Consider the following 72089-nt stretch of genomic DNA (forward strand, 5'->3'; position numbering starts at 1 on the left):
ATGGATCAAAAGAGTTGCCTCCTTTGTGGATGGGGTGATGTGAAATTGTTTCCATATGGTAGGTACTTCTGATTCAGATAAAAACCTATATATATATATATATATATATATATATATAAATTCTTTGTCCAGTCTCTTCCACCCTTGGTGGACATTCAGGGTTAAGATCACAAGATGGATTCACATATTGTGAAGACTGTAAGGTAAGTTGCATCAAATTTCCAGGCAAATGGGTATCCCCACAAACTGGACTTCTCTGTCCCAAAATCATAGGGCTGTTGTTAGTAATGCCAGTGTCTTCCTTATTGTGAAAACAGTTATTATACCTACCAAGGCACATAAATGCCATACCTCATGATAACAGGCTCAGAATATGATAACACCAATAAAACTCCAATAACCGAGGCACGAAGCACTACTGGTATAAACACCACCAAAAACCAAAATGAAAACACAACCACAATGCCAAGTACTGGCACAAGTTTAATTAATGTGTCTATAAAACAAAGACTTCAGCAGAAAAAAAATACAACAATGATTTAAGTACCCACCTGTGATAATCATGCCTCTCTTTTAATATAGAGGAAATATAAATTATTTAATTTAATCCTAGTAATTTATTGGCATTCAAATTTATTTGTCATATAATTCTTGCTATCTCCGCTTTAACTAAATTATTTTCTCCAAAAAAAAAAAAAATTGCTAAAATTAGGACATGTTATACTGTTGTTTGCCAGTGCATTACTCCTATTATGTATGGCATAAAGATGCTAATAAATTCTACATTGTAATGCATTTTCAATTTTCCCAAAATAAATGTGGGGCAGGAAGTACAAGTGACCACTTATAGCACTCTCGTAGTGCTACAATTAAATTTGCCCTTAAAATATACACACATACACAAGTGCACACACACACACACACACACACACACACACACACACACACACACACACACATGCATCCACACTCACTCAGAATATTAGATCAGTGTTCCATCATGCTGCATGTGTACAACTGCTGCTGCTGCTGCTAAAGCACAGCAGCACCATAACTACTTCTTCACTTTTGTGAGCTAAAGTTGCATAGTATGAAACCAACACTACATGCAAATTAATGGTGGTACACATGAATGGATAATAAGCAGTGTGTAATTCAGTAATTGTTATACTGCATTGTCCATTCCTTTATAGTACAAGTAGTAGCAACAGCAATCATCAAATTCTATTAAATTGAATGAAAATTCATCAAGATGCAACTAATCAACCTTCCATTGTTTTTTTTTTTTGTTCCCTCTTTTGTTGCATTCTTTGCACTGCTCTTGTCTGTCAACAGGTATGCCAATCTCTCCTACTGCCCCTGGAGTATCTCCTTTCTAGGGCTGATACAGATAAAAAACCCACAGGCATCCTTGAAGTTGTGTCATTGACCGCTTCCGTTGGAGAATTTTTTTTCCTTTATGTCCTCTACCTAGTCATTCTCCATCCCCTGCATTCACCTGTTATATGCAAGGGCTTGCTTCACACTGTGAATCATGTCTCCCCACAGGGAATGCCAAGAATGAATATTCTTCTCCCAGAATGGTCATACCCATCTCTACTTGACATGTCCTGTGACACCCCAGCCACTAATAGAATCCAGTCCACCTGGGGTGCAGTTACAGCTTTATCCCCCTATGTCACAGCAATCATATTAACCTTCTATTGCTGAGTACCCCACTTATTAAGTCTAACAAGTGAAATAAAATCTGAAGAGTGTTATCATGGATTGAAGAGAACTGCCCTGTATGCAGTCAGGAATGTTCCCTTTCTCATGTGATAGTGCAGTCTTTGAGTTGGTATATATAAATAGCAGGGGTGTGTAGGGTGCCGGACCTACACTGAAGGTGATCTGAAAAAGTAGTGAATACCTATGATTTGCTGACTATTAGTCTATAGGTTCTGCAGTTGTAATGGTAGCTACTCAACAAGATGGTTTTCAACAAGTTTGGCAAATGTTAGATGTTTCAACAGCTGGGAAATTTTTTATTTATTTTATTTTATTTTATTTTACATTTGTTGACCGGGCTAGTCTAGCTGGAGATATTTCCATTTTCAGTAGAGGCCCGGGGAGAAAAGCTCCACAGTAAGTACAATAAAGGAAAACATACTTGTGTTTTAAAGAAAGTTTGAAGAGACAAAAACTAACAACTCTACAGTTACTTATTATTACTAAGTGAGTTAATTACTGACTCACACAGTCCATAAAGTAAAACAAAAAAATACCTATACAAACATAAAATACTAAGTATGATAAAGATATTAAATGAAATAATTACTACCACACACAGTTAAAGTCCAAAGACATTGTATAAAGTTAAAAATGCTTTGTAAGATATTGATACAGGTAGGAAGTAAGAGAAAAGAGGGCTAAGAATAAGGGAAATTAGAAGTGATTAGCTATAGAAAGGAGAGCAAGTAAGTAGGTAAGAAGTAGGAGATAATTTTGAAGTAGAGTATAGGTAGTGGAAAGTTAATCAGGTTTACTACAGGTGCACAGCCAGTGATTTTGGAAGTGCAGTTTAATGTTTTGTTTGAAAAGAGGTAATGATGTAATCTTTGTTATGTTGCTAGGAAGTAAATTCCATTTTGTACCTACTGAATTGGTAAAAAGTGAGTCACCAGCAGTGTTATTTGATTTTATAGAACTAGCCAATAGTTTACTGGAGGAGCGAAGAGTGTTAAGATTATTATAGGGGATTATGAGTTGAGAGAGTATAGGGGTGTTCGTAGGTTGGTACAGAATTTTATGGGCAATAGTGAGTTGTTGGATTGCAAGATAGTTTTGAAATTCTGGCCAGCCTAGTGGTTTCAGGTTGAGACAGTGATGTGTTCTGTAGGGGTTCCCTGTAGCGAAGCGAGCAATGCTATTATAGCAGGTAGCCAATTTAGAAAGGTTGTTTTTCTTAAGGTTGGTGAAAATGGGAGAAGCATAGAGAAGAGTGGAAAGCAGATGGGAGTGAGCAATCCTAGTTCTAGAGGAAGGTGTTAGAAATGGTCTAATACGATATAAGGATCCTATTTTCCTATTGACAAGTTTTATGGAGTTGTTAATGTGTTGGTTGAAAGAGAGATTATTATCAATTGTAATACCTAACAGTTTAGTGGTAGAGTCAGGAGAGATGATAGTGGCAGTGTTAGAGGAGATGGTGAAGTTTAAAGGGGGGGTCCTGGATGTGGGGGTGAAGAGGAGGAGTTTAGTTTTTTTAGCATTTAGTAAGAGGAATCGACTAGAGAACCATGTTTCGACGGTATTAAAGACTTTTGAGTATGAGATCTAAGTTCTGAGGTGGATGATGCAGAGCAGATGAGTGTAGAATCATCAGCATATTGAATGCAAGTAGCTTGAGGGATTATATTTTGGAGATCATTAATGAAGAGGGAAAAGAGAAGTGGGCCGAGAATAGAGCCTTGAGGAACTCCGATAGAAACAGGCAAAAGAGAAGAGATGTGGTTATTCCAGAGAACAGCTTGTTTTCTGTTAGTGAGATAAGAAGTAAACCATCTAATGGCAGGGATATCAAAAGATAGGGATTCAAGAGTATTGATTAATAAAGAGTGATTAACCATATCGAATGCTTTGGAGAGGTCAATGAAGATGGCAGAAGAGAGTAGGTTGTTGTTACGGTTCCGGTTAATAGTGTCTATGAAGGAAAGGAGGGCAGTAGTAGTACTATGATATGGTCTGAAGCCATGTTGACAGTTGGCTATGATGTTGTGGAGAGAGAGAGGTGTTGTACAAGCTGATGGTGTATACATTTCTCCATTATTTTGGCCAATGGAGAAAGGAGAGCAATAGGTCTATAGTTAGAGTAGTCAATGGAGTTACCCCCTTTATGGAGTGGGATGATGTGAGAGACCTTCCATAAATCAGGGATGATACCTTCTTTGATTGTCCTATTTATGAGAATAGAAATAGGATATGCGATAGCCTTGGCAGCTTTTTGTAGAAAGAGTGAAGGTAACTTGTCAGCAGAGGGGGTACAAGGTTTTAGTTTGAGAAGGAGTCTGTGTATGTAAGATGTAGCGATAGGATGTAGAGAGAATTTAAAGGCAGAGTTTATAAAGTTACAAGTTGGGTGTGAGTTATTAGCGTTCAATTGATTAGCAAGAGCTTGTATAGTTTCAGTGAAAAAAGAGTTAAAAGCATCTGCAGTTTGTTGAGGGGTATCAGGATCAGCATTAAGTGGGGAAGGTGTTTTAGAACTGCCTGGGGAGAGGAGTCTATTGACTGAAGACCAGAAAAGTTTTGAATTGTTATGGTGAGTTTGTTGTAGATTGAAGTAGAATTTCTTTTTATCAGCTATTATTGCCTTTTTGGTTAGATTTCTAAGCTGGCGGAAGTGTAGAAGATCAGGGTTATTTCTGTGTGATCTCCATGCGGCCCAGACTTTATTTCTAGTGAGAATAAGTTTTTTGGTATCATGGGAGAGCCAGGGGGCAGCATTAGATTTAATTCTAATGCTACATTCAGGAGCATGTAAGTCAAGAATGGATAAAAAAGTAGAGTTAAAGTATATTACTGCATTTTCAAGAGGGAGTGTTTTTAAGGGGTTCCAATTACATGCAGTAAGTTCAGACTGAAACAGTTCTGGATTGAAGTGTTTGACGGTGCGTATGTTTCTTGTAATGCAGGGGTTTACACAATCAGCCTTTTCCCTTGTTATGAATGTTAAGGAGTGATCGCTAACATCATCTGGCAAAGTTCCTACTTTGTAACTATCTTTGACTTTATTTATAAGAATCCAGTCTAAAATGCTTTCTCTATTACTATGTTTGTTGAGCCTAGTAGTTGAAGTAATGGTTTGGATAAAACCATGGAGGTTGATATGAGAAGAAGGATTATCAGCAGTAATGCTATTCCAGTCTATGTTCAGGTCACCTAGGATGATAGTTTCTTGGGGATATGTGGCAGATATCCAGCTAAGGTAATTTTCGAGGATTGGTATGTTATTACCAGGTGGTAGGTATATACATATAATATAAAGGGATTTTTTGGAATTTAATTGGAGTTTAGAAATGATTGCTTCTACCTTGCTATCTTGAGTTGGAGAGGCAGGAAGGGTAGTAATATTTAGATGATTTTTATAAAGAATTGCAACTCCACCACCTTTATGGTTGGGACGGTCAAGTCTTACCATATTGTAGCCTTGGGGAGTAATCTCAGTGTCTTTAGTGGAGGGCTTTAGCCAGGTCTCAGAGATGCAGAGAATGTCAAATGAGTGTAAATGAAGGAGGGAATGCATGTAGGGTATTTTGTTGTTTATGCTTTGGGTATTAAGATGTCCTATTAGGAAGGTGTTATTGAGTTTGGGTATGGACATTAGGGGAGAGGAGAAAGTTGGACCAGGGTTAGGGTGGATATCTCCAGCTTGAAGGTTAAGAATGATAGGTTTCATAGTGAGGTTCCATTTTAGAAAGGTTAGAAATTTAGTTTTGTTATCAGAAGGCAAGACATATTTGAGATGTGACAGTCGGTGGAATCTAGGTAGTTGATAGTTAGGGGTAGAAGAGGTATATGGATATGAATTTAGAGGATTGAGCAATGTTGTAGTGTGTTTATGTGGATTGAAAGGTTGGACATACAATGGTTTCTCATAGAGGATAGGAGGTAAATTGAGCATAGGGTGGAAACTAGTAGGGTAGAGAGTACAATCTGGGTTGGCAGGTAAGGAGCCATAGAGGAAGTAGAAGTGTTTGTGAAAGGTAAGAGAAGTATGAGAGGATAAAGTAAAAAGGTGTATTTTATTGTAGAGTAGAAGTATAGAACAATGTAGGAAAGAAAAGAGATAGGTGTAAAACAGAGATAGAAGTACAATACAAGAGGTAAGTCTTAGTGTAAAAGGAGTATAATAAGGAGGTGTAAGTGGAAGAAATAAAGGGTAGAAATAGATAGAATAAGTGTGAGTATATGGCTGAGAAAGGGAAAGGGTGGGTGTGGTAGGAAGTTAGAGTGGGAAGGAGGAGGATTGGATGATTAGAGTAGGGGGTGTGTCCAGGGAGCTTTAAGTTTAGGACCCCTGGGGGTGGGTGGGAATTGGGGGTAGGGAGGGGAGCGGAGTGAGCCCGCAGGGCGAACGGAGCGGGTAGAAACAGGTAGTCAGATGGTTAGACAAGAAACAATCAGCAGAGCTAGATACTGAGGATAAGATTGGAAGTGAGGAGTAGGTAAGAGCAGAGATAAGCACGGAGTCTGAGATGGAGAAGGCTACAGACAGTAGTAATACGGGTAAGGAGAGAGTATAAGGTAAGGTCTGGGAGGTCCAAAAGTTAGTTAAGGAAAACAAGAGAGCAGAAGGTAAAACAAGAGGTGAAAGCTGGTAAAGGGTGCCACCTAGTGGCTGGGTCCACTATTGCAGGTGAGATAGAGGGGGAGTAAGCTAGTAATAGAACTGGGAGGGGTGACTGCAAGAAATAGGAGATGTAGTGAAGGTAAGGAGGCAGGTGATAGTAGTGCAAGAGGGGGGTAGAGACTGCTGGCTGTCCTGGCCTAATGCCTAAGTTATAACCCTTAAAGGGTTTGGTACAAAGGTATACAATAGTTCACAATGTTCTTAGCACGTTATGGAGACCAGTGACATACTTTCTTATTTTTCTTGAAACAGGATGCAGGGAAATTAAGCTGTTAGATGCCACTGAAGTGATTCTGATAGGATTCTTTCCACAGGCAAGTTGGTTTCAAGAGACTAGTGCAGGTAATAGCACAGGAGGAATATGGAACTGAGAGGAGGGAGAAAGAGACAAAGTGGTGTAGGGGAGGGAAAAAAAAAAAGAGTTAGCAATTATAAAGGTAGGACTGGTACTACTTCACAGTAGAAAACAAACACAGACATAGATTGCAAGCAAATACTTATTCCCTTAGGAGTAGCAGCAATAGATGTAACATTTAAACCAACATTTCAGCAAATCAATGTTGTAGCATGTCACAGCAGATAGCATAGACACTAAACATATAAAGCAAGCATGTAAATATTCCCTTAGAAATAGTAGCAGTAAATATTACATTTAAACCAGCCATACAGCACATTAATACTAAAACAGGACACTGTTTCCAGGCTCAGAAGGACTACCATCTACATGTAGGATCTCAGCTATAAAGCATACCCTATTTATTAATAGCAATCTTAAAATCAGCAGTTAAAAACAAGCAATAATATAGCTAAGCTTTGTTGATAGGTTCAGCAAATCATTTATCATATTTGATATGTAATCTATAATAAGAAGGTTACTACAGAAAAATACAATACAGTAGATAAAGTCCGGTATAGGACAGTGCCAGACTATAGAGGTATAGGATGCAGCAATAAAGTAAGCACAACACCATGAGGAGTCTCTGCTAGGTTGCCTGGTCCCTTAAAAGCTAAAAGAAGCATTAAAGTTATAATGCGAGTATGCCAGCAGTAGCGGTTCAGCTCTAGGAACCAATCCAACTATTCAGAGCAATTATGAGACCAGCTGTATGTAAAAATAAGAAAAGTTAACTTCAAACTGTTTTATTTGGAGAGAGCAGGGCAAACGACACGTTCAGAGTGTCTCGGCTTAGCTAGCGCAATTATCAAAAGCCGTTTGCTGGTTTAGCACAGGCAGTTTAATGTAAGCGTGCTCAGAACGGCTCCACATGGAAGGCGCCTCTCCAAACACCTTCCATGGGCTAAAAACAGTCAACGTGACCACCACTAGCAGTTTTCACATTCACTGCGAGCAGTTATCGTCAGATATGCTCGGAAGGGCTTCCTGTGAGTGGCGTTGGACCCAATAACCTTAAACTGGCTTAAATAGTGAAAAAAGCCGTTAATACGGCTAAACCAAGCATTCAACTATAGGCGAAGTCAAATATGGCTCCACGCAGGATGCGTTGTATTGAAAAGCCTTTTCACGTGTACAGTAAGGAGTTACGTTCAGGCATCAACTAAGAGCTCTGAGAGATTAGCGTACTACTAAAAGCCTTGAAATGGCTTAGATCAAATAATTAAATAAAAACAAAGCCGTTTACATGGCTAAAACATACATTTAACTGTGGGCATAAGCAATAGTAGCTCCTTGAGATAGGCAAAAAGCCTTTAAGAGGCATAGATCAAGTAACTAAATACAAACAAAGTCTAAAAACATACATTTAACTGTGGGCATATGTAATAGTGGCTCCTTGAGATTAGCGTTGTTCAGAAGCCTTTAACAGGCGTAGTTCAGATAACAGATTACAAGAAAGCCGTTTACACGGTTTAAACCAAATGCCTAGCTTTGGGCATACGCGATAGTGGCTCCACGTGGGAGGCATACAGCTAAAAGCCGATTATGGAGCAGAAAGCAGGTCACTGAGTACAGGACGCTCAGAAATGCTTCCGCAAGGGTTACAGACTACAGATATGCAGCAACAGAATTAAAAAACAATTTCCAAAGAGTATAACAACTAAAGGCACACAGTTACTAAATGCAATCTTTTGGGAAGAGGTAACAACATTCAACAGCTAACATATAAGAAGTATAATAACTATAAGGGTACATATGTAGACAATTCCACTTAGCAGGACAAAAATAGCATCAGGTAGCTACTACATACCAAGGCAGAAGACGCTGGGACAGGAGCAGACAGCAGTCAGGGCTTTACCAAGATATTAAAGATGGCGCCACACTAGACCAAGGGTATTTATGGGATACAAGGGATAAAAAAGATGGAAGTGGGAGGAGATAAAGGTGAGGGACAGGTACAGCTGGGAGGGGCAAGAGAAGATTCACAGCAGACTAATAGACATACGACAGTAAAGAGCAGAAAAGTAGAGGTTTAATGTATGAGGGACATGGGTTAGGAAATAAAAGACGAAGCATACAAGGAAAGTGGGTATAATGGAAAGAGGGTAGAAACAGGTAGTCAGATGGTTAGACAAGAAACAATCAGCAGAGCTAGATACTGAGGATAAGATTGGAAGTGAGGAGTAGGTAAGAGCAGAGATAAGCACGGAGTCTGAGATGGAGAAGGCTACAGACAGTAGTAATAAGGGTAAGGAGAGAGTATAAGGTAAGGTCTGGGAGGTCCAAAAGTTAGTTAAGGAAAACAAGAGAGCAGAAGGTAAAACAAGAGGTGAAAGCTGGTAAAGGGTGCCACCTAGTGGCTGGGTCCACTATTGCAGGTGAGATAGAGGAGGAGTAAGCTAGTTATAGAACTGGGAGGGGTGACTGCAAGAAATAGGAGATGTAGTGAAGGTAAGGAGGCAGGTGATAGTAGTGCAAGAGGGGGGTAGAGACTGCTGGCTGTCCTGGCCTAATGCCTAAGTTATAACCCTTAAAGGGTTTGGTACAAAGGTATACAATAGTTCACAATGTTCTTAGCAGGTTATGGAGACCAGTGACATACTTTCTTATTTTTCTTGAAACAGGATGCAGGGAAATTAAGCTGTTAGATGCCACTGAAGTGATTCTGATAGGATTCTTTCCACAGGCAAGTTGGTTTCAAGAGACTAGTGCAGGTAATAGCACAGGAGGAATATGGAACTGAGAGGAGGGAGAAAGAGACAAAGTGGTGTAGGGGAGGGAAAAAAAAAGAGTTAGCAATTATAAAGGTAGGACTGGTACTACTTCACAGTAGAAAACAAACACAGACATAGATAGCAAGCAAATACTTATTCCCTTAGGAGTAGCAGCAATAGATGTAACATTTAAACCAACATTTCAGCAAATCAATGTTGTAGCATGTCACAGCAGATAGCATAGACACTAAACATATAAAGCAAGCATGTAAATATTCCCTTAGAAATAGTAGCAGTAAATATTACATTTAAACCAGCCATACAGCACATTAATACTAAAACAGGACACTGTTTCCAGGCTCAGAAGGACTACCATCTACATGTAGGATATCAGCTATAAAGCATACCCTATTTATTAATAGCAATCTTAAAATCAGCAGTTAAAAACAAGCAATAATATAGCTAAGCTTTGTTGATAGGTTCAGCAAATCATTTATCATATTTGATATGTAATCTATAATAAGAAGGTTACTACAGAAAAATACAATACAGTAGATAAAGTCCGGTATAGGACAGTGCCAGACTATAGAGGTATAGGATGCAGCAATAAAGTAAGCACAACACCATGAGGAGTCTCTGCTAGGTTGCCTGGTCCCTTAAAAGCTAAAAGAAGCATTAAAGTTATAATGCGAGTATGCCAGCAGTAGCGGTTCAGCTCTAGGAACCAATCCAACTATTCAGAGCAATTATGAGACCAGCTGTATGTAAAAATAAGAAAAGTTAACTTCAAACTGTTTTATTTGGAGAGAGCAGGGCAAACGACACGTTCAGAGTGTCTCGGCTTAGCTAGCGCATTATCAAAAGCCGTTTGCTGGTTTAGCACAGGCAGTTTAGTGTAAGCGTACTCAGAACGGCTCCACATGGAAGGCGCCTCCAAAACCTTCCATGGGCTAAAAACAGTCAACGTAACCACCACTAGCAGTTTTCACATTCACTGCGAGCAGTTATCGTCAGATATGCTCGGAAGGGCTTCCTGTGAGTGGCGTTGGACCCAATAACCTTAAACTGGCTTAAATAGTGCAAAAAGCCATTAATACGGCTAAACCAAGCATTCAACTATAGGCGAAGTCAAATATGGCTCCACGCAGGATGCGTTGTATTGAAAAAAGCCTTTTTCACGTGTACAGTAAGGAGTTACGTTCAGGCATCAACTAAGAGCTCTGAGAGATTAGCGTACTACTAAAAGCCTTTAAATGGCTTAGATCAAATAATTAAATAAAAACAAAGCCGTTTACACGGCTAAAACATACATTTAACTGTGGGCATAAGCAATAGTAGCTCCTTGAGATAGGCAAAAAGCCTTTAAGAGGCGTAGATCAAGTAACTAAATACAAACAAAGTCGTTACTAAAATATACATTTAACTGTGGGCATATGTAATAGTGGCACCTTGAGATTAGCGTTGTTCAGAAGCCTTTAACAGGCGTAGTTCAGATAACAGATTACAAGAAAGCCGTTTACACGGTTTAAACCAAATGCCTAGCTTTGGGCATACGCGATAGTGGCTCCACGTGGGAGGCATACAGCTAAAAGCCGATTATGGAGCAGAAAGCAGGTCACTGAGTACAGGACGCTCAGAAATGCTTCCGCAAGGGTTACAGACTACAGATATGCAGCAACAGAATTAAAAAACAATTTCCAAAGAGTATAACAACTAAAGGCACACAGTTACTAAATGCAATCTTTTGGGAAGAGGTAACAACATTCAACAGCTAACATATAAGAAGTATAATAACTATAAGGGTACATATGTAGACAATTCCACTTAGCAGGACAAAAATAGCATCAGGTAGCTACTACATACCAAGGCAGAAGACGCTGGGACAGGAGCAGACAGCAGTCAGGGCTTTACCAAGATATTAAAGATGGCGCCACACTAGACCAAGGGTATTTATGGGATACAAGGGATAAAAAAGATGGAAGTGGGAGGAGATAAAGGTGAGGGACAGGTACAGCTGGGAGGGGCAAGAGAAGATTCACAGCAGACTAATAGACATACGACAGTAAAGAGCAGAAAAGTAGAGGTTTAATGTATGAGGGACATGGGTTAGGAAATAAAAGACGAAGCATACAAGGAAAGTGGGTATAATGGAAAGAGGGTAGAAACAGGTAGTCAGATGGTTAGACAAGAAACAATCAGCAGAGCTAGATACTGAGGATAAGATTGGAAGTGAGGAGTAGGTAAGAGCAGAGATAAGCACGGAGTCTGAGATGGAGAAGGCTACAGACAGTAGTAATAAGGGTAAGGAGAGAGTATAAGGTAAGGTCTGGGAGGTCCAAAAGTTAGTTAAGGAAATCAAGAGAGCAGAAGGTAAAACAAGAGGTGAAAGCTGGTAAAGGGTGCCACCTAGTGGCTGGGTCCACTATTGCAGGTGAGATAGAGGGGGAGTAAGCTAGTTATAGAACTGGGAGGGGGTGACTGCAAGAAATAGGAGATGTAGTGAAGGTAAGGAGGCAGGTGATAGTAGTGCAAGAGGGGGGTAGAGACTGCTGGCTGTCCTGGCCTAATGCCTAAGTTATAACCCTTAAAGGGTTTGGTACAAAGGTATACAATAGTTCACAATGTTCTTAGCAGGTTATGGAGACCAGTGACATACTTTCTTATTTTTCTTGAAACAGGATGCAGGGAAATTAAGCTGTTAGATGCCACTGAAGTGATTCTGATAGGATTCTTTCCACAGGCAAGTTGGTTTCAAGAGACTAGTGCAGGTAATAGCACAGGAGGAATATGGAACTGAGAGGAGGGAGAAAGAGACAAAGTGGTGTAGGGGAGGGAAAAAAAAAAAGAGTTAGCAATTATAAAGGTAGGACTGGTACTACTTCACAGTAGAAAACAAACACAGACATAGATTGCAAGCAAATACTTATTCCCTTAGGAGTAGCAGCAATAGATGTAACATTTAAACCAACATTTCAGCAAATCAATGTTGTAGCATGTCACAGCAGATAGCATAGACACTAAACATATAAAGCAAGCATGTAAATATTCCCTTAGAAATAGTAGCAGTAAATATTACATTTAAACCAGCCATACAGCACATTAATACTAAAACAGGACACTGTTTCCAGGCTCAGAAGGACTACCATCTACATGTAGGATATCAGCTATAAAGCATACCCTATTTATTAATAGCAATCTTAAAATCAGCAGTTATAAAACAAGCAATAATATAGCTAAGCTTTGTTGATAGGTTCAGCAAATCATTTATCATATTTGATATGTAATCTATAATAAGAAGGTTACTACAGAAAAATACAATACAGTAGATAAAGTCCGGTATAGGACAGTGCCAGACTATAGAGGTATAGGATGCAGCAATAAAGTAAGCACAACACCATGAGGAGTCTCTGCTAGGTTGCCTGGTCCCTTAAAAGCTAAAAGAAGCATTAAAGTTATAATGCGAGTATGCCAGCAGTAGCGGTTCAGCTCTAGGAACCAATCCAACTATTCAGAGCAATTATGAGACCAGCTGTATGTAAAAATAAGAAAAGTTAACTTCAAACTGTTTTATTTGGAGAGAGCAGGGCAAACGACACGTTCAGAGTGTCTCGGCTTAGCTAGCGCAATTATCAAAAGCCGTTTGCTGGTTTAGCACAGGCAGTTTAATGTAAGCGTGCTCAGAACGGCTCCACATGGAAGGCGCCTCTCCAAAAACCTTCCATGGGCTAAAAACAGTCAACGTAACCACCACTAGCAGTTTTCACATTCACTGCGAGCAGTTATCGTCAGATATGCTCGGAAGGGCTTCCTGTGAGTGGCGTTGGACCCAATAACCTTAAACTGGCTTAAATAGTGAAAAAAGCCGTTAATACGGCTAAACCAAGCATTCAACTATAGGCGAAGTCAAATATGGCTCCACGCAGGATGCGTTGTATTGAAAAAAGCCTTTTTCACGTGTACAGTAAGGAGTTACGTTCAGGCATCAACTAAGAGCTCTGAGAGATTAGCGTACTACTAAAAGCCTTGAAATGGCTTAGATCAAATAATTAAATAAAAACAAAGCCGTTTACACGGCTAAAACATACATTTAACTGTGGGCATAAGCAATAGTAGCTCCTTGAGATAGGCAAAAAGCCTTTAAGAGGCATAGATCAAGTAACTAAATACAAACAAAGTCTAAAAATATACATTTAACTGTGGGCGTGTGTAATAGTGGCTCCTTGAGATTAGCGTTGTTCAGAAGCCTTTAACAGGCGTAGTTCAGATAACAGATTACAAGAAAGCCGTTTACACGGTTTAAACCAAATGCCTAGCTTTGGGCATACGCGATAGTGGCTCCACGTGGGAGGCATACAGCTAAAAGCCGATTATGGAGCAGAAAGCAGGTCACTGAGTACAGGACGCTCAGAAATGCTTCCGCAAGGGTTACAGACTACAGATATGCAGCAACAGAATTAAAAAACAATTTCCAAAGAGTATAACAACTAAAGGCACACAGTTACTAAATGCAATCTTTTGGGAAGAGGTAACAACATTCAACAGCTAACATATAAGAAGTATAATAACTATAAGGGTACATATGTAGACAATTCCACTTAGCAGGACAAAAAATAGCATCAGGTAGCTACTACATACCAAGGCAGAAGACGCTGGGACAGGAGCAGACAGCAGTCAGGGCTTTACCAAGATATTAAAGATGGCGCCACACTAGACCAAGGGTATTTATGGGATACAAGGGATAAAAAAGATGGAAGTGGGAGGAGATAAAGGTGAGGGACAGGTACAGCTGGGAGGGGCAAGAGAAGATTCACAGCAGACTAATAGACATACGACAGTAAAGAGCAGAAAAGTAGAGGTTTAATGTATGAGGGACATGGGTTAGGAAATAAAAGACGAAGCATACAAGGAAAGTGGGTATAATGGAAAGAGGGTAGAAACAGGTAGTCAGATGGTTAGACAAGAAACAATCAGCAGAGCTAGATACTGAGGATAAGATTGGAAGTGAGGAGTAGGTAAGAGCAGAGATAAGGAGGGAGTCTGAGATGGAGAAGGCTACAGACAGTAGTAATAAGGGTAAGGAGAGAGTATAAGGTAAGGTCTGGGAGGTCCAAAAGTTAGTTAAGGAAAACAAGAGAGCAGAAGGTAAAACAAGAGGTGAAAGCTGGTAAAGGGTGCCACCTAGTGGCTGGGTCCACTATTGCAGGTGAGATAGAGGGGGAGTAAGCTAGTTATAGAACTGGGAGGGTGACTGCAAGAAATAGGAGATGTAGTGAAGGTAAGGAGGCAGGTGATAGTAGTGCAAGAGGGGGGGTAGAGACTGCTGGCTGTCCTGGCCTAATGCCTAAGTTATAACCCTTAAAGGGTTTGGTACAAAGGTATACAATAGTTCACAATGTTCTTAGCAGGTTATGGAGACCAGTGACATACTTTCTTATTTTTCTTGAAACAGGATGCAGGGAAATTAAGCTGTTAGATGCCACTGAAGTGATTCTGATAGGATTCTTTCCACAGGCAAGTTGGTTTCAAGAGACTAGTGCAGGTAATAGCACAGGAGGAATATGGAACTGAGAGGAGGGAGAAAGAGACAAAGTGGTGTAGGGGAGGGAAAAAAAAAAAGAGTTAGCAATTATAAAGGTAGGACTGGTACTACTTCACAGTAGAAAACAAACACAGACATAGATAGCAAGCAAATACTTATTCCCTTAGGAGTAGCAGCAATAGATGTAACATTTAAACCAACATTTCAGCAAATCAATGTTGTAGCATGTCACAGCAGATAGCATAGACACTAAACATATAAAGCAAGCATGTAAATATTCCCTTAGAAATAGTAGCAGTAAATATTACATTTAAACCAGCCATACAGCACATTAATACTAAAACAGGACACTGTTTCCAGGCTCAGAAGGACTACCATCTACATGTAGGATATCAGCTATAAAGCATACCCTATTTATTAATAGCAATCTTAAAATCAGCAGTTAAAAACAAGCAATAATATAGCTAAGCTTTGTTGATAGGTTCAGCAAATCATTTATCATATTTGATATGTAATCTATAATAAGAAGGTTACTACAGAAAAATACAATACAGTAGATAAAGTCCGGTATAGGACAGTGCCAGACTATAGAGGTATAGGATGCAGCAATAAAGTAAGCACAACACCATGAGGAGTCTCTGCTAGGTTGCCTGGTCCCTTAAAAGCTAAAAGAAGCATTAAAGTTATAATGCGAGTATGCCAGCAGTAGCGGTTCAGCTCTAGGAACCAATCCAACTATTCAGAGCAATTATGAGACCAGCTGTATGTAAAAATAAGAAAAGTTAACTTCAAACTGTTTTATTTGGAGAGAGCAGGGCAAACGACACGTTCAGAGTGTCTCGGCTTAGCTAGCGCAATTATCAAAAGCCGTTTGCTGGTTTAGCACAGGCAGTTTAATGTAAGCGTGCTCAGAACGGCTCCACATGGAAGGCGCCTCTCCAAAAACCTTCCATGGGCTAAAAACAGTCAACGTAACCACCACTAGCAGTTTTCACATTCACTGCGAGCAGTTATCGTCAGATATGCTCGGAAGGGCTTCCTGTGAGTGGCGTTGGACCCAATAACCTTAAACTGGCTTAAATAGTGCAAAAAGCCATTAATACGGCTAAACCAAGCATTCAACTATAGGCGAAGTCAAATATGGCTCCACGCAGGATGCGTTGTATTGAAAAAGCTTTTTCACGTGTACAGTAAGGAGTTACGTTCAGGCATCAACTAAGAGCTCTGAGAGATTAGCGTACTACTAAAAGCCTTGAAATGGCTTAGATCAAATAATTAAATAAAAACAAAGCCGTTTACACGGCTAAAACATATATTTAACTGTGGGCATAAGCAATAGTAGCTCCTTGAGATAGGCAAAAGCCTTTAAGAGGCGTAGATCAAGTAACTAAATACAAACAAAGTCTAAAAACATACATTTAACTGTGGGCATATGTAATAGTGGCTCCTTGAGATTAGCGTTGTTCAGAAGCCTTTAACAGGCGTAGTTCAGATAACAGATTACAAGAAAGCCGTTTACACGGTTTAAACCAAATGCCTAGCTTTGGGCATACGCGATAGTGGCTCCACGTGGGAGGCATACAGCTAAAAGCCGATTATGGAGCAGAAAGCAGGTCACTGAGTACAGGACGCTCAGAAATGCTTCCGCAAGGGTTACAGACTACAGATATGCAGCAACAGAATTAAAAAACAATTTCCAAAGAGTATAACAACTAAAGGCACACAGTTACTAAATGCAATCTTTTGGGAAGAGGTAACAACATTCAACAGCTAACATATAAGAAGTATAATAACTATAAGGGTACATATGTAGACAATTCCACTTAGCAGGACAAAAATAGCATCAGGTAGCTACTACATACCAAGGCAGAAGACGCTGGGACAGGAGCAGACAGCAGTCAGGGCTTTACCAAGATATTAAAGATGGCGCCACACTAGACCAAGGGTATTTATGGGATACAAGGGATAAAAAAGATGGAAGTGGGAGGAGATAAAGGTGAGGGACAGGTACAGCTGGGAGGGGCAAGAGAAGATTCACAGCAGACTAATAGACATACGACAGTAAAGAGCAGAAAAGTAGAGGTTTAATGTATGAGGGACATGGGTTAGGAAATAAAAGACGAAGCATACAAGGAAAGTGGGTATAATGGAAAGAGGGTAGAAACAGGTAGTCAGATGGTTAGACAAGAAACAATCAGCAGAGCTAGATACGGAGGATAAGATTGGAAGTGAGGAGTAGGTAAGAGCAGAGATAAGCACGGAGTCTGAGATGGAGAAGGCTACAGACAGTAGTAATAAGGGTAAGGAGAGAGTATAAGGTAAGGTCTGGGAGGTCCAAAAGTTAGTTAAGGAAATCAAGAGAGCAGAAGGTAAAACAAGAGGTGAAAGCTGGTAAAGGGTGCCACCTAGTGGCTGGGTCCACTATTGCAGGTGAGATAGAGGGGAGTAAGCTAGTTATAGAACTGGGAGGGGTTGACTGCAAGAAATAGGAGATGTAGTGAAGGTAAGGAGGCAGGTGATAGTAGTGCAAGAGGGGGGTAGAGACTGCTGGCTGTCCTGGCCTAATGCCTAAGTTATAACCCTTAAAGGGTTTGGTACAAAGGTATACAATAGTTCACAATGTTCTTAGCAGGTTATGGAGACCAGTGACATACTTTCTTATTTTTCTTGAAACAGGATGCAGGGAAATTAAGCTGTTAGATGCCACTGAAGTGATTCTGATAGGATTCTTTCCACAGGCAAGTTGGTTTCAAGAGACTAGTGCAGGTAATAGCACAGGAGGAATATGGAACTGAGAGGAGGGAGAAAGAGACAAAGTGGTGTAGGGGAGGGAAAAAAAAAAAAGAGTTAGCAATTATAAAGGTAGGACTGGTACTACTTCACAGTAGAAAACAAACACAGACATAGATAGCAAGCAAATACTTATTCCCTTAGGAGTAGCAGCAATAGATGTAACATTTAAACCAACATTTCAGCAAATCAATGTTGTAGCATGTCACAGCAGATAGCATAGACACTAAACATATAAAGCAAGCATGTAAATATTCCCTTAGAAATAGTAGCAGTAAATATTACATTTAAACCAGCCATACAGCACATTAATACTAAAACAGGACACTGTTTCCAGGCTCAGAAGGACTACCATCTACATGTAGGATATCAGCTATAAAGCATACCCTATTTATTAATAGCAATCTTAAAATCAGCAGTAAAAACAAGCAATAATATAGCTAAGCTTTGTTGATAGGTTCAGCAAATCATTTATCATATTTGATATGTAATCTATAATAAGAAGGTTACTTCAGAAAAATACAATACAGTAGATAAAGTCCGGTATAGGACAGTGCCAGACTATAGAGGTATAGGATGCAGCAATAAAGTAAGCACAACACCATGAGGAGTCTCTGCTAGGTTGCCTGGTCCCTTAAAAGCTAAAAGAAGCATTAAAGTTATAATGCGAGTATGCCAGCAGTAGCGGTTCAGCTCTAGGAACCAATCCAACTATTCAGAGCAATTATGAGACCAGCTGTATGTAAAAATAAGAAAAGTTAACTTCAAACTGTTTTATTTGGAGAGAGCAGGGCAAACGACACGTTCAGAGTGTCTCGGCTTAGCTAGCGCAATTATCAAAAGCTGTTTGCTGGTTTAGCACAGGCAGTTTAATGTAAGCGTGCTCAGAACGGCTCCACATGGAAGGCGCCTCTCCAAAAACCTTCCATGGGCTAAAAACAGTCAACGTAACCACCACTAGCAGTTTTCACATTCACTGCGAGCAGTTATCGTCAGATATGCTCGGAAGGGCTTCCTGTGAGTGGCGTTGGACCCAATAACCTTAAACTGGCTTAAATAGTGCAAAAAGCCGTTAATACGGCTAAACCAAGCATTCAACTATAGGCGAAGTCAAATATGGCTCCACGCAGGATGCGTTGTATTGAAAAAAGCCTTTTTCACGTGTACAGTAAGGAGTTACGTTCAGGCATCAACTAAGAGCTCTGAGAGATTAGCGTACTACTAAAAGCCTTGAAATGGCTTAGATCAAATAATTAAATAAAAACAAAGCCGTTTACATGGCTAAAACATACATTTAACTGTGGGCATAAGCAATAGTAGCTCCTTGAGATAGGCAAAAAGCCTTTAAGAGGTGTAGATCAAGTAACTAAATACAAACAAAGTCTAAAAATATACATTTAACTGTGGGCGTGTGTAATAGTGGCTCCTTGAGATTAGCGTTGTTCAGAAGCCTTTAACAGGCGTAGTTCAGATAACAGATTACAAGAAAGCCGTTTACACGGTTTAAACCAAATGCCTAGCTTTGGGCATACGCGATAGTGGCTCCACGTGGGAGGCATACAGCTAAAAGCCGATTATGGAGCAGAAAGCAGGTCACTGAGTACAGGACGCTCAGAAATGCTTCCGCAAGGGTTACAGACTACAGATATGCAGCAACAGAATTAAAAAACAATTTCCAAAGAGTATAACAACTAAAGGCACACAGTTACTAAATGCAATCTTTTGGGAAGAGGTAACAACATTCAACAGCTAACATATAAGAAGTATAATAACTATAAGGGTACATACGTAGACAATTCCACTTAGCAGGACAAAAAATAGCATCAGGTAGCTACTACATACCAAGGCAGAAGACGCTGGGACAGGAGCAGACAGCAGTCAGGGCTTTACCAAGATATTAAAGATGGCGCCACACTAGACCAAGGGTATTTATGGGATACAAGGGATAAAAAAGATGGAAGTGGGAGGAGATAAAGGTGAGGGACAGGTACAGCTGGGAGGGGCAAGAGAAGATTCACAGCAGACTAATAGACATACGACAGTAAAGAGCAGAAAAGTAGAGGTTTAATGTATGAGGGACATGGGTTAGGAAATAAAAGGCAAGCATACAAGGAAAGTGGGTATAATGGAAAGAGGGTAGAAACAGGTAGTCAGATGGTTAGACAAGAAACAATCAGCAGAGCTAGATACTGAGGATAAGATTGGAAGTGAGGAGTAGGTAAGAGCAGAGATAAGCACGGAGTCTGAGATGGAGAAGGCTACAGACAGTAGTAATAAGGGTAAGGAGAGAGTATAAGGTAAGGTCTGGGAGGTCCAAAAGTTAGTTAAGGAAAACAAGAGAGCAGAAGGTAAAACAAGAGGTGAAAGCTGGTAAAGGGTGCCACCTAGTGGCTGGGTCCACTATTGCAGGTGAGATAGAGGGGAAGTAAGCTAGTTATAGAACTGGGAGGGTGACAGCAAGAACTAGGAGATGTAGTGAAGGTAAGGAGGCAGGTGATAGTAGTGCAAGAGGGCGGTAGAGACTGCTGGCTGTCCTGGCCTAATGCCTAAGTTATAACCCTTAAAGGGTTTGGTACAAAGGTATACAATAGTTCACAATGTTCTTTGCAGGTTATGGAGACCAGTGACATACTTTCTTATTTTTCTTGAAACAGGATGCAGGGAAATTAAGCTGTTAGATGCCACTGAAGTGATTCTGATAGGATTCTTTCCACAGGCAAGTTGGTTTCAAGAGACTAGTGCAGGTAATAGCACAGGAGGAATATGGAACTGAGAGGAGGGAGAAAGAGACAAAGTGGTGTAGGGGAGGGAAAAAAAAAGAGTTAGCAATTATAAAGGTAGGACTGGTACTACTTCACAGTAGAAAACAAACACAGACATAGATAGCAAGCAAATACTTATTCCCTTAGGAGTAGCAGCAATAGATGTAACATTTAAACCAACATTTCAGCAAATCAATGTTGTAGCATGTCACAGCAGATAGCATAGACACTAAACATATAAAGCAAGCATGTAAATATTCCCTTAGAAATAGTAGCAGTAAATATTACATTTAAACCAGCCATACAGCACATTAATACTAAAACAGGACACTGTTTCCAGGCTCAGAAGGACTACCATCTACATGTAGGATATCAGCTATAAAGCATACCCTATTTATTAATAGCAATCTTAAAATCAGCAGTTAAAACAAGCAATAATATAGCTAAGCTTTGTTGATAGGTTCAGCAAATCATTTATCATATTTGATATGTAATCTATAATAAGAAGGTTACTACAGAAAAATACAATACAGTAGATAAAGTCCGGTATAGGACAGTGCCAGACTATAGAGGTATAGGATGCAGCAATAAAGTAAGCACAACACCATGAGGAGTCTCTGCTAGGTTGCCTGGTCCCTTAAAAGCTAAAAGAAGCATTAAAGTTATAATGCGAGTATGCCAGCAGTAGCGGTTCAGCTCTAGGAACCAATCCAACTATTCAGAGCAATTATGAGACCAGCTGTATGTAAAAATAAGAAAAGTTAACTTCAAACTGTTTTATTTGGAGAGAGCAGGGCAAACGACACGTTCAGAGTGTCTCGGCTTAGCTAGCGCAATTATCAAAAGCCGTTTGCTGGTTTAGCACAGGCAGTTTAATGTAAGCATGCTCAGAACGGCTCCACATGGAAGGCGCCTCTCCAAAAACCTTCCATGGGCTAAAAACAGTCAACGTAACCACCACTAGCAGTTTTCACATTCACTGCGAGCAGTTATCGTCAGATATGCTCGGAAGGGCTTCCTGTGAGTGGCGTTGGACCCAATAACCTTAAACTGGCTTAAATAGTGCAAAAAGACGTTAATACGGCTAAACCAAGCATTCAACTATAGGCGAAGTCAAATATGGCTCCACGCAGGATGTGTTGTATTGAAAAAAGCCTTTTTCACGTGTACAGTAAGGAGTTACGTTCAGGCATCAACTAAGAGCTCTGAGAGATTAGCGTACTACTAAAAGCCTTGAAATGGCTTAGATCAAATAATTAAATAAAAACAAAGCCGTTTACACGGCTAAAACATACATTTAACTGTGGGCATAAGCAATAGTAGCTCCTTGAGATAGGCAAAAAGCCTTTAAGAGGCGTAGATCAAGTAACTAAATACAAACAAAGTCTAAAAATATACATTTAACTGTGGGCGTGTGTAATAGTGGCTCCTTGAGATTAGCGTTGTTCAGAAGCCTTTAACAGGCGTAGTTCAGATAACAGATTACAAGAAAGCCGTTTACGGTTTAAACCAAATGCCTAGCTTTGGGCATACGCGATAGTGGCTCCACGTGGGAGGCATACAGCTAAAAGCCGATTATGGAGCAGAAAGCAGGTCACTGAGTACAGGACGCTCAGAAATGCTTCCGCAAGGGTTACAGACTACAGATATGCAGCAACAGAATTAAAAAACAATTTCCAAAGAGTATAACAACTAAAGGCACACAGTTACTAAATGCAATCTTTTGGGAAGAGGTAACAACATTCAACAGCTAACATATAAGAAGTATAATAACTATAAGGGTACATACGTAGACAATTCCACTTAGCAGGACAAAAATAGCATCAGGTAGCTACTACATACCAAGGCAGAAGACGCTGGGACAGGAGCAGACAGCAGTCAGGGCTTTACCAAGATATTAAAGATGGCGCCACACTAGACCAAGGGTATTTATGGGATACAAGGGATAAAAAAGATGGAAGTGGGAGGAGATAAAGGTGAGGGACAGGTACAGCTGGGAGGGGCAAGAGAAGATTCACAGCAGACTAATAGACATACGACAGTAAAGAGCAGAAAAGTAGAGGTTTAATGTATGAGGGACATGGGTTAGGAAATAAAAGACGAAGCATACAAGGAAAGTGGGTATAATGGAAAGAGGGTAGAAACAGGTAGTCAGATGGTTAGACAAGAAACAATCAGCAGAGCTAGATACTGGGATAAGATTGGAAGTGAGGAGTAGGTAAGAGCAGAGATAAGCACGGAGTCTGAGATGGAGAAGGCTACAGACAGTAGTAATAAGGGTAAGGAGAGAGTATAAGGTAAGGTCTGGGAGGTCCAAAAGTTAGTTAAGGAAAACAAGAGAGCAGAAGGTAAAACAAGAGGTGAAAGCTGGTAAAGGGTGCCACCTAGTGGCTGGGTCCACTATTGCAGGTGAGATAGAGGGGGAGTAAGCTAGTTATAGAACTGGGAGGGGGTGACTGCAAGAAATAGGAGATGTAGTGAAGGTAAGGAGGCAGGTGATAGTAGTGCAAGAGGGGGGTAGAGACTGCTGGCTGTCCTGGCCTAATGCCTAAGTTATAACCCTTAAAGGGTTTGGTACAAAGGTATACAATAGTTCACAATGTTCTTAGCAGGTTATGGAGACCAGTGACATACTTTCTTATTTTTCTTGAAACAGGATGCAGGGAAATTAAGCTGTTAGATACCACTGAAGTGATTCTGATAGGATTCTTTCCACAGGCAAGTTGGTTTCAAGAGACTAGTGCAGGTAATAGCACAGGAGGAATATGGAACTGAGAGGAGGGAGAAAGAGACAAAGTGGTGTAGGGGAGGGAAAAAAAAAGAGTTAGCAATTATAAAGGTAGGACTGGTACTACTTCACAGTAGAAAACAAACACAGACATAGATAGCAAGCAAATACTTATTCCCTTAGGAGTAGCAGCAATAGATGTAACATTTAAACCAACATTTCAGCAAATTAATATTGTAGCATGTCACAGCAGATAGCATAGACACTAAACATATAAAGCAAGCATGTAAATATTCCCTTAGAAATAGTAGCAGTAAATATTACATTTAAACCAGCCATACAGCACATTAATACTAAAACAGGACACTGTTTCCAGGCTCAGAAGGACTACCATCTACATGTAGGATATCAGCTATAAAGCATACCCTATTTATTAATAGCAATCTTAAAATCAGCAGTTAAAAACAAGCAATAATATAGCTAAGCTTTGTTGATAGGTTCAGCAAATCATTTATCATATTTGATATGTAATCTATAATAAGAAGGTTACTACAGAAAAATACAATACAGTAGATAAAGTCCGGTATAGGACAGTGCCAGACTATAGAGGTATAGGATGCAGCAATAAAGTAAGCACAACACCATGAGGAGTCTCTGCTAGGTTGCCTGGTCCCTTAAAAGCTAAAAGAAGCATTAAAGTTATAATGCGAGTATGCCAGCAGTAGCTGTTCAGCTCTAGGAACCAATCCAAATATTCAGAGCAATTATGAGACCAGCTGTATGTAAAAATAAGAAAAGTTAACTTCAAACTGTTTTATTTGGAGAGAGCAGGGCAAACGACACGTTCAGAGTGTCTCGGCTTAGCTAGCACAATTATCAAAAGCCGTTTGCTGGTTTAGCACAGGCAGTTTAATGTAAGCGTGCTCAGAACGGCTCCACATGGAAGGCGCCTCTCCAAAAACCTTCCATGGGCTAAAAACAGTCAACGTAACCACCACTAGCAGTTTTCACATTCACTGCGAGCAGTTATCGTCAGATATGCTCGGAAGGGCTTCCTGTGAGTGGCGTTGGACCCAATAACCTTAAACTGGCTTAAATAGTGCAAAAAGCCGTTAATACGGCTAAACCAAGCATTCAACTATAGGCGAAGTCAAATATGGCTCCACGCAGGATGCGTTGTATTGAAAAAAGCCTTTTTCACGTGTACAGTAAGGAGTTACGTTCAGGCATCAACTAAGAGCTCTGAGAGATTAGCGTACTACTAAAAGCCTTGAAATGGCTTAGATCAAATAATTAAATAAAAACAAAGCCGTTTACACGGCTAAAACATACATTTAACTGTGGGCATAAGCAATAGTAGCTCCTTGAGATAGGCAAAAAGCCTTTAAGAGGCGTAGATCAAGTAACTAAATACAAACAAAGTCTAAAAATATACATTTAACTGTGGGCATGTGTAATAGTGGCTCCTTGAGATTAGCGTTGTTCAGAAGCCTTTAACAGGCGTAGTTCAGATAACAGATTACAAGAAAGCCGTTTACACGGTTTAAACCAAATGCCTAGCTTTGGGCATACGCGATAGTGGCTCCACGTGGGAGGCATACAGCTAAAAGCCGATTATGGAGCAGAAAGCAGGTCACTGAGTACAGGACGCTCAGAAATGCTTCCGCAAGGGTTACAGACTACAGATATGCAGCAACAGAATTAAAAAACAATTTCCAAAGAGTATAACAACTAAAGGCACACAGTTACTAAATGCAATCTTTTGGGAAGAGGTAACAACATTCAACAGCTAACATATAAGAAGTATAATAACTATAAGGGTACATACGTAGACAATTCCACTTAGCAGGACAAAAAATAGCATCAGGTAGCTACTACATACCAAGGCAGAAGACGCTGGGACAGGAGCAGACAGCAGTCAGGGCTTTACCAAGATATTAAAGATGGCGCCACACTAGACCAAGGGTATTTATGGGATACAAGGGATAAAAAAGATGGAAGTGGGAGGAGATAAAGGTGAGGGACAGGTACAGCTGGGAGGGGCAAGAGAAGATTCACAGCAGACTAATAGACATACGACAGTAAAGAGCAGAAAAGTAGAGGTTTAATGTATGAGGGACATGGGTTAGGAAATAAAAGACGAAGCATACAAGGAAAGTGGGTATAATGGAAAGAGGGTAGAAACAGGTAGTCAGATGGTTAGACAAGAAACAATCAGCAGAGCTAGATACTGAGGATAAGATTGGAAGTGAGGAGTAGGTAAGAGCAGAGATAAGCACGGAGTCTGAGATGGAGAAGGCTACAGACAGTAGTAATAAGGGTAAGGAGAGAGTATAAGGTAAGGTCTGGGAGGTCCAAAAGTTAGTTAAGGAAAACAAGAGAGCAGAAGGTAAAACAAGAGGTGAAAGCTGGTAAAGGGTGCCACCTAGTGGCTGGGTCCACTATTGCAGGTGAGATAGAGGGGAGTAAGCTAGTTATAGAACTGGGAGGGTGACTGCAAGAAATAGGAGATGTAGTGAAGGTAAGGAGGCAGGTGATAGTAGTGCAAGAGGGGGGTAGAGACTGCTGGCTGTCCTGGCCTAATGCCTAAGTTATAACCCTTAAAGGGTTTGGTACAAAGGTATACAATAGTTCACAATGTTCTTAGCAGGTTATGGAGACCAGTGACATACTTTCTTATTTTTCTTGAAACAGGATGCAGGGAAATTAAGCTGTTAGATGCCACTGAAGTGATTCTGATAGGATTCTTTCCACAGGCAAGTTGGTTTCAAGAGACTAGTGCAGGTAATAGCACAGGAGGAATATGGAACTGAGAGGAGGGAGAAAGAGACAAAGTGGTGTAGGGAGGGAAAAAAAAGAGTTAGCAATTATAAAGGTAGGACTGGTACTACTTCACAGTAGAAAACAAACACAGACATAGATAGCAAGCAAATACTTATTCCCTTAGGAGTAGCAGCAATAGATGTAACATTTAAACCAACATTTCAGCAAATCAATGTTGTAGCATGTCACAGCAGATAGCATAGACACTAAACATATAAAGCAAGCATGTAAATATTCCCTTAGAAATAGTAGCAGTAAATATTACATTTAAACCAGCCATACAGCACATTAATACTAAAACAGGACACTGTTTCCAGGCTCAGAAGGACTACCATCTACATGTAGGATATCAGCTATAAAGCATACCCTATTTATTAATAGCAATCTTAAAATCAGCAGTTAAAAACAAGCAATAATATAGCTAAGCTTTGTTGATAGGTTCAGCAAATCATTTATCATATTTGATATGTAATCTATAATAAGAAGGTTACTACAGAAAAATACAATACAGTAGATAAAGTCCGGTATAGGACAGTGCCAGACTATAGAGGTATAGGATGCAGCAATAAAGTAAGCACAACACCATGAGGAGTCTCTGCTAGGTTGCCTGGTCCCTTAAAAGCTAAAAGAAGCATTAAAGTTATAATGCGAGTATGCCAGCAGTAGCGGTTCAGCTCTAGGAACCAATCCAACTATTCAGAGCAATTATGAGACCAGCTGTATGTAAAAATAAGAAAAGTTAACTTCAAACTGTTTTATTTGGAGAGAGCAGGGCAATCGACACGTTCAGAGTGTCTCGGCTTAGCTAGCGCAATTATCAAAAGCCGTTTGCTGGTTTAGCACAGGCAGTTTAATGTAAGCGTGCTCAGAACGGCTCCACATGGAAGGCGCCTCTCCAAAAACCTTCCATGGGCTAAAAACAGTCAACGTAACCACCACTAGCAGTTTTCACATTCACTGCGAGCAGTTATCGTCAGATATGCTCGGAAGGGCTTCCTGTGAGTGGCGTTGGACCCAATAACCTTAAACTGGCTTAAATAGTGCAAAAAGCCGTTAATACGGCTAAACCAAGCATTCAACTATAGGCGAAGTCAAATATGGCTCCACGCAGGATGCGTTGTATTGAAAAAAGCCTTTTTCACGTGTACAGTAAGGAGTTACGTTCAGGCATCAACTAAGAGCTCTGAGAGATTAGCGTACTACTAAAAGCCTTGAAATGGCTTAGATCAAATAATTAAATAAAAACAAAGCCGTTTACACGGCTAAAACATACATTTAACTGTGGGCATAAGCAATAGTAGCTCCTTGAGATAGGCAAAAAGCCTTTAAGAGGCGTAGATCAAGTAACTAAATACAAACAAAGTCTAAAAATATACATTTAACTGTGGGCGTGTGTAATAGTGGCTCCTTGAGATTAGCGTTGTTCAGAAGCCTTTAACAGGCGTAGTTCAGATAACAGATTACAAGAAAGCCGTTTACACGGTTTAAACCAAATGCCTAGCTTTGGGCATACGCGATAGTGGCTCCACGTGGGAGGCATACAGCTAAAAGCCGATTATGGAGCAGAAAGCAGGTCACTGAGTACAGGACGCTCAGAAATGCTTCGCAAGGGTTACAGACTACAGATATGCAGCAACAGAATTAAAAAACAATTTCCAAAGAGTATAACAACTAAAGGCACACAGTTACTAAATGCAATCTTTTGGGAAGAGGTAACAACATTCAACAGCTAACATATAAGAAGTATAATAACTATAAGGGTACATACGTAGACAATTCCACTTAGCAGGACAAAAAATAGCATCAGGTAGCTACTACATACCAAGGCAGAAGACGCTGGGACAGGAGCAGACAGCAGTCAGGGCTTTACCAAGATATTAAAGATGGCGCCACACTAGACCAAGGGTATTTATGGGATACAAGGGATAAAAAAGATGGAAGTGGGAGGAGATAAAGGTGAGGGACAGGTACAGCTGGGAGGGGCAAGAGAAGATTCACAGCAGACTAATAGACATACGACAGTAAAGAGCAGAAAAGTAGAGGTTTAATGTATGAGGGACATGGGTTAGGAAATAAAAGACGAAGCATACAAGGAAAGTGGGTATAATGGAAAGAGGGTAGAAACAGGTAGTCAGATGGTTAGACAAGAAACAATCAGCAGAGCTAGATACGGAGGATAAGATTGGAAGTGAGGAGTAGGTAAGAGCAGAGATAAGCACGGAGTCTGAGATGGAGAAGGCTACAGACAGTAGTAATAAGGGTAAGGAGAGAGTATAAGGTAAGGTCTGGGAGGTCCAAAAGTTAGTTAAGGAAAACAAGAGAGCAGAAGGTAAAACAAGAGGTGAAAGCTGGTAAAGGGTGCCACCTAGTGGCTGGGTCCACTATTGCAGGTGAGATAGAGGGGGAGTAAGCTAGTTATAGAACTGGGAGGGGGTGACTGCAAGAAATAGGAGATGTAGTGAAGGTAAGGAGGCAGGTGATAGTAGTGCAAGAGGGGGGGTAGAGACTGCTGGCTGTCCTGGCCTAATGCCTAAGTTATAACCCTTAAAGGGTTTGGTACAAAGGTATACAATAGTTCACAATGTTCTTAGCAGGTTATGGAGACCAGTGACATACTTTCTTATTTTTCTTGAAACAGGATGCAGGGAAATGAAGCTGTTAGATGCCACTGAAGTGATTCTGATAGGATTCTTTCCACAGGCAAGTTGGTTTCAAGAGACTAGTGCAGGTAATAGCACAGGAGGAATATGGAATTTCTTATTTTTCTTGAAACAGGATGCAGGGAAATGAAGCTGTTAGATGCCACTGAAGTGATTCTGATAGGATTCTTTCCACAGGCAAGTTGGTTTCAAGAGACTAGTGCAGGTAATAGCACAGGAGGAATATGGAATTTCTTATTTTTCTTGAAACAGGATGCAGGGAAATTAAGCTGTTAGATGCCACTGAAGTGATTCTGATAGGATTCTTTCCACAGGCAAGTTGGTTTCAAGAGACTAGTGCAGGTAATAGCACAGGAGGAATATGGAATTTCTTATTTTTCTTGAAACAGGATGCAGGGAAATTAAGCTGTTAGATGCCACTGAAGTGATTCTGATAGGATTCTTTCCACAGGCAAGTTGGTTTCAAGAGACTAGTGCAGGTAATAGCACAGGAGGAATATGGAATTTCTTATTTTTCTTGAAACAGGATGCAGGGAAATTAAGCTGTTAGATGCCACTGAAGTGATTCTGATAGGATTCTTTCCACAGGCAAGTTGGTTTCAAGAGACTAGTGCAGGTAATAGCACAGGAGGAATATGGAATTTCTTATTTTTCTTGAAACAGGATGCAGGAAATTAAGCTGTTAGATGCCACTGAAGTGATTCTGATAGGATTCTTTCCACAGGCAAGTTGGTTTCAAGAGACTAGTGCAGGTAATAGCACAGGAGGAATATGGAATTTCTTATTTTTCTTGAAACAGGATGCAGGGAAATTAAGCTGTTAGATGCCACTGAAGTGATTCTGATAGGATTCATTCCACAGGCAAGTTGGTTTCAAGAGACTAGTGCAGGTAATAGCACAGGAGGAATATGGAATTTCTTATTTTTCTTGAAACAGGATGCAGGGAAATTAAGCTGTTAGATGCCACTGAAGTGATTCTGATAGGATTCTTTCCACAGGCAAGTTGGTTTCAAGAGACTAGTGCAGGTAATAGCACAGGAGGAATATGGAATTTCTTATTTTTCTTGAAACAGGATGCAGGGAAATTAAGCTGTTAGATGCCACTGAAGTGATTCTGATAGGATTCTTTCCACAGGCAAGTTGGTTTCAAGAGACTAGTGCAGGTAATAGCACAGGAGGAATATGGAATTTCTTATTTTTCTTGAAACAGGATGCAGGGAAATTAAGCTGTTAGATGCCACTGAAGTGATTCTGATAGGATTCTTTCCACAGGCAAGTTGGTTTCAAGAGACTAGTGCAGGTAATAGCACAGGAGGAGTATGGAATTTCTTGAAACAGGATGCAGGGAAATTAAGCTGTTAGATGCCACTGAAGTGATTCTGATAGGATTCTTTCCACAGGCAAGTTGGTTTCAAGAGACTAGTGCAGGTAATAGCACAGGAGGAATATGGAATTTCTTATTTTTCTTGAAACGGGATGCAGGGAAATTAAGCTGTTAGATGCCACTGAAGTGATTCTGATAGGATTCTTTCCACAGGCAAGTTGGTTTCAAGAGACTAGTGCAGGTAATAGCACAGGAGGAATATGGAATTTCTTATTTTTCTTGAAACAGGATGCAGGGAAATTAAGCTGTTAGATGCCACTGAAGTGATTCTGATAGGATTCTTTCCACAGGCAAGTTGGTTTCAAGAGACTAGTGCAGGTAATAGCACAGGAGGAATAGCACAGGAGGAATATGGAACAAGGCAGAAGACGCTGGGACAGGAGCAGACAGCAGTCAGGGAAATGATAACTAGATGGGGACAAGATGGCTGTCACAATTATGGGACAGATGACAATGGCACAAATGGGTACAAGTAGCCATTTAAACAGCACAGCACAGTGAAGTCTGCCTCCAAATACCTCAGTAAGCCTTCAGCCTCTATAGCATTGCATGGGTCACAGTACTCGCCACACTTCTGTCCTGCTAAGTATCATCACTTATCCCAGAGTCACTTCTTGCTATTGCTGCATACAGTGCATGTTACTTTTCAGCTGTCATATAACACTATGTATGTATCCCTAACCTTGACTTCCTTTCTGTTTTAATTATATAATATGGGTGCAGAGCATGCAATGCCTGTGCACCCACTAAATACATTTTAGAGATGTACAGACACCAAGGCTGTATTGTACTATTGTATTTAGATCTCTTATGTCCTTATGGGGTACACAGTGCCTCCCGGCTATCTGCCTTCTACCATAATAAGGGCAGCACTCCTGTCATGGAGGTGGTAATTGCTCTATTATTCAGTGTTACCTTCATTCATATCACTTCCCAGTGGAACAAATGTGTACTGGCAAGCATGCTGCTCTGCTTATGAGCTGGGCAACTGTCAGTTCTTCAGGTGAGCTGCAAAAGGGCATTTGAATCCTAGCCTGTATTTAATAAATACCACAAAGCTCATAGCTTTGTAAACTTTGTTTTTATAAAGCATATTGTTATGGGAGCTGTTCTTTAAACTGCAAGCATTGCACATTATTATTCAAATAAATCCTTTTATGGCAGTTTCTGCCATATAAATAGTATTTTATGCAACTTTCACTATGTGCTGTTTTTATGTACATTTTTTTTTGTGCAGCAGATAACATCCATGAGTAGAGTAGGCCATAATTTGCACCCTCACTTTCATTTCTTCAGAAGCTGTCTGTGCAACAGTTTCTTTTCAATAAACTGATAAAGCTAGGTAATGATTTACAGACAAGCAAATAACCGCATAGTATATCATTAAACCAAGTCATCTGTTTTATATTTCTGGAATTGATGTTTGTTTTAGCTTTCTATTTCATATATCTTTCTTTTTTACCTACATTGCAAGGCAATTTAATATTTTGGAGAGTTCACTGAATTCTGGCATTTGTTTCTGGGTTACTAGATGTTGCCTATCTCCAGAAATGCCATGCATTTTATACATTTTGTTCATCTGTTTCCATTCAGCTTATTGGCATGTTAATATAGTTACCGTAATAGGTATCAATGTTGGTCATTAGTTTAATTATGTTGATAGTATTAATATATACAGAGCAACTTATTGTAATTAACATTTTATATACCCAGTTATGTACTATATGCGAGAGCAACTATTGTAATTAGCATTTTATACACTCAGTTATGTACTATATGTGAGATCTCCAAATATCAAAGTGCATCATAAATACATACACATATTTTTTTTACATTAATACCAGAAAGATTGGTAATCTTACATTTATATAAATGAAAAACATACAAAATTATATCACTTTAGTAGCAAATAGTTTATATCACAGACACCTGTAGTTGTAAACATTATACATCACTTATAAACCATCCAGTCATTGTCAGTTAAGCATAATATAGCTCATTCAAATCCTGCCTCTTAAACCTCATTCCTGCTCTGCATATATTTTTCCCACAATTCCCATTTTTTCCTATGTAATTTGCTCCTTCCTTTTTCTAAAGATCCCAATTCCAGTTGTTTTATCTTTGTTACTATATTCACTACTTCTAGTAAAGTTGGTCTAGACTTTGATTTCCATTTTCTAATAATTGCTTTTTTGGCAGCCGCCATAATTAGACTCAGCAAGGCTTTACTACGTCTAGGCAATTTGGATTTTGTAGCATAACTCAAAAAAATCTTCTCCCCAGACAGTCCAATCTCCTCACCCAGCATTTCCGACAGAGTGGTCTGCAGAGAATCCCTAAAGTCTGCCAGCTCATCACACTTCTAAAAAATATGTTCCTAGCTACCTCTTTCTTGCCTGTCACACCTCCAACATTTGCTATCTGCCTGTGGAAAAATTTTTTTGAGTCTACTTGGGGTATAAAACACCTATATAAATACTGCAAGACAAAGATCCTAAATCTTCTAGATTTTGTTGCATATTTGGGAGTTATACATAGTATATCCCCCATTGCCTCTTTCTGGATTGCTTATCCAATCTCTCTTCCCCATTCTTTCTAATGATGGATTCTTGTAATTATCATGCAATATTTTATATGCTTTAGTAATTATTCATTTTTTAACCACAGCTTCTGTTCTAGATTCTATTAAAAACTCCACCAGTGCTGGTCTTACATTTAGGAGCCCCATATTTATTTCTCTTTGCCTATACTCTGATATCAAATCTTGATAGGGAAGGCAATCTCTAACCTGCAGTCCAAATAAATTCTTGTCCTCTTCCCATTCCATTACCTTTCCCTTTCTAGTTATTTGTTCCCAATACCTTGGTTCCTTTGCCAGTTTTCTCAAATAATTTCCATCACCCTATTGCCTATTATGTGTATCCCTGACCACAGTCAACCCTATCAGCAAAATCTCTTTTCTCCATTCTCATGATGGTTTGCTTCTTAGAAAACTCCCTCTTATTTTATGAATATAATACTCTGTATGATTTTGGTTGTTCTCCTTAAGAGTATGCCTCCAAAATCCCAATCTCACCTTATTTTTTGAGCCTCCTCCCTGTGTCAGCATCATTTCTTTCCACTTTGAATTATAGTTTTCTGCTTGTGCTATGTATAAGAGCCTTAACTGTGTTGCTGTAAAATACCACCTCAAATTAAATAATCATAGTCCACCTTGTTCTATTGGTAGAATCAGCTTATCCCACTTGACCCTTGCTGTCTTCCCTTCACAGATAAAATCCTTCAACTTGTTTTAATTACTATCCATAACTACTCCACCAGTTGATAAAAATATGCCTGACCTGCGTATAAGAATAAAGGGAGTAAAAACATTTCAATGGCTTGTATCTTAGTATCCATATCCATATAACAAAACTTCCAGTTTCTCAATTTTTGTATTATCTTCTGTTTAGTCTCTTCCCACATATCCTTAGCTGTCACAACAGAGTAATTTCTAATCCATACTCTGAAATTCTTAATTTTATCATGTCCCCATAAATATGGATATTGTTGGACCAATTGTGTGTGGGTACATAATTTGCCGCTATAGCCTATGTTTTAGCTTCATTCATTTTGTATCTTGAGAAGATTTGAAACTGTCTTACAATGTTTCACAACACTGTAATGTCCCTTTCAGGTTTTGTCATGTATACAATAATATCATCTTCAAAAAGAGACAGCTTTTCCTGATTATCATACCAATTATATCCTTGAATTTCTAAATCCCTTATTTTCTTTGCCAATGGTTCTAAATATAATGCAAACAACAAAGGGGAAAGTGGATGATCCTGCCTGGTTCCTCTACTTGAACAGAAATTATTAGAGAGGACACCACCCACTTTAATTCATGCCTCTAATCCCTCATATATTCTTCTAATTAACCTTATAATTGTATCAGGGAAAGCAAATACTTCCATTGCCCTGCTCACGAAGTCCCAGTCTACTCTGTCAAATACCTTCTTTTCATCAAGACCTACCAATAAAAGTGGTACTTTCTTGCATTCTCCATCCCTCTAGATCTTCAATGTTCTGCTAATATTGTCAAATGTTTGCCTCTCCTCCACAGAACCACACTGATCCATATCTATCAATGTTGATATCACTTTTGACATTCCATTAGCCATTATAGACCTAAACACTTTATAATCATGGTTTTGTATTGAAATGCTCCTGTATGAAGCTGGATCCAATGGATCTTTACCCTCTTTAGGTATTACTATTACCACTGCCTTCTTCCAAGATGCTGGTACTTCTCCTCCTCTTAAAATGCTGTTAAACAAAACATTCCAGATCATTATCAGTTTTTCTCCCCTAACTTCCAAACATTCACAGGAATACCATCTGTTCTTGGGGACCTTCCTGTAGGCTGGTTGTACATACCCATTTTTATCTTATCCCTTCCTATTCTAACTGTTAGTAATTGAGCCACATCTACCTTTAACTTTGGCATATTTCATTATTTCAAAAACATCTCCATTTGTACCTTTTCTTGATGTCCATATTTCTCTGCTTTATACAAATTTTCATAAAATTTCCAAAATATTTCTAATACTTCTACAGGGCCTCTTGTTATCTTCCTTGTTATAGGCTCCCTAAGCTTGGTGACTGCCCTTTCCACTTTTTGTTTCCTGAGTTGTTGTGCTAGATGTTTTTGTGTTCTAGAATTATTATCAATAAACAGTTGCTTAACAGCAATCTTTCTAAACTCATGCATGCTATTGAGGTAATCCATTATTTTCTGTTTAGCATTCTGCAGTTGCTCCTTTTCTTTTTCTGAGAGATTCCCATTGTTTTGCAATACTTTAACATTTGTCAAGCCCTTTAAATAATTCTTGTTACTGTTTAGCCATATCTCCCTTTCTTTTATTTCCAACCTGATTTTAAACTCCACTTTAATTTTATGCCACTCCTTAGCTATGTTTTCGGAAGATAAATCTATCTGCTCTAGTAGCTCCTGAATTAATTCCACAACCCATTCCTTAAATTCCTCTCTTTTCAACTGGTAGGTGGGAAAGCGCCAGTGTCTCATTTTCATTTCATTACCTTGCATTTTTATTTTAGTTATTATTGGTGCATGATCTGAAATAGTTATTGGGTGCATTTCAAGACTTTAATTAAATGCACAAGTTCCTGTGAGATTTTAAATCTATCCAGCCTAGCCAAATTTTTGTATCTTGGTGAGTAATATGTAAATTCACTCTGAAGTCCTAGTACTGAATTCACATCTTCCATGCCAAGCATTTTTATAAATTTCTCCAAAAATCTACCATTCTTTGTTATATTTTCCCCTTCTAGGCCCCCCAGACACATCTTCACTGTTGCAAACCAAATTCTAGTCTCCACCTATAAGTAATATTCCTTGCTGAAAGCTGATTATTTCTCCCAGAATTTTCTTAAGCTCCATTAAAGCAGTTTTAGGGGGGATATAAATGCATGCCAGTGTAATCCTCCTCCCTAGCCAGTAGCCCCTTAGTACTATATATCTTCCATTATTATATTGTTTCCTCTTCTATCACTATTGGAGCTCCTCTTGCAATTACTTTAAGTACTCCTCTTTTTCTTTGCCCCAAATATTCTGCTGAATGACCATCATGAAAACCTTTCTTTATCAAATTCACATGTTCAGTTCTTTTCAGGTGTGTCTTCTCTAGCATAACTGTTTGCACTCTACATTTTAATATAGTTCACTACTCTTTCTTTTTATTTATCTGTAAGACCATTCAAATTAAAAGATATTACAGAAAGCTTAATTTTCTTATATAGTTATTATTACCACCATTTATATATAACTCCTCTTTTGTAAAATGTCTAGTTCCAACATTTATATTACATGTATACACTGTTTGGCAGGTTGGTCTTTTATACAGTTGTTTCATGTTATATCCATTTATGCCTGTGTCACATCTTACATAAATTTTTGTTTTTTTAAAGCCTCAAACAGAACAAGTCCCCCTTAAAAAAACCTCCTAAAACCTATGAACTTTACAATAATACACAAAACTATGTACATCTTCAAATATTAAAGTTTTTGCTTCCTAATAAGAACATACGTTCTAAGTTGATAGCTACACAGACAGGCTAAAGTTAACCAAAAAGAAAGGTTAGTAATGCTAACCTCATCACAAAAGGTTTCTCATCCAGGAAAAAAGAGGTCATTGTTCCACTCTACTCGTCACTCATTAGACCCATTATAGAGTACAATGCCCCTTTTGGTATGTACCTCACAAGACATCTACAACAACTGGAAAGGCTACAGAAATACCTCACAAAGTTGATTACTGGCCTCAAACAGATGCCTTATGTAGACTGTCTCAAAAAACACCAGCTTTACTCCGTTGCATATTGCCTACTCAGAGGACATCTCTGCCTAACATACAATGCTATGTCAAACCCAGAGCTGTTGGACATGCTCCACTTAAAGAAATCCCAACCCCTCCGAGCTACACGCTCTAGGGACCTAAACCTTTTCACCACAATAAACTGAACATGCTGGAGGGATAGATTCCTGTCCCAGAGACTTCCCATACTCTGGAACAAACTACCTATCTATATCAAACAAAGCTCCTCATTAGCACTCCAGGAAAAATCTTGATGATTGGATGGGAAATAGGAAATTCACCCTGGAGATCACCTCTATGGCTCTGCTCGACAGGGGCACAGGAAAATAATTTTCTTGGGTGGTGAAATCCAGGGTACCTTTTTGGCTAGGCTTATATAGGTCCTAGGGCCAATAGCATAATACCTACCTATGAACCTATGAACTACGAAGGTGCATGGTACAGCCTGTGCTATTTGATTTTTTATATCTATATAACTCGCCCAGTTGAGAAATCACTTGAATGCTTTCAGTAAAGACTTACTCCAAGCCATTTATCTTTATCAACTTGTCCTCTAGTGACATGCAAACCAGACACAAAACTGCTAAGGGTACCTTGTTTATCAGAAAAAAGTCTTACAATATTCAATATTCTTTTTTCATTTACATGCTTTATAATAAACTTGTTATTGGATAATGCTTGTCAATTCCCTATGCAAACATGGGAAAAACACACTGATTTTTCTTTTGTCATACTCTCTTAATCAGACCCTTCCTCTGTCCCCCCATCTCCTCTCCTCCTCATTTTTTTTCATTGCAGTTCCTACATTTCTCAATACTGAACAAAAAAAAAAAAAGAGAGAAGAAGGGTGAGCAAGAAAAACAAAAGAACATTTATATTAGTACACCAATTGCATTTAAAAAAACCTGAGAAAACTTTATTTCAAGTCTAACTTGTTTTGTAATATCCTTAAAGCTGTCACACCTGGGAAAACTCCTGATGGTTTTCAGAGAACATTATGTCCTAGTCAGTTTTTCTGTTCTTCTTTCTCCTTTTCCCTCAGCCAACCCCCTTCCACCAGACTGATTCCAGTTTTTATCAGATTGTCTCCATGGAGGCATGAAGAGCAGCTGCAGAAATTCTACTTAGTATACATATTTGCAAGTGCTAGAAAAAAACATAATATTCAATATTTTTTTTTCATTTACTTGCTCTCTGTTTTAAAACAAAGGTCCTTAATCAAGTCATTTCCCCATGCAAGAATGAAAAGAGCACATTAATTTGAACTATCTCATGCCCCCTTAATCAGGCTCCCTTTTTCCTTTTTTTTTTTTGTTAATCATTATATTGCCCATGTTTCTCAAAACTGCACAAGAAAAAGAGAAGAGAGGAGAAAAACAACACCTGTTTACAATCCCCATTACACATTGTTGACCAGTATGCACAAGAAACACAGTACCCAGCAATAACAGGCAACATTACATGATATGTAGCTAAATATGTAGAGGTATGTGTGTGTATATATATATATATACCCATACCTACATGGAGATATACCTCTCCCTCTCTGTAGTACAAATGTATACATGCATAGACAGACATATATATATATAAATACCCACATATAGATATATACATATGCAGACACCCATATAGCCACATATCATTATATATATATATATATATATATATATATACAGCAATGCATATATATATATATATATATATATATATATATATATATATATATATATATATATATATGTGTATGTGTATATGTGTATATATATATATATATATATATATATATATATATATATATATATATTAGAACATCAGTTTCAAAACTTCGAATGCTCTAATATTGACCCCTATTCACCCTATTCAGTGAAAGCTGAAAACATCGAACATACTGAACAGCAAAATTTTTCCTGTGGAAATAAATCACTGTTCCAAAACACATACACACAACACAAGCACACCAAACAAACAGCAATCTACACACATACACCTAAAATCTTACACCTAACCTTACATTAAACTATACATACACCACTAACTATCCACTTGCCTTAACCCAAACTCTAACCCTAAGATCTTTCACTATCGCACACTCACCTCACACGCGCCTAACCCTAACTCACCTAGTCCGTCCTAACCCTCACATCCACACAATCGCACACTTACCTAACCTGCACCATAACCCTAACTCACCTAACCCGCCCTAACCCTCACATCCACACAATCGCACACATACCTAACCTGCACCCTAACCCTAACTCACCTAACCCGCCCTAACCCTAACGTCTACACAATCACACACTTACCTGAACCCGACCTGTAACTTTCCACCACAGTCCTGAAAATCCGAAGCAACAGAAATGGACAACCAAATTCTTTCCCTATGAAAAAATTTGGTTTTCTGTAGCTTTAATATTTTCAGCATCCGCTGAATAAGGGTCGATATTCGAACATTCGAAGTTCTGAAACTTCGATGTTCTAATATAGACTCTCACTCTCTCTCTCTATATATATATATATATATATATATATATATATATATATATATATACACATGTGTTTGTGTGTAAATATACACATATATATAGTTAGGATATGATACAGCAGTTAAGAATTACATAGGTTCACAGGCTGTGCCAATGGGGGAGAGGGGCCCAATCAACAAACGTGTAACACGTAGCATCCCCCCCCCTCCAGCTAGACAGGTGAGACATACAAACACACAATAAAAGTAAACAAGCCACTGCTTCCCAGACTACAGGCAGGATACTACCAGTGGGAGAGACCCGCCAAGTCTAATCTTGAAACAAAGACAAGAATGTCCCTTGCGGGACAACCCAAACATTTTACGGATATTTGGGTTTCCAGGCATTACACAGATGTCCTACGACAGGGCACGCATGCTCTCGGGCTACAAGGTTGGGGAAGCCTGATGATCCATGGGGTGAGACAACATACGTGATGGGTCCCGAGGAGTGGAGAGTGGGCAGTGTGTAGTGGAGTGTTTAGACCTGACCTGCACCTGGAGTATGGTAGGGTGCTGTAGAGGAGGTGCTGGGGGGAACTATGGGTATGAAATTATGGGCCTAGGCATGCAGGTGTTGGCTGGAGCAGTTCTATGTGGATGGCCCCAGGGATGTAAACAGTAGTGTGCATTGGGCAGAGCTGCCACCTAACGAGCAGTCACGCCCGCTACGAGTCCCACTGCAGCAAAGTCTAGTTTGCATAGCAAAGGACGGTATAACCAGGTATGTTGTTGCAAACCCACTAAATGACACCAAAGAACACATGGTCGTAACTCCCCACTGTAGGCATGTAAGCCAAACTAATTGGCATCACAAGGTATTATTGTTGTCCTCACCCCCACCCAGGGGTGTGAGTGTCCAAACCTACCCCCAAATGCAGGGTATATACACAGCTGTCACTGTAGAAGAAATGGCCAGCTGTGGACCTTCCCGTCAGCCTTCCTGCACATCCCTGAACATGTCCCATACTATCAGCCCCTCTGTGTGGCCCATTAACACCACTTACCTATCAACCCCTGTTTCATTACTAGTAATGTTCACAGTCACAAATAGGTGACACCCACTTCATAACTATTTTGGCAGAATCTGGACTCCCCCACCCATGTGTATTACCACAGCTGTCCCACATGACAAATGTAAATAACACATGAAGGAAAACCTCAAGCACACTTGGATCACCACCTGCTCACTACTTGGTGAAGTCCACCCCCCCAACTAACACTCTATACCCCTACACCAACTAGTGACACCGACACCTCCTGTCCTGCCTCGCATACAAACCTCAACATCCTGCATATCTGCACTACTGCTCCCCCACCAATCAGTCCAACGGTCTACTACACAGTTAAAATGTCCCCGCCTCTACCTACCTACCTACTCCTTCACTATTCACCTCTACTCTACCACACAGGTATGGCATAACTAAACCTAACCCGAATACCTGAGTGTAACCTATCCAGAACTGCTAAACTGGAAACCCACTTCACATTAAACTGACCTTTGTCAACAGTCATACCTGACATGTACACCTCACTTAAGCATGTATAATACCAACATGTTAATGTGAACTAAGCATGAAGGATGTGGTATGTGGCTATGGTAAGTCTGTTACTCTCTATGAATGTGTACACCTCAGTAGTATGTGTAATGTGTAGCTGGGGTGTACTGTGGAACTCCCCTCCCTGGGCCACTGCTAACAATGGGGAAGCATCCAGTTGGATTGTCCCGGACATCAAATGTGAACTAAATACATGAAGCAGCACAGGAGTATGTGGCAGCAAGTGGGGTTACACCTGTTTGGGCTGCAATAAGCAATGCCCACACTGGTTAAGCAATGTGGAGGACAACCCAGTGTAAGATGCTGTATTTGGAGGTCAGCAAGTCTGAGCTTCATGCACACCAGCGCATACCCACCTACAATTCCTCCACAGTGCCTTAGGCACTCTGTAGCCAACAGCTCTCATCATGCTTAGTAACAAAATAATCAGCACTCCCAGGTTCCACCTCCCCCACCCTGTAAACTATAGTCCAAGTGAGTTACCACAAAGGCATGGCAGATATACAATCAGCTGCTGTTATCACAAACATATCATCCAGCACAGTCAGTCAACAGTATAGGAAATGTATGTCAGTATGTAGATTAATACCAGCAAGCATGTGCACATAGCTCAATCACAGTTTTCCGAGCAGTCTATGAGTGTCAATGAACAGTGCCTGTCCACACACACTGTGAGAACAGTAGTCTTGCATAATACTGAAGAGAGGAATGAAAAATGGGGCATGCTGTGGGGGCATGCTTTATTCACAGAATGTCACACCTGGGGCGTTGCATTCACGGAACCAGAAGATGAGACTGGTCTGGTGTGTGGGCAAACTGCTGCTTCTCAAACCCCTGGCAGGAGAAACAGTGTAGACCAGCAAAGTCTACTCATGACACAACAACAGGTCCGTCTCTGGTGGGACGAACCAAAATTTGTGGGTCAGATAGATGTTTCCATCGGAGGAGGATCAAGGGAAGGCTTGAACATATGTGGACTAAACGGATGAAGAGCCTGCAGAAGATTGCATTGAGACAGTATAATGGAGGAGTACTGAGACGTGCAGAGAGGCAAATGTGTGGAGGTGTGGTATGGCAGGGCTAGCAACTGGAGAATGGATGGATGCTGTGTATGTGGAGCTCGGGGGCCAGGGAAAGGGAGCATGGGTATTACATTACGGTAGAAATATGCAAATGAAGCAAAACATCAATAGTGTAGTGGGTAGAGCATCTGCCTAACGCGCACGCATTCCCAGTTCGAGTCCCACTGCAGCACATTCTATTTTCCATGTGAAATCTGTATATCAACATCGTTTTGCTGTATAACCTACTAAATAACATTTATACTTGAACAGGAGTACTGCATTAAATGCACATGTGAAGTGTCAGTGTCATAATGAATAAGGCACTAGTAAGCAGGTGTAAGAACAAATAAGCAGTAGTAAGCATAGATAAGCAGTAGTAAGCGTGTGTAAGTGTGTTTGCATGGCCTACACAGATTAAGCAAAGTAGAAGCTAACTGAGTGTAAGGAAATGCACCCGGAGGTTAGCATAGCTTAGCTCTGCTCAAACCCGCGCACACCCCGCGTACAATTGCTCAAATGTCCCATAATCACTCTGTATCCAACGGGCCGTGTTCTGCCCAGCTACAAAATACACAGCTCCTGCAGGGCTCACACCCAGGACACTGCACACCATAGACAAGGTAATGTACCACTAAGCCATGCTGGATACACATATATCTGATGATTTCAGAAACATATCATCCAGTCCATTCATGCAACAGTATAGAGAATGTATGCCAACATCTAGATGTATGTCTGTGTACATATATACATATCTACACAGATACAACATATATACAACTGTATATATATATATATATATATATATATATATATATATATATATATATATCTATATATCTATATATATATATATATATATATATATATATATATATATATATATTTCTGACACTATATACATATATATCAGTATATATATATGAGCATATATGCATGCAAATGCCTACATCGACACATATATGTGTCTACACCTATATGTCTACATATTCACAGCAAGTTACATATGTGTACGCAGATATATATCTATGTAGGTATATACAGACATAGTTATATATATGTTAGCAGATATACATATATATATATATATATATATATATATATATATATATATATATATATATTTACAGGTATATATGGCCATACATCTGCAGATAGCAATGGCAGATTAACAAATGACACATATGTCCTCATGCACCGTTAATGGGGCTGAGAGACCCCACACACTATACGTGTTGTACAAATAGGTATCCCCTCCAGCCAAACACGTCCACCCTGCAATACACTACCAAGTGTTGGAAATCCCATAAACAGGGCCTGTGACAAAATGGGCACACAATGTTACCTGTACTACATTCCACCTGTATGATGTCAGGCTGGTATTGGTAACATAACATGCAGTACAGTCTGGCTCCCATGGGGAATGTAATATGTGGAAGTCATCAACATTCCCAGGATACAGATACACAGACACAGATATGCAGATATAGGTATACACACACACACATATATATATATATATATATATATATATATATATATATATATATATATATATATGTATATACATGTGACTACACATACACATGCAATTATATATACAGTAAGATAAATAAGTGAAGGTGCACACAATATGGAACAGCCACTATGTCTACAGTTGATCCCTGAATGACTGGACACTGTATGTGCCACCCATACAAATGACAATCGTTGCCTGTAACATACACCCACAGAGAGGTCATAGGTAAAACACCACCCACAGGTTTGCAGACATGGAAACCTTTAATCGTGTACTATTACAATTCTCCATGCCATGCCATATAGCTGTTCAGACACTGACAACTATATCAACGGAGTAATGCTACTGTAGATCAGTTACAGCAATACAATAGTCTGGAAAGGTTCACAGCTGTTGCTGTCCAGGCTATGCCATTAACCTTGTACAATAGGAAAGACACACTGGGCCACAGGATACCTAACAATCAACAGTATGTAATGCAGGTGTGTAGTTCAGCAGCCTTTATCTACACACTGTACAAACTCAGTAGGTAGTAAAGACATCATATGACCACATGGTTTGTAACTGCTACATAACATGGCATAACTGACACCATCACGAGCACACCAACAAACAGAACAGTTTGTATAGCAGGGGGCAATAGTCCTGCATTACCCAGATCTATGTCAGTAATGTATATATAGATGAAGTATATGATACTGTACATCCAGATACCTTAAGGCAGCTCAGCCCTGATGCCCCCACATTTTGTAGAAGCCTAGGTCATTTATGGTGCTCCCTTAGACTCAATAATACAGGGACATATACCACTGTTTTATACACTGGCCTCTGCAGTGCATAAGGGCACACGTGTATTGTGTAGATGATGCCCACACATATATGGCCCCAGCCCCACCGTATGTGTGGGGGATACAATGGCAGTGAACTGATGGCAGCACTGGCAGTGTGCTATACTCCCATCCCACTATGGATCAACCACTGACATCATGACATATGTGCAAAATTTGGCATGTAGGTGATGGACACAGGCTGGAATACAAGCGCATATGTGGACAACTGTTGCCATACACTACGCAAGGTGCTGGTGTTACAGGATAGTCTGTAGCATACCCTTAGTCAGGGAATTGAGGGTAGAAATGGTCATGGATGTAGCCATGTACTGATAACACGCAACACACACACTGCCAGTGTAATATCTGACACAGGACCTGTGTGGTGGACAGACAAGACATGATAGGCATAGCTCTGGCCAGCATGAGGATAGGCCCACAGTTGTGTGCTATGCAGATGAACTACATTCCATGGTAAACTAGTATGTACACCCACACCCTGTAACACCAGTACTATACAAAGCATAACACAACTCTACTCGCAGTCTGTCTGTAGTTCCTGATCCTCCTGCAAATATGTGGCTGCCTTGAGTGTGCTGGTTCTCCTGTAAGGGGTATTGCTACCTGCTGTCGGTAGCACTGGTGCCCACACACAGGATGGATGTCCATCACACAGGAGATGTAATGGGACCACGCACACATGATGTGGGGATCTATAGTAGGTGGTTGCCATGACAGTGTTAATTGGGTGTAGTACACATGTATAATCATGTATATCTGACTGTCTGTATAAGTATGTGTACATATATTCCCACCATATGTCCTGGACATGAAGTGTAGGCCAACCTCAGCCCGTATGTTCCCTATGTTGTAGTTGCAGGGGATGTCAGGTATGTATAGCAGGTATACTAGTAGACTATTGCTACTGTCATTGTGATTGTCTTCACAGACATGGTGTGTGTGGGAGGTCACATCTGCTTATAACATGTGCGCCATTGGCTACTGACAGACATCCTAAGGACAGCATTGCACAGTACTGCTGCAAGCACGTAATGCTGCTGTGGACTGCAGCAGAGATATTGACCAATATATGTGGAAGTTCTGACACAGTCTGTACAGTCCAGAGGTATACACATAAGCCTTTAGTCCTACACATGTAGATGGGTATAACACATAATGACCGATATATGATGTCCACCATAGGTCATGCATTCACACAACCCTGTCTGGCCTGACACAGTATGACCACTGGTACAGGGGTGTCATGGCCACGTACTACCCAATAGTTATTGACATACATCTGCACTGCATCCCACTGCCCTGTCTGACATACATGGCTGTTAAGGGAGCCCTGGCAGCGGGACATCTGGCTAGTATCTGCACATGACATCCCACTGAGTAAGTACACACAGCTGCTAAGCATTTCACAATGCACTGTGCAGGCTGCAGGCAGACTGGCTCAACACTGGACTACATCTCCTAAGTGGGACTACACATGTACCTGCATATAAAGCAGGTTCAACAGGCATGTCACAGCACAGTTTAATATACACCTGTGTGAAAGTGCATATCCGCAACCAGTGTGAACACAGCCACAGCCACATATGGTTAGCTAGCATGGTATTACAATATATGGAATATGTATTCTACACCATCCTCATATATGCCACTCACAGACTGACCCTACATATACTGGCCTGCTACACAGTTTGGTCTGGTGGCTGTCTGTGGTATGGGACGCGTGTGTTTATGGCCCTACAAACCTGTACACCACTACAGTACCATACAGTGGGGCAGCATGTAACATCTGATAGTAGGGGAACTAGAACAATGTCATCTACCATAGTCGGTACACAGGCTAAGGTACATATCAACAATACACACACTGTCGACAGTCACCATAGGTACACAGACCTCAGTACTGTATGAATATCCACTGAATGTGCAGGTAATGTCATGTAATGTAACCCCTACTGTACATAACATGTGTAGCAGTCGAATATATCAGTGGCTTGTTCTCAGATATGATGCCACTAATTATGGTGTACAGCACATATGCACCACTTCATGCATGACATATGTACAAAGGTTGACAGAGGTGTGGCTGGAAGCACATACACAGGGCCAATATTGACATGTTGCTATGATAACGACATACATTTACTGTTGTTACAGGTTTGTTGCAACATGTGTCCTTTGAGGGATATGTCGTCTGTGACTATCACGACTTTCTCCATCTACTGACTGCAATCCTCACACTACCTTCTGCACTCCACAGCTAGATGCTCCGTGGGTGACACATGCAACCACGGACACAACATTGTCCAGGCTGAAGATGACCCTACAGATGGGGATTCCCCATAATGGAACTGACGTGGCAGGTATTGAGACATGCACAACAGCCATATCCACACAAACACTGTTAAAGCAACCTTACTCCAAATGCAGTACAGCAGCACTTACAGTCTGTAGTCAAGTCAGGCACATCCCCCTCCTGTTTGTTGCACTGTTTCAAAAGTGTATGTTGTTAGAGGTACACCCCAATCCATCTGAGATGCTGTTTGCCACACAACAGATCTAGTTCCTTCTCACAGTGGATGAAAAGGGCCAACACCACCATGATGTTGGTAGGTGTTGGAGTGTGTTTCCATACAATTGGCTATGGGAGTGTTAGCACAGCTGTTTCAATTGCAATCAGCTAGGGAAGGGCTGTGATTCTTGCAGAAGCCATCAGCTGATCATGAGTACCATTTACAATACACATGCTGCTGCCTAAGCAAACCAGGTGTAGGTCTCCACGTCCACCAGAGAGGGAGTGGGGGGCACAGACAGAGGCAAATACATGTCAGTGAGGGGTGGGAGGGTAAACCTGAAGCATGTTTGTGTCACATACCTACCAGCACAGGGTATCAAACCCCTGACAACTATGTAGTGGTAGCACAGTTTGATGCAATTATTGGATACACCACATGGGTTACCTCTGTGGAGCACTCAGAACATATATGTGATGGTGAGTGACATCTGCAACAGGGATACAGTAGCTGTACGGTAGGTGACATACACGTGCCTGTCGGCATGAACAGGTGCCAGCGTCAACACAGACACACTCTCACAAGGACGCACACATTGACACATGTGGCAGGGCCAGGTGTACAACTCATCAGTTGTGGAATTGCCACATCACATCACTGTGCAGGTATCCCATGCACCACACAGGTCATACGGGGGCTGTATGGGTGAAGGGTATTGGGAGGTGTCTGACATAAGATAGCATGCTGCAGTATGCCCATGGGGGTTGTAGGGAGTGTGGATGTGAACATCTGCAGCATGCAACACAGACACACAGGTGCCGGTACTGACATGCATGGGTGCATGTCTGCACAGGTGTGTGGTGTTTGACTGCGCCAGATGGCTGCCCAAGGCTAGGCGATGGGTGTACCTTGGCATCAGGCCACATGACGATGGTCTGCATTGTGGCTCAGGGATGCAGTGTCTGTATTTGCCCACACACGTGGGTATTGTATCCCCATCCAGTCACCTGGGTGACTATTGTGTGTAGCCAATGCTGTGCATCACTTGCCATGTCTGTGTTCCTTAGTCTATGACATGGACAGTGTCTGGGATGTGCACACTTTCCACATGCATGTACAGTGACATATGGAACTGTACAAAGCTCACTCTGGAAGCTCCAAATGAGGGCTAAAGAACCACAGATATAAATCCCTTGATGTAAATCCACAGATGTGAATCCAAGGTTAGTTGAAATAACCAGTAATGATTCCAAAATGCGAAATAACTCTTTAATAACGCTTGAAAAATCCAAACAAGTACGTTTTCGAACACCTTCTTCAGCAAAAGACAATTACAACTTGCTAAAAATGCTGGCACTTTATATACAAGGGAACTGATTGTTAAATTGATTAATTAAATAATTAAACAATTTAATTGAATTTCAGTATGCCCTGATAAAAGTTTTAAACACAAAATATTCACTTGAAAGTTTTTACTTGATAGTAATAAAACCAAATAAATAACCAATGTTAAAAACAATCATTGTATTCATAGGAATGTGTGAATATATTTGTATAAAAATTATTTTAAAAACATTTTAAAAGAAATTCCTTTTAACTTGTATATATTAAAATGTTACTATGTTAATGTGTAGTGTATATCACCATCTAGTGGCTAAAAATAATATTGTGGATTATAACTTGGCAGCTCTAAGCTTTAAAACTGGAATGATGGAAAGCATATCATTCATACCAGGTCGTTTGGTAGCATCCAGTGTTATCTGCCAAAATAATTCTCTATACTCAAGTTTGGTTTCCCACATGCCACCCCTGATTTCTTTTGGTATTACCTCTAAAACAAAAAAATTAAAATCTGCATTTTTACAGTACTGGGAATGACGAAATAAAGCATTATGTTCATTACTTTTTTAATTTCATAGTAATGTTCATATATTCTAGATCTAAGCTTCCTTTCTGTTTTCCCTATATAAAATGAATCACAGGAGTGGCATGTGGCTATGTACACTACTCCCTGGGTATTGCAATTAGCAAATTTAGAACTGGAAATTGTCCTATTTCTGCTGGGAATGGAAATAGTAGTGCCTGTTTGAATGTATTGGCATTGAGAACAGGATCCGCACCTAAATGTACCAACTCTGTGTTTTTGACCGTTCATATTTATAGTACCCCCTATTTCAAAAATATTTTTGAGGTTCATATCCTTCCTATATATGAATTGGAGGTGTTGATTTTTGATGTATTCTAGATCAGTGATATTCCTAAACCTATCCCATTCCTGTTTAATTTTGGTTTTTAATACCTTTGCATCACCAGTATAATCCATAACATAGGCCTTTGTAAAATTATTGCTGTTGGTATTAGTTCCATAGGAGTTTTCTTCTGGTTCACTTTGGTTACATAATGGTTTGGAAACATTTTGTCCCAAAATTGGAGCAAATCTCTCCTTCCTTCCTTCTAATACTATCTGGTATATTTCTTCTATAAGGTAGTCTGGATATCCTCTATCTCTGAACATATTCATAACGTATTCACTGTCCCTAATAAAATCTGGATCTTCAGAGGTCATCCTGCTGGTCCTAATGATTTGCCACTTGAAAATATTCCTTTTTTGACCAAAAGGGTGTCCACTAGAAAAATGGAGATAAGAATTGGAAAATGTTGGCTTCCTATATATTTTGGAGGTAAAATGATCATTACATTTACTTATTAAAACATCCAAGTAGACACACTCCTCAAAATCCATAGTATAAGTAAAATCTAAAAACGTGGTTGTGCTTTTTATGTAATCCAAAAATTCAAAAAACTTTTCCACAGTGTCAGTCCAAAAAATGACAATATCGTCAAGAAAACGTTTATAAAAGCTCCAACATTTAACAAATTGACAATTGTTAATATATAATGTCTCCCACCAGGAAAGTATAATATTTGCGTAGGTTGGTGAACATTTTGCCCCCATGGCAACACCCCTTTCTTGCTTAAAAAATTCACCTTGGAAGTGCATAAAATTATTCTTAAGAACCACCTCCATCAGTAAGAGACATGTTCTAAATATGTCTGCTGAAAAATTACCATGTTGGACCATACTTTCCTCAAGCCACTGGAGACCAATTTCGTGTGGAATTGATCCAAATAAATCAATAATATCCAAAGTTATAAATATAACATTCTCAGAATACAAATGAGTTTTTATTTGTCTGAGGAAATCCCAAGAATCTTTCAACACTGTGATACCTTTATTGGATAGTCCCTTCAAATGTACGTCCACATATTTGGCTAAGGGGGTTGTGATAGAACCAGAACAATACCAACAGCAATAATTTTACAAAGGCCTATGTTATGGATTATACTGGTGATGCAAAGGTATTAAAAACCAAAACTAAACAGGAATGGGATAGGTTTAGGAATATCACTGATCTAGAATACATCAAAAATCAACACCTCCAATTCATATATAGGAAGGATATGAACCTCAAAAATATTTTTGAAATAGGGGGTACTATAAATATGAACGGTCAAACACACAGAGTTGGTACATTTAGGTGCGGATCCTGTTCTCAATGCCAATACATTCAAACAGACTCTACTATTTCCATTCCCAGCAGAAATAGGACAATTTCCAGTTCTAAATTTGCTAATTGCAATACCCAGGGAGTAGTGTACATAGCCACATGCCACTCCTGTGATTCATTTTATATAGGGAAAACAGAAAGGAAGCTTAGATCTAGAATATATGAACATTACTATGAAATTAAAAAAAAGTAATGAACATAATGCTTTATTTCGTCATTCCCAGTACTGTAAAAATGCAGATTTTAATTTTTTTGTTTTAGAGGTAATACCAAAAGAAATCAGGGGTGGCATGTGGGAAACCAAACTTGAGTATAGAGAATTATTTTGGCAGATAACACTGGATGCTACCAAACGACCTGGTATGAATGATATGCTTTCCATCATTCCAGTTTTAAAGCTTAGAGCTGCCAAGTTATAATCCACAATATTATTTTTAGCCACTAGATGGTGATATACACTACACATTAACATAGTAACATTTTAATATATACAAGTTAAAAGGAATTTCTTTTAAAATGTTTTAAAATAATTTTTATACAAATATATTCAAACATTCGTATGAATACAATGATTGTTTTTAACATTGGTTATTTATTTGGTTTTATTACTATCAAGTAAAAACTTTCAAGTGAATATTTTGTGTTTAAAACTTTTATCAGGGCATACTGAAATTCAATTAAATTGTTTAATTATTTAATTAATCAATTTAACAATCAGTTCCCTTGTATATAAAGTGCCAGCATTTTTAGCAAGTTGTAATTGTCTTTTGCTGAAGAAGGTGTTCGAAAACGTACTTGTTTGGATTTTTCAAGTGTTATTAAAGAGTTATTTCGCATTTTGGAATCATTACTGGTTATTTCAACTAACCTTGGATTCACATCTGTGGATTTACATCAAGGGATTTATATCTGTGGTTTTTTAGCCCTCATTTGGAGCTTCCAGAGTGAGCTTTGATTGTGTTTTTGGTAACGTGTTGTTCACTCATTTCACATCTCTTTATTTTGGTTATTTGTAAAGGTTTTGAGATGTCAGAAGCACCAGGGGCAGAGAACAATAATGAATCAACCCTTTACGAAAAGGGTGAACTCAGGAAATTTATCGGTCAACTTTCCCAACTTGTGGAGCTCCTTACACCAGCGTGTGCATCCATTGTGTCTCTTGTTTCAGAGCGTTCGTTCTTTAGCCAGCAGCGTTTTCCTGCTAGAGATCCGCCCCCTTGCTTACCATCTAGTGACTTACTTCCTGGTTCAACGGAACGTCCCAGAGGGGAGGTAGCAGGGCCATCGGGTGTACTAAACAATTTAGATGACTTTGATGAGTTTCCTTTACTTCTACGTTCAAACAATGACAATGGTCTTGTCAACAAAGGAACTGCACAAAACGGACATGCTTCCCTTCCAAAGGAACCACGAGAGCAGCGCACTCAGCGTGTGCCTCGTACACAAGGTGACATTAATCAATCTAATACTTCAATTGATTTCAATGCATTTCTGGATAAAAAGTTTTCTATAAATATTTTTGGTTCTAATGCTGAATCTAATCAGACTGACAGCAGAAGTTACAATGAGAACCTTGATGCTTTATATATTTTTATTTAGAAAAATATAAAAGATTAGGATGTGATTCAGCATTTTTACAGGAATGTATAGAAAAGGATATTGTGCCTAAGGGCTTGCGTGTTTGTAAGTACCCTAACAGGGTTGAAGAAGGCTCTGCCTTTCATAAAGAACTTATAAATATATTTGATAAGTGTGGTTTGGATATAACTAGGGCTATCATTACCGAGAATGACAGGGTTAGGACACATTTACTGACCAAAATGAATACTATTAATAATAACATTATTAAAGATCTTATGTATACAGTAGAATCAGGTAGACTTTCCTACAAAAATATTTTTTCCCAGGTTGAGAAAGAATGTATCACCAATATGAAAAGGAAAGCACACAAATTAGATAGGGATACCAAAGCCTATAGATTGGGTACGGCTTACCCCAAATTTAGAACCTACAGTACCTACCGGGGGGACATTGAAGGACACAAAACAATCAATCCAAATATGGATTTTGAGGAAGACCAGGTATTTCCTAATAATGATGGTGAGTTCAACAATGGGGATATCCCTTTAGATTATGTACCCCCTCCCCTTCGCAGGTCCGACAGATTACGCAACCGGTCACCTGTACATTACAACAACCATTACAACCAACACAGGGCCAATTTCAGGAGATAAATCAACACATTCAAGTGAACGGAAATACCCTAGAATACAACCACTATAAGATATTCAATTATAGTTCTTTAGAAATTTCATTGGATTATTTCACATTGTTTGTCAAAGGTTTCAAATTCATTCCCCTCAGGAAGGTCAGTATTTCAAGGGCGGTAGTGGACCTAAAGTTATTTTTAAGAAAACAGAATTTGGGTCTTATGTTTGAGGGAACGGATACTGGTAATAGTTTACATTCCAATACTAATGAAAATTCTAATTTAAGGAAAAGAAGTATTTATAATCCCCCACTCCATCCACAGTTAAGAAATTTTGAAAAAGTGATGGAAAAAGAGATTCGAAATACCATCAGTACACATTATGTGTATTCTAATCTTTCTAAGAAGGAATCTAATTTACTCGAATCTTTGAAAACCAACAAAACTATTAGAATTATGCAACCTGACAAGGGTGGGGGTACAGTGATTATGGACTATATTTCATATGAGTCCAAAATGAAGGAAAATCTACAAAATACTACTAATTACTCTAGAGCCTCCATAAATGAAGTCAATATTTCCAAAGCTAAAATCAATTTAATAATTAACGACTTATTATTGGAAGGTTCCATAGATTTTGAAACTTTCAATTTTTTAGTGAACAAAAATCCAAGAGTTCCTACGGTATTTGGTATTCCCAAGGTTCATAAAGACCAAAATGATCCTCCGTTAAGACTGATTGTCTCTTCTGAAGATTCTATCACAACCCCTTTAGCCAAATATGTGGACGTACATTTGAAGGGACTATCCAATAAAGGTATCACAGTGTTGAAAGATTCTTGGGATTTCCTCAGACAAATAAAAACTCATTTGTATTCTGAGAATGTTATATTTATAACTTTGGATATTATTGATTTATTTGGATCAATTCCACACGATATTGGTCTCCAGTGGCTTGGGGAAAGTATGGTCCAACATGGTAATTTTTCAACAGACATATTTAGAACATGTCTCTTACTGATGGAGGTGGTTCTTAAGAATAATTTGATGTACTTCCAAGGTGAATTTTTTAAGCAAGAAAGGGGTGTTGCCATGGGGGCAAAATGTTCACCAACCTACGCAAATATTATACTTTCCTGGTGGGAGACATTATATATTAACAATTGTCAATTTGTTAAATGTTGGAGCTTTTATAAACATTTTCTTGACGATATTGTCATTTTTTTGGACTGACACTGTGGAAAAGTTTTTTGAATTTTTGGATTACATCAAAAGCACAACCACATTTTTAGATTTTACTTATACTATAGATTTTGAGGAGTGTGTCTACTTGGATGTTTTAATAAGTAAATGTAATGATCATTTTACCTCCAAAATATATAGGAAGCCAACATTTTCCAATTCTTATCTCCATTTTTCTAGTGGGCACCCTTTTGGTCAAAAAAGGAATATTTTCAAGGGGCAAATCATTAGGACCAGCAGGATGACCTCTGAAGATCCAGATTTTATTAGGGACAGTGAATACATTATGAATATGTTCAGAGATAGAGGATATCCAGACTACCTTATAGAAGAAATATACCAGATAGTATTAGAAGGAAGGAAGGGGAGATTTGCTCCAATTTTGGGACAAGATGTTTCCAAACCATTATGTAACCAAAGTGAACCAGAAGAAAACTCCTATGGAACTAATACCAACAGCAATAATTTTACAAAGGCCTATGTTATGGATTATACTGGTGATGCAAAGGTATTAAAAACCAAAATTAAACAGGAATGGGATAGGTTTAGGAATATCACTGATCTAGAATACATCAAAAATCAACACCTCCAATTCATATATAGGAAGGATATGAACCTCAAAAATATTTTTGAAATAGGGGGTACTATAAATATGAACGGTCAAACACACAGAGTTGGTACATTTAGGTGCGGATCCTGTTCTCAATGCCAATACATTCAAACAGGCACTACTATTTCCATTCCCAGCAGAAATAGGACAATTTCCAGTTCTAAATTTGCTAATTGCAATACCCAGGGAGTAGTGTACATAGCCACATGCCACTCCTGTGATTCATTTTATATAGGGAAAACAGAAAGGAAGCTTAGATCTAGAATATATGAACATTACTATGAAATTAAAAAAAGTAATGAACATAATGCTTTATTTCGTCATTCCCAGTACTGTAAAAATGCAGATTTTATTTTTTTTGTTTTAGAGGTAATACCAAAAGAAATCAGGGGTGGCATGTGGGAAACCAAACTTGAGTATAGAGAATTATTTTGGCAGATAACACTGGATGCTACCAAACGACCTGGTATGAATGATATGCTTTCCATCATTCCAGTTTTAAAGCTTAGAGCTGCCAAGTTATAATCCACAATATTATTTTTAGCCACTAGATGGTGATATACACTACACATTAACATAGTAACATTTTAATATATACAAGTTAAAAGGAATTTCTTTTAAAATGTTTTTAAAATAATTTTTATACAAATATATTCAAACATTCCTATGAATACAATGATTGTTTTTAACATTGGTTATTTATTTGGTTTTATTACTATCAAGTAAAAACTTTCAAGTGAATATTTTGTGTTTAAAACTTTTATCAGGGCATACTGAAATTCAATTAAATTGTTTAATTATTTAATTAATCAATTTAACAATCAGTTCCCTTGTATATAAAGTGCCAGCATTTTTAGCAAGTTGTAATTGTCTTTTGCTGAAGAAGGTGTTCGAAAACGTACTTGTTTGGATTTTTCAAGCGTTATTAAAGAGTTATTTCACATTTTGGAATCATTACTGGTTATTTCAACTAACCTTGGATTCACATCTGTGGATTTACATCAAGGGATTTATATCTGTGGTTCTTTAGCCCTCATTTGGAGCTTCCAGAGTGAGCTTTGATTGTGTTTTTGGTAATGTGTTGTTCACTCACTTCACATCTTTTTATTTTGGACATATGGAACTGTACCTGGGGTGTCCAGCCCGTGTTGTGAACACAGATTATCATCAGGTGTGCCAGTCCTGCCCACCTGTGGAGGGAACTGGTAATGGCCAGCAGCTTTACCCTGCACCTACATTGAGAGCATGCTATCAGCATTCCCTGGTGTCAGTGGCATCTGTCCATACAAGGCATGTTGTCAGGCATAGTATGTCTGTTGTGGGTCACATGTGATGGCACCACAGGTGGTGCAGGTGTCCATTGGGGAACATGGGGTAGGTGCACTGTCTACACATATGTGCATATTGGACAGATGGACAGGGTGACATGCCCTCTGTAGCCCACTGCTGTCACTCCATAGTTACTATCAGTGGCCAATATGCAGTGTACTACCCACATATTGGCTGTTACCTAGGCATGTGTGTGTATGTATGACACATGGGTTGAGAGTGTGCTCTGGGTAATACTGGGGTTGCTAACTGTGATTGCCTGGCCTTGATGTCACATGTCTGGGTAGGGCTTTGCATCCCAGCCTCTCAGCCATATCACATCTGTTATACCTGTATGGTGGACATTGTGATATATCGTATGGCCACCATATAAGAAATTTGCAAAACCCACTCCACATTGGCCACAGGTGTTACACAGTCACAACCACCTCTACACAGGATACGGGTAACAAACACACATGCATACCTGTCATGTTTGGGAGTAGAACCCCAACCTAACTAGTTTATTACACTACAGCACTATGCAGTTTTAGTACGTGCCACAGATATTACTGGAATAGTTCTCCCCCAAAAGTGTATTTCACAATGACTGACATCAGCAGGATTGCCAAAGTAGGGCATTTGAAATTGACTGTGAGAGACTAGCCTAAAATGCATTGCTCCCTACACAGACAGTGACACACACAAAACGCCCAGAACTGCCATGTGTGGCGATGGAACCCTACCATGGTTCTAATTCACACTACAGCAGTACCCAGTTGCAGGACATGCTACAGAGATTACTGGTCTACAACCTTCCCAGAGGTGTATTTCTAGGTGCGTGACATCAGCAGCCTTGCCAAAGTTGGGTATGTAAAATGTAAGGGGTGTGAGTACCCTAAAAGCATTGCTCTCTATACAGTCAGACATGCACACATACACACAAACACACACACAGTTGGCAGGTGTAGGGTTAGAACTCCCACCTAACTCCTTTATCACACTATGGCCATACACGGTTACAGGCCATGCTATGGAGATTACTGGGCTACAATTGTCCTAGAAGTGTATTTCTAGGTGTGTGACGTCAGCAGCCTTGCCGAAGATGGGTATTTGAATTGTAAGGGGTGTGAGTAGCCTAAAAGGCATTGCTCTCTACACAGTCAGACATGCACACAAACACAGACTCACACTCACACTTGTCAGGTTTGGGGTTGGAACTCCTACCTAACTAGTTTATCACACTGCAGTGGTATGCAGTTACAGGATGCACTACAGAGACTACTGGGCTACAGCCTTCCCAGTGATGTATTTCTAGGTGGGTGACATCAGCAGGCTTGCCAAAGTTGGGTATGTGAAATGTAAGGGGTGTGAGTACCCTAAAAGCATTGCTCTCTAAACAGTCAGACATGCACACATACACACACACAGCTGGCAGGTCTAGGGTTAGAAAACCAACCTAACTCCTTTATCATACTATGGCCATATACTGTTACAGGACACGCTATGGAGTTTAGTGGGCTACAATTGTCCCAGAGGTGTATTTTTAGGTGCGTGACATCAGCAGCCTTTACAAAGGTGGGTATTTGAATTGTAAGGGGTTTGAGTAGCCTAGAAAGCATTTCTCTCTACACAGACAGACATGCACACAAACACAGACACACACTCACAGTTGCCAGGTTTGGGGTTGGAACTCCTACCTAACTAGTTTATCACACTACAGAGGTATGCAGTTACAGAATGTGCTACAGAAATTACTGGGCTAAAGCATTCCCAGAGGTGTATTTCTAGGTGGGTGACATCAGCAGCTTTGTCAAAGCTGGGTATGTGAAATGTAAGGGGTGTGAGTACCCTAAAAACATTGCTCTCTATACAGTCAGACATGCATGCATACACACACACATGGTTGGCAGGTCTGAGGTTAGAACACCCACCTAGCTCCTTTATCACACTATGGCCATACGCTGTTACATGACATGCTACAGAGATTACTGGGCTACAATAATCACAGAGGTGTATTTCTAGGTGCGTGACATTAGCAGCCTTTCCAAAGTGGGTATTTGAATTGTAAGGGGTGTGAGTAGCCTAAAAGGCATTGCTCTCTACACAGTCAGACATGCACACAAACACAGACACACACAGTTGCCAGATTTCATAGATTCATTGATCAGTACTAGGCTAACTGCCCTTGTGAGCCATTTTAAGCCTAGCCAATTATCCCTTGGGAGACTCGAACCCTGCACCTTGTGTTTGTAAGGCAAACACCTTAACCATTAGGCCACCCTCCCAACCCCTGGGTTGGGAGTTTGGGGTTGGAACTCTTACCTAACTAGTTTATCACGCTACAGTGGTACACAGTTATGGGATGCACTACAGAAATTACCAGGCTACAGCCTTCTCAGAGGTGTATTTCTAGGTGGGTGACATCAGCAGCTTTGTCAAAGCTGGGTATTTGAAATGTAAGGGGTGTGAGTACCCTAAAAGCATTGCTCTTTACACAGTCAGACATGATCGCATATACACACACAGTTGCCAGGTCTGGGGTTAGAACTTCCGCCTAACTCTTTTATCACACTATTGCCATACACTGCTACAGGATGTGCTACAGAGATCACTGGGCTACAATCATCCCAGAGGTGCATTTCTAGGTGCGTGGCATCAGCAGCCTTGCCAAAGGTGGGTATTTGAATTCTAAGGGGTGTGAATAGCCTAAAAGGCATTGCTCTCTACACAGTGAGACATGCACACAAACACAGACACATACTCACACACACAGTTGCCAGGTTTGGGGTGGAAACTCCTACCTAACTAGTTTATCAGACTACAGCGGTAAGCAGTTTCGGGATGTGCTACAGAGATTACTGGGCTACAGCCTTCCCAGAGGTGTATTTGTAGGTGGGTGACATCAGCAGCCTTGCCAAAGTTGGGTATGTGAATTTTAAGGGATGTGAGTGACCTAAAAGGCATAGCTCTCTACACAGTCAGTGACGGACAGACACGCACACATACACACACACAGACTCACATACACACACACAGTTGCCAGATCTGGGGTTTGACTTCCTACCTAACTACATTATCACACTACAGTAGTACGCAGTTACAGCAAGCGCTACAGAGATTACTGGGCTGCAGCCTTCCCAAGGGAGTATTTCTAGGTGGGTGACATCAGCAGCCTTGCCGAAGGTGGGTATGTGAATTGTAAGGGGTGTGAGTAGCCTAAAAGGCATTGTTCTCTACATAGTCAGTGAGAGACAGACACGCTAGTGCCTCTTTACTCATCCCTCATCAGGCCTATAATTGAGTACAATGCCCCTTTTGGGATGTACCTTACCAGACACCTGCAGCAACTGGAAAGACCCCAAAAGTACCTCACCAAGAGGATCAAAGGGCTCAAACAGATGCCATATGCTGCCCAGTTAAAGACACTCCAGCTCTACTCAGTGGCATACCGCCTGCTCAGAGGTGATCTGTGCCTGACATCTAAAGCCATGTCCAACCCGGAATTAATGGACATGCTGCACCTCAGAAAATCCAAATCCCATCGAGCTACGCACTCGAGAGACCTGAACCTCAGCACTGAAATAAATAGGACATGCTGGAGGGACAGATTCATAACCCAGAGGCTCCCTTCACTCTGGAATAAAATCCCAGTCCAGGTTAGACAGAGTCCCTCATTGACTCTTTTCAAGAGGAATCTTGATGAGTGGATGGGAGATCATAGGTTTACCCCCGGGTATCACTTCTGTGTCACTATTAGACAGAGGCACTGTATACTAACCTCGAAAAAGGGCATAGCAAAATTCATTTAAAATGGGTAGCGAAAGCCAAGCACACTCCGGCTAGGCTTATAAATGCCCTATGGCAGATAGCCTAGTATGAACCTATGAACACACACAAACACTGACACGCACTCACAGTTGCCATGTCTGGGGCTAGAACTCCTACCTAAGTAGTTTATCACACTACAGCAGTAAGCAGTTATGGGACACGCCACAGAGATTACTGGGCTACAACTCTCCCAAAGGTGTATTTCACATTGGATAACCTCAGCAGGCTTGTCAGGATAGTGTTATGGGGTGGGTGGTGTGTGCATGGCCCATAACCCATTCATGTCCTGGTGACACGCCACATGCTGCCACACATAGGGTCATATGTCACAGGCACGTGTATACAGCTACTAGATGACTACGTCCTTGTACAGCCATGTTGCACAGCTGGCACATGGACCACATAGTCTGTGGTGCTGACAGGTACTGGTCGCTAGTAACTACAGTGAGTGCCATCTGCACCTGATATGTTTGGGGCCCTTTGGCTGTGTGCTGGGTGGGACAGGCGTGGATGGCTCCTTGTCATGGTCACCCTCTTCCACACATCTATATCCATCTACCTTTGGCTTATTATGGTGTGATGTCCTTACATATATGTCTGTATTCCTATCCACTGTGTGTGCAAGGCATGAGTGGTGCATACTGACATGTGTCTGCACTAACAACTGCAACCGCTGGATGTGTCTGGTCCACTGGTGTTTGCATACATGGCCTTCATGTGTTTAAGTGTGTGAGCATGCCCAGTATGACCTTTCAGTATGCTGATGACTAACATTGCCTTAATTTCTCTGTGTGTGTGAGCATGCCCAGTAAGGCCATCTGTTTTGCATGTGTGGATCATATCCGGTGGTTTGTACTGCACTGCTGACCTTTGTGTTGTACACCGACAGGTAGCATGCTGTGTCTGCAGGGTATCCATCAATCATTTGGCATTGACTGTTGCAACATGTCTGCATAGCAGGGGGATCACCTGACTTTTTCTATGTTTCTACACAGGATTGGGGGGGGGCCTGACTGTTACTATATTTCTATGTAGGATGGGGGGGGGGCACACCTGACACTTGTACACATTTTCTAGGACTGTACTGGTATGTCCTGTAGTCCATTTCAGTCAGTAGTCTTACCTATCGTGCTGGCTATCTTTTGATTACATACACATTAGTTTCTGACTTCCTAGCCATCACAACTGACATCCCACTACCTGGCCTGCTGTAGTCTGTCTGTGTAGGCCTGGGGGGTGGTTACCCATACCCCTCATTCAGAGACCATAGTACGGCATTTGTTTGTGTTTGTCTACACCTGTCCTGCTGGCTGTGACTGTTGTTGGGTATGTGAACCCCCCTCCTGACTGCCATGTGTAAGTCCCTTATCTTGTAAGTGTCCCAGTATTGAGGGTGGTGCTCCAGGGCTGCCTATGTCGGATGCACATAGTACACTTCCTACGCATGGTTAGGCACAGGTAGTGTAATGTTTAGCATCCCTTTTACTGTATGTGAGAATCAGAGAGAGGTGCTATTCCCTGGGTCCCTCCCATGTCAGAGTATGTGCTATGCATTGTCTCTTTGCCCAGGCCAGGGCAAACTAGGCACGCCTCCTTCTGCCTACTGGGGCAGGCTCAGGTTGTTCCTCCTCCGGGTCACTCTGTGCCTGTGCAGGCCTTGGCATTGGTGGGGGGCTGTGTGGTCCTGCCCCTTCCTGCTCCTCCTGCAGCTGTTTCCACAGGATCATATTGTGTAGCATGGCACATACAAGGACTATTTGGGTGCATGTAGTTGGTGAGTACTGCAAGGCTCCACCGGATGTGTCCAGGCACTGGAACCTTGACTTGAGCATCCCAAACACATGCTCTATTATGACTCTTGTTTGTGTGTGTGTCTCATTATGGAGTTCTTGTTTGGGTGTGTGTGCGTTTCTGATGGGTGTCATCAGCCACGGCTCCAGTGCGTATCCAGCATCCCCCACTAGGTGACCGTGTGGGATGTCCCCATTGGCAAATTTCTGGTACAGCTGTGTCAGATGCCAGATGTGGGAATCGTGATAACTTCCAGGGCAGCCAGCACAAACATTCAGTATTATGCCCTGGGCATCGCACACAACCTGGCAGTTGATGGAGGGGAAGCCCTTGTGGTTGATGTAGACCCTACCCTGCTCACCAGGTGGTGCTTTGATGCGTATGTGTGTGCAGTCTATTGTATCCACTACCTCAGGGTATTCTGCTATTTGGAGGAAGAGATGCATATTGCTGGCCAATGCCTCACGGGTGAGGGGGAAATATACGTGCTCACCGACATGTGCTGCCATGGTATCCAGGAACTGGTGGAGTACCCTGGATGCTGATTCATGTGAAATCCCCATCATATCCCCAGTTGGCCTTTAAAAGGTACCTGTAGCTAGTATTCTTAGGCCTACACATACCTTCTTTTCCACTGGGATGGGTTCCCCTCTTTTAGATGTGTGTGTCAGGTGTGGCCGGCACAGCTCAACAATTTGCTGTGAGAGGTCCTTGTCCACCCTATAGCGCTCCACTGTCTCCAGCTCATGTAGCCCTTGGTAGGTTACCCTGGGTCTGTACACTCTTCTCCGTCTCCTCACTGTGGGTTGGTCAGCAGCATTCACATCTCCACCACCCTCAGCCTCTTCCACAAGTTGTATGACAGCTATTGCAGCCACTAAAATTTTGCTGTTGTGAGTGTTAAAAGTTCCCCGCTTGTTTACACTGGTGGTGTAGGGTGTGGAAAAAAACAGAGGGGTAGGTGTCTGCATAGTTTGTAGTGGCGTTTTGGGCTGGGCTGGTCTGCTGCCTGTGTAATTGGCTGGTTCCTATACATTTCACCTGGCAGCGAACCTAGTACCCCTTGATTACCTTCCTACTGCTGCTTTCCCTTCCCATTGCCCTTCTGTTTCAGCCCGGGGGCACACCGTGAAGTTGATGTACTCCAATGTGCATACTGTTGCTATTTACTGGTTTCACTTCCTTTATCTTCCTGTAGATCCCGGTGCATGGCGCGCACACCCACTTACACTTTGTCATACGTGCTAGGCAGATTTAGACACACCCCCTGGCTTCACTGTGCTAAGCTTGGTGCAACCCTGAGCCACAGGGCTCAAATCCGCTAACAGTATGCCTGACACACCCACCCATGATGTCATCTACCTCCTAGTCTTGCACTCACCTATTCATACTCTTACACTGTTGGGACCTGCCTCACACGCTGGTGGAAATGGTATTCACTATCCTTCCCCTCATTTGCATAGGATTGCCTACTAATGCATAGTTACATGTGTCACACTGCACCTACCCCCTTAGAAACCACTATTCACTTGCCAGGTTGTCTTTTCCCTGCCATTGACTTGCATGGCAGTATACTGATTTTAGTTGGAATGCTTGCTTTGGGTTTATTTTCTTCTTTTCCCACCGATCCAGTTTGCGCGCCACTGCCCTATGCTTAACCAGCCGTGATCGGCGGTAATAATATAAAAGTTGTATTTTGGACGTTTTGCTTTGTTTGCAATGCCAATAGCCTTATACTTGGCCATTGGCATGCTTCCTCAATGATCATCATCATCATCTTCTTTCAGCTGTTCCTGTTAGGGGTCGCCACAGCGGATCATATGTTTCCATTTCTTCCTGTCCTCTGCATCTTGCTCTGTCACACCAACCACCTGCATGTCCTTTCTCACCACATCCATAAACCTTATCTTAGGCCTTCCTCTTTCTCTGTTACCTGGTAGCTTCATCCTTAGTATCTTTTTCCCAATATACTCAGCATCCCTCCTCAGCACATGCCCAAACCAGCGTAATCTTGCCTCTCTGGCTTTGTCTCCAAACCTTCCAACCTGTGCTGACCCTCTAGTATACTTATTCCTAATCCTGTCCACCCTCGTCACACCCAGTGCAAATCTTAACATCTTTAACTCTGCCACATCCAGCTCTAACTCCTGACTGTTTGTCAGTGCCACTGTCTCCAACCCATATAACATAGCTGGTCTCACTACCCTCTTGTAGACCTTCCCTTTCACTCTTACTGGTACTTGTCTGTCACAAATCACTCCTGACACTCTCCTCCACCCAATCTATCCTGCCTGTACTCTCTTCTTCACCTCTCTTCCACACTCATCATTACCCTGAACTATTGATACCAAGTATTTAAAGTCATCCAACTTCGCCACCTCTACTCCTTGCATCCTCACCATTCCTCTATCCTACCTCTCATTCACACACATATATTCTGTCTTAATCCTGCTGACCTTCATTCCTCTTCTCTCTAGAGCATATCTCCATCTCTCCAGGGTCTCCTCCACCTGTTCCCTATGCTCACTACAGATCACAAAGTCATCTGCAAACATCATAGTCCACGGGGACTCCTGTCTGATCTCATCTATCAACTTGTCCATCACCATTGCAAATAAGAAAGGGCTCAGAGCTGATCCTTGATGTAATCCCACCTCCACCTTAAATGCATCCATCACTTCAACTGTAGACCTCACCGCTGTCACACTATCCTGTACCACTCTTACATACTTCTCTGACATTCCTGACTTCCTCATACAATACCACCACTCCTCTCTAGGCACCCTGTCATATGCTTTCTCTAAGTCTACAAAAACACAATGCAACTCCTTCTGACCTCTGTACTTCTCCATCAACACTGTCAGAGCAAACATCGCATCTGTAGTGCTCTTTCCCAGCATGAAACCATACTGCTGATCACTAATCATCACGTCCCTTCTTAACCTAGCTTCCACTATTCTTTTCCATAACTTCATGCTGTGACTGATCAGTTTAATACCTCTGTAGTTACTACAGCTCTGCACATCACCCTTATTCTTAAAAATTGGTACCAAAACACTTTTTCTCCATTCCTCAGGCATCCTCTCACTTTCCAAGATTTCATTAAAAAATCTGGTTAGAAACTCCACTGCCATTTCACCTAAACATCTCCATGCTTCCAGAGGTATGCCGCCTTAATTTGGTGCTGTCATGTCCCTGTTTTGGATTTTGCAGATCCATACTCGGTTACTAACCGAGTACATTTCTGCATATTACGCTAGTCCTGCACTCCCTAATTCCAGCTTCCTGGATGGCAGATTTACCTAATTTGCATGATTTTCACCTGCAAATGGGGTAATTTGCATATGGGGGCTGGGAACGTGCAGCACTAGTTCTAGAGAGCTCGCACATTCAAACAGACATGTACGTGGATTGCTCGGCCGCCATATTGGCAAAATTATCTCTTACACTAATCATGCACACCGTGTAAGCTTTTGTGAATTCGGGGGTTTATCTTTAATCCGGTCTCGTATCAGTGACTTTTTGTGACTTTTTCTTAATATTCCATTCATTGCAAGCATGCTCACTGTACAGTAATACTTGCCTGCATTGCTGTTAACCATGTCCATGTAAAATGGGTAAGACCCACATAAATGTCTCAATCACATAAATGTCTCAATCCAAAAAAAAAAAAAAAAAAAGGACAAATAAGCGTCAAAGGTCTTTAATCTCAACCACACCAATTTAAGTTGTTTAGCACATTTATATATCCAAAGAAGTACTGAGAAGGAATTTTATGAGCCCCACAATACTGATATGTACTAAATACATACATTTTCAAAAGGTTGTCTCTCCTATGGTACTCTTCCTTATGTTATCAAAACCTTGATGTCAGAGACCAAGAAATAAAAGATAGACAGGTTGAATGATACAATAAATAAGCAAATCAAACAGTTTTATCCAAGTAAGTTTTTTCTTATGTTAAAATGACTATATGGCTGCACAAAGTATAATCTATCTTCACCTACACAATGCCTGTAAATTGAATGCCCTAGTTGTATGGGAAGAAGTTGTCAATGAAGGCAAAAATGTCTACTGTGGAAAGAAAATCATTCTACCTTGCACAACTTATAAGTAAGGGCATAGTACCCAGGTCCATGGAGGTCATTGCTCCACTGTACTCGGCTCTTATCTAATCAGTCATTGAGTACAATGCACTTTTCAGCATGTACTTGACCAGGTACTTGAAACAGCCTGAGAATCCACAGAGGTTCTTCACAAAAAGAATAGAGAGTAAGTAATAAGTCCAATGTGGACCATCTCAAAGCCCTGTCTTGTAGTCAGTCTCCTATAGCCTCTTGCAATGTGATCTATGTCTAGCCTACAATGTATCCTATGATGCCATGGATTTGTTGCATATATGCAAAGCAAATGGTATCAGCAATCCCCATTATAAGGACTTAAACCTCATCCTCAACATAATCAAGACATGCCAGGACAGCTATGTGTCTCAAAGATCACCCCTTCTCTGGAGCAAGATTTATATCCATGTGAAGAAAAGCTCATCTCAAACCATATTAACAAGTAACTTGAACCAGTGGGCAGGAAACTGCAAATTTACTCCTGGTTTGGCACCTATGTCCTTAATGGGCAGGGGCAGCCTGAGAACGCTTGATGTGTACAAGCTTATATCATAACTTGTAAAATTCCTTTGTGCATTGACATGTCAGCAATATTTTGCTAAGATTGGGTAAGCTTGGCTAGGCTTAAAATGGATCTTAGGTTAATAGCCTAGTACCTACTTATGAAACTATGAACCTATGAACAAAGTAATTAATACCTTACATTCTTTTCTTCCTTCTGAGCACCCAGAAGGGTAACTCTCATCATTAAGATTGGTAGAAAGACATTAGTTTAACTGCTGTTTCAGTAGGTAGCACTCTTCATCAGGATGTTACCCTCCCTCTTTATTACACACTGCTGTGTCATTACTTCATTTATGACTTCACTGACTACTTGGGATTAGAAGTCTTAACTTTCAGGCCTACACCTGGGCATAATACCAGCCATTCTACATTGTCCTTTTATATGCCAGGAAATTGTCACTACTTGTCAGAGCTGAATGACTGGCTGAGGAGGGAAAACTTTGTAGATAAAGGTCATTCTTCCCTAAATGAGTATTGCTTTGGGACTTCTGCTCTGCCTGTTTGTCTATTAATGACACCATTGTATATAGTTTGTATTAAGTTCCTATTTTCTCACAATCAAGTTCACTATTCCAAGACCTGAACTTATGAGTCTTGAAATTTAAAACTTTTTCCAAAAAACTTAGGTGAGAAAATAATAAAGAAATGAGTGGTTCTTTAGCTTGTATTATATACAGATCATGCATGCAAGTATTTTATGGGGACACAAAGCTACATAACTGTATAAACTGAACAGTTATTGCTCTCCTGCAATTGGCAACTTTGTTTTTTCATAAGCAGATGACCAATCACAGACCTGTGCTGAGCATACTTGAGATACTTACCATAACATAGATCACTGATTCCATTCATGTCTTCTCACGCAATGTTACAACTGCCTCATATACACAGACAACCCTCTCTTCCTCCCAACAAATTCCAACACATGTGAGAGATGCAACCATATAGCCAAACTGGAGGCTAAGCTCTGTCAACTCAGTACTGGCATAACCCGTCAGGAGGAGAAGGAAACCACACTCACTACAATTCCAGTCTCACATAGACCTACCACGACAGCAAACCAAACACATAATCACACAAAAACATACTCAGAGGCTCTAAATAAAGATCTGCCTAAGCAGCAGAGACCTCCAAAGCAGACACCCAAGCAACCGCTACCCCAAAACAAAACACGTGCAACACATATCTCACAAAGCCAGTGTGCCGAACAGTCACAGCCCTTAAGACTAAACAACACACCTGATACACTTGTAATAGGTGACTCTATCGTCAGGCACACTGACGTCCCGCTCACCAGGCTGAACAAGGAGAGGGTCATGGTGAGCAGCCTGTCAGGTGCTAGGATCTGCCACATAACACAAGCACTCAGGTCACTCCAAGGCAAGTACAAATATGACTCAGTCATTGTCCATGCTGGTGTGAATGACCTGAGACGTACCTCCCTGGACTACATGAAAAGAGACATAAAGGAGCTCTCTGAGCATGTAGCCCAGGCCGGTATGACCCTGACCTTGAGTAGCATCTTACCCTCACCAAGAATGATGCCACAATATGAAGACAAGATGATCAATTTCAACAATTGGCTTAAGTACTGGTGTCATTCAAAGGGGATCCAATGCCTGTCAGCTTGGGATGATATGCTCGACAAGCCACGATGCTTCGCTAGGGACGGCTTGCACCTGTCACCCCTGGGCTTTCGGATATTGGCAAAGGCTCTTGCCACCCCATAGTGCCTTTTTAGGCAAGGCTCAAAAGACAAACCCACCTCCATAGGTATCACAAGGGATAAGAAACTAAGAGTAATGCTACTCAATGCCAGAAGTCTAAACCTCAAGATGCATGCACTGAAAACTCTCCTTAGCATGGAGAACATCGATATCTGTGCAGTAACAGAAACCTGGTTCACGGCTCCCGAGAGCACCCCAGCACTACCAGATTATACCTCATACCATGCTTTTCGGCCCCAAAACTTGGACCGAACCACAAAAGGAGGGGGAGTATCGATATTCATCAAAGATACCCACACCTCCAGGTTGGTGGCAAAGCACGAAGCATCAGAGACTATCCATGTGCAACTAACAGTGGGTAAAACTGCCTTCCAGTTTATAGCCTGCTACAGACCACCCTCCCAAACCCAGGAACCCCACTTGGCCTTTTTGAGAACACTGGAAAATATGAAGGTCTCTCCAAACACCATTATATTGGGCGACTTCAACTACCCAAACATAGACTGGGAGCATTACTCTAGCTCCAACACCCTAGCCCAAAGGTTCCTAGAATTTATAAACTCAAATGCTATGGAACAACTTTTTACCACTCCCACAAGAGGGGAAAACATACTGGACCTGATCATCACCAACATGGGGACTCTATGCTCCAGACCAGAAGTGTATCACTCACTGGTAAGATCAGACCATAAACTAATCTCACTGGATATTCACATCCCGACCTCACCCCCTGCCCAGAAAACCACAGTGAAAAACTTCTCTAAAGCAAATTTCACACTCCTCAAAACTGAGGTGGAATCCTTCAAAGCCCCCGGGCCTGTGTAAAATACGGCCCAGACCGCAGAATCCTTTATAAATGCATTCTAGGAACACCTTCAGGAATGCATGGATCATGCAATCCCAAATAAAACCAAGACCCAATCCTCCAAAGGCAGACGTCCTGTCTGGTGGACCCCAGCCATAAACAAACTATACAATAGAAGGAGGAAGCTACTAAATGATAGAGCAAAATCCCAAAAAGGGAAGGCATCACTGATCAGTATTAGCAAAAAACTACGGGCACTCATAAAATTGTCTAAGGCCATCTTCGAGAGAAAAATTGCACAGGACACTAAGGATAATCACAAGGCTTTCTTTAGTTATGTTAGGAACCTGGGTGGTAATTCCCAGATATGCTCAGAATTAGTCCAAAATGACAAAAAATACACTGAACCCACAGACATTGCCAACATCCTAGCTGACAGGTTCAGCGCAAACTCCTCCCCACCAAAGGGCAAATATCTATCCCAGCAGAGTGCTGTCCCCCTGACATCTCAGATGCTCAGGTAAGAGCCGCCCTCTCCAAAGCAAAAAACACAGCATCAATGAGACCAGACGGTGTCCCGGGCTGCATCCTATATGAACTCCAAGAAGAGCTAAACCCAAACATGAAACTACTGTTCAATCTCAGCCTTACTACAGGATATGTGCCCAAAGAGTGGCGTACAGCAACAGTGGTCCCTCTCCATAAAGGTGGTGCCTCAATGGATCCTGGAAACTATCGCCCCATAAGCCTGACTAGCTTGGTCTGCAAAGCTATGGAAAGGGTCATCATGGACCTCATAAATAAAGATACTGGGGACCTACAGACCACTGGATCCTACCCAGTTTGGCTTTGTTAAGGGCAGATCCTGCCTCTTAAACCTGGTTGATTTCTTTGAAACAGTCACCAAGGCCATTGACGAGGGGAAGGTGGTCCACACAGCCTACCTGGACCTCGCAAAAGCCTACGATACAATACCCCACTCGGGCATTATAGATAAGCTCACCAGCTTAAATATAAACCCCTATGTCACTAGATGGATTGCAAACTGGCTCAAGGACAGAACCCACATGTTTAGAATTGCTGGAGCCATGTCAAACTCCAAACCAGTTACAAGTGGTGTCCCACAAGGCTCAGTCCTGGGACCTCTCTTGTTCGGTATATATTTCTCAGAGGTACAGGCCAACACGGAAGGACTGTGGCTGACCAAGTCCGCAGATGACTGCAAACTGGGTGACATAATTGACTCTCCAGCTGACACAAGCATCCTCCAAAAGGGCCTCATAGAAACAGACAACTGGTGCCAGAGCCATGGCCTCAAGCTAAATGCCAAAAAGTGTATAGTCATCCCCTTTGGCAAAAACAAAGTGCCCACAAATTACCACATAGGTGGTAATCCATTAAGTACAGAAGAAGTAATTAGGGACCTGGGGACCAAAGTTGATAGCAATCTCTCATTTGACAACCACGTGGCCAAAGTGGTTAGAAAAACATTTTATATAGCCCACCTAATCATGAAGGGATTCACATCTAGATCAGGGGAGGTCATCGTGCCTCTTTACTCATCCCTCATCAGGCCCATAATTGAGTACAATGCCCCTTTTGGGATGTACCTTACCAGACACCTGCAGCAACTGGAAAGACCCCAAAAGTACCTCACCAAGAGGATCAAAGGGCTCAAACAGATGCCATATGCTGCCCGGTTAAAGAAACTCTAGCTCTACTCAGTGGCATACCGCCTGTTCAGAGGTGATCTGTGCCTGACGTATAAAGCCACGTCCAACCCGGAATTAATGGACATGCTGCACCTCAGAAAATCCAAATCCCATCGAGCTACGCGCTCGAGAGACTTGAACCTCAGCACTGAAATAAATAGGACATGCTGGAGGGACAGATTCATAACCCAGAGGCTCCCTTCACTCTGGAATAAAATCCCAGTCCAGGTTAGGCAGAGTCCCTCATTGACTCTCTTCAAGAGGAATCTTGATGAGTGGATGGGAGATCGTAGGTTTACCCCGGGTATCACTTCTGTGTCACTGTTAGACAGAGGCACAGTATACTAACCTCGAAAAAGGGCATAGCAAAATAAATTTAAAATGGGTGACGAAAGCCAAACACATTCTGGCTAGGCTTATAAATGCCCTAGGGCAGATAGCCTAGTATGAACCTATGAACATGCACTTTTAGATAATTAACTCCATATATGCCTCCATGGTGACTTACTTCTTTGGAGTACTATCCCTTTAAGGGGATAGTCCACTGGCTTACGGTTCTATTACAGTCCGTAATGTTTCTTGACAGGCAACTTAATGGACATATTCGTTCAGGTGAAAGGGCCCCAAAGATTTATAAACAAGAAAATTAAAGGTCTTAAAACCTTCAACTATCTTTAAAGATTAGCATGACTCTATTCTCAGTACCCTACAGGTTGGCCCAAGATGACCTGCGTCTAGCTTTTCAAGACAAGAAAGACACACATTTATTTGACCTCCTATTTTTTTGTAATACCAGTACCTCTACAAACATCCATACTAGAGACCTAAATTTATACCTGAACATAAACAAGACTTGCTGGAGAAATAGGTTCCTAACACAGCATATTCTTAGCCTATGGAATAAGTTGCCACAACATATCAAACAAAATACTACTTTAGCTACCTTTAAGATGAGTCTTGATGGCTGGATAGCACAAATTTATACCAGAATTATCATAATGTACAGCCCTGTTCAATTTGGGAGGTTAGTGGTAATCGATGCTTGACAGGAGAATCAAGAACATTTAAGTTTGTCTTCTTGAAAGTACATATCACTAGACATCTTACATTCCCTGTGATCAATCACCTAGTATTATTCCTATGTTCCCATGTTTCTAAATAAAAAAATGTGACAGAGACAAACCTCATAGGCAAAAAGATCCAAAATACAGAGACTCTACTCAGTGTCAAACCTTAAACTGCCATTAAGAGAGGTCCATCTTAAATAGGTTCATACATTCATAGGTACTTGCAAGGCTATTGATCTGTGAGGATCTTAAGAAGCCCCTCTCTCCCTCTCTCTCTATGTAGTAATTGTACTGAAAAATGAGTTTCCTTTTTGGATTATCCAGAAAAATCATGAAATTTAATGACATAGAAAAAGAGATTGTAGAATTCAATGCTTAATGCATTGCTTTATTAATTTCCTGTTATATAACACAGAAGCTCAACATAAAAAAGTTTTACTAACTGAGTTCACAGATGTGAAACTTTAAAATGAAAAAATGATGTGTTACTCAGCAAGGGTTGGGGGAAAAATGCAAGTAATCCTATGTACCCTTACATATGTAGACATCTCCATTCTGAATTCATATTTCTAAATTGCGCAGTGTCTGTCATATGCATAGACAGAATGTTTGTAAAGTAGTTTGCCAATATTCCTTTTGGGTTTATAAACTGAGAGAAGATGCTGATCAGTACTCCGGAGAGGCCGGGAGGGGGGTGTAAAGAGTAACATGGGAGGCGAGAGCAGGGCAGGCAGAGGGGTTGTTAAGTATGGAAAAGGTAGTGTGGAGTTGCGATTGTAGGAAAAGGTGAGGAAATTCCAGCCACTGAAGTTTGTTTAGTGAGAGACAGTGATTTAAAGAGAGTGGTTGGTTTATAATAAATCTGGCAATTTTGTTGTATGTTTGTTCCAATTTCTGCATTGAGGTAGTTTGGATATTGGTAAGGATGGGGGAAGCATATAGAA

The 72089-nt window shown here is 40.6% G+C and overlaps 2 long non-coding RNA genes across 2 annotated transcripts; both read right to left on the minus strand.

Moving 5' to 3' along the window:
* Positions 1–6619: 6619 nt before the first annotated feature.
* On the minus strand, positions 6620–23264 carry LOC122811846. The gene is made up of 7 exons (XR_006366304.1): positions 23225–23264; positions 20461–20597; positions 17693–17829; positions 14927–15063; positions 12156–12292; positions 9388–9524; positions 6620–6758 (listed from the first exon to the last, which is right to left on the minus strand). It is a non-coding gene; the product is annotated as an uncharacterized LOC122811846 (long non-coding RNA).
* Positions 23265–23279: 15 nt separating this feature from the next.
* On the minus strand, positions 23280–28911 carry LOC122811849. The gene is made up of 3 exons (XR_006366305.1): positions 28758–28911; positions 25991–26127; positions 23280–23361 (listed from the first exon to the last, which is right to left on the minus strand). It is a non-coding gene; the product is annotated as an uncharacterized LOC122811849 (long non-coding RNA).
* Positions 28912–72089: the final 43178 nt, after the last annotated feature.

The sequence above is a fragment of the Protopterus annectens genome, chromosome 1.part1 (genome assembly GCF_019279795.1).
Source record: "Protopterus annectens isolate FY-2018-M chromosome 1.part1, PAN1.0, whole genome shotgun sequence".
NCBI lineage: Eukaryota > Metazoa > Chordata > Ceratodontiformes > Protopteridae > Protopterus > Protopterus annectens.